Source organism: Chiloscyllium punctatum, chromosome 1, assembly GCF_047496795.1.
Source record: "Chiloscyllium punctatum isolate Juve2018m chromosome 1, sChiPun1.3, whole genome shotgun sequence".
Lineage (NCBI taxonomy): Eukaryota > Metazoa > Chordata > Chondrichthyes > Orectolobiformes > Hemiscylliidae > Chiloscyllium > Chiloscyllium punctatum.
The window spans coordinates 52235393-52307481 of NC_092739.1; positions in this window are offsets into that span (position 1 = coordinate 52235393).

The window sequence follows — 72089 nt, forward strand, 5'->3', positions numbered from 1 at the left end:
TTCTTCAAGCTCTGTTTGAGCTGCATTAGTCAGGCAGAAGTTTCTCCTGCTGCCATCACTTGGGAAGAGAGTCATTCTCCATTTCAATGCAAAGCGGGAATGATGAATCTTGGGGCCAGTCTATGGCTTGTGTCTGTTATCTCTGAAGTGTTGAGAAAGGAGTCTCTTAAAACCGATGCTCCCAACACAATAAAACAAAATTCCAAGGAGAAATTTCAGGGGGAAGCTGAGAGGATGAAGTGGGTGAATAGAAAAGAATGACTGAGATTTCTACCAAAAAGGAGATTGACCAGAAAGTGAGGACCTTAATGGAATGGTAAATTATATAAGAAAGCTATCACAAAAGTTAAAAATAGATTGCAATAGCTTCTGTAAGTATATAAAAGGGAAGAGAGTAGCTAAAGTGAATGTTGGTCATTGGAGTATGAGACTAAGGGAGTTAATAGTGGGGAACACAGAAATGGTGGTGTCACCAGATCAATACTTTGTTTTCATGGTGGAGAACAATGAAAACATTCTGATAGTATCAGGCAATGCAAAGGTTATAGGAAAACATGAACCTATCAACATCATCGTCACTGAGTACTGAGCAAACTTTTGAGATTGAAGGTGGACAGGTCCTCGGGACCTGATGCCCTACATTTCTTAAAGGAAGTGGCAGCAGAGATAATGGATGCATTTGTTATCATCTTCCAAAAGGCCCTCTATGCGGGCAAGGTTCCAGTGGTTTTGCAAAATGTCAATTGACACCTTTATTCAAAATGGGAGGGAGACATAAAGTAGGAAAATACAGGCCAGTTAGTTTAATATGTATCACTGGAAAATTGTTAGCATCCATTATTAAGGTAATAATATCAGGCATTTGGAAGTCAAAATATAATTTATCTGAATTAGTCTGGTTTTTTGAAGGGTGAGCCATCTTTGACTAATTTGCTAGAACTGTTTGAAGCTGTAGCAAGTAATATGAAAAATGGGGATCCTGTAGATGTAGTATATCTGGATTTCTAGATGACATTTGATAAAAGGTTTTTTACACAAGGTAAAATCACATGGGGTTGGGTACTTCAGTAGCTTGGAGGATTGGCTCACCAACAGAAAGCAGGGAGTTGGGATCATTTTTTTCTGGTTTCAAGCTGCACCTAAGTGATGTGCCATAGGATTTAGTCCCCAAATATTTCATATCTATATTAATGACTTCAATGCAAGGATAGAAATATACTATAGCCAAGTTTACAGATGACACTAAAATGGGTAGAAAAGTATGTTGCAAGGAAGAAATAAAAAATTTAATATGGACGTGGATAGTTGAGGTAAGTAGGCCGAATCTTGGCAAATGAAGTTTAATTTGGATAAGTGTGAAGTTATCCATTTTGGTCAGAGGATTAGAAAGGCAACTTATTATCTTAATGGAGGGAAATTTCAAAGTCCTCCAGTGCAAGGGATTTGGGTGTCACCATACGTAAATCTCAGAAAACTAGTACGCAGGTACCGCAGATAATAAGGAAGGAAAAAGGAATTTTGGTATTTATTGTTAACGGCATAGAGTATGAAAATAGGGAAGTGTTGCTATAACTGTACAAGGCTTAGTGAGAGAGCACCTGGAGTACTGTGTACTGTTTTGAACTCCTTACTTGAGGAGAGATGTGATTATGTTTCAGACCATTCAGAAGAGGCTCACCAGATTGATTCCAAAGAGGAGGGGTTTGTCTTAGGAAGGAAGATTGAGCAGTTTCTGCCTAGACTCTTGAGCATTTAGAAGAATGAAAGGAGATCTAATTGAGGTACATAAGATCCGAAAGGCAATTGACAAAGACACCATAGCAAGTATGTTTCTCATGTGGTGGGGAGAATCAAGAATGAGAGGTCATAGTTTTAGGATGAGGGGTAGCAGATTTAAAACAGAGATGAGGAGGAATTACTTCTCCCAAAGGATCGTGAACCTATGGAATTCATGACCTCAGAATGTGGTGGATTCTGGGATGTTGAGTAAATTTAAGGAGGAGACAGACAAACTTATAATTAGTAATGGTTTGAAGAGTTATGGACAGTGGACAGGAAAGTGGAGTTATGGACAAGATGAGATCAGCCATGATTATATTGAATGGTGAAGCAGGCTCAAGGGGCTGAATTATCTAGTACTGCTCTGAGTTCTTATGTTCTTACAAAAGTAAGAGCTGGTTAACAAAAGTAGAAAAGAAAACGTGACCATATATTCTATAAATGATGTTGACAAGTAGCAAAAATATACAGTTGAGAATGAGAAGGGGCTCAGGAAGAATCTTTGAGAGATAACAAAACTGACAGTGTGGAAAACTGCTGTTTGTGATGCTTGACACTACATTAATTAGGAAGCAAGCAAGGAGAGCATGGGGCGAATGCATTAGAGAGGAATGTTTTTACTGTCTTGACTAGGACTGTACACTTCACCTTGGATAATAATGAGCATCTGGTGAAGGGTTTATGCCCGAAACATTTATTCTCCTGCTTCTCGGATGCTGTCTGACCTGCTGTGCTTTTCCAGCACCACACTCTCATCTCTGATCTCCAGCATCTACAGCCCTCACTTTTTCATCATGAGCATCTGCAAACATGTGGGAACTGGTTTGTTAAAGATGGGGTTTAATCATCCTTGAAACTGTGTATGCCTCATTGCTTTTTCAGTGGGCTTGCTAGTCTGCCATAGAATGCCCAATTTTTCATTTCAATCTGACCACAGGAGATGGAAGCTTACCACTGGTTGCCTGTTCTACTCCACATTATACTTCCCTTTGCACTCACTTTAATTACCTTCATTTATTACTGGCAACAGCTAATCATCATAAGCAGAACTACTGATCAGATCCCAACTCGAATAGGAAAAGAAAAACTGCAGATGTAAATTGAATGGCTGTCTGGCAAAGTCTTGTGTGAAGCCAATGGAATGCCACACCTGTAATCCATCAGGAAAACTTCAAATAGAAAATAAACTTAACAAGAAAAGATAATAAGGGGGCTGGCTATTCCCTTCTCAGTGGAAGGTCACCTCTAACCAATACACTTGTTTTACCTTCTAGGAATGGGCATAAATCTGACAGTAACCCTGTGTGTATGATTCGCTGGATGCCCTAGTGTGTAAACTAGAATACTGTGAGGGCCGCAGCTGTGAGAACAATCATTAAACACCCCTACAAACACCCCTACGCTGCAAGTAAAACCATGCAAGTATGTCACTCTGAGTGCTGCCAGATGGTTCAAAATGAAGTTGGAAAAATGAATTCCAATCTAACTACAAAACCAAGAGTCTCAGAAGGCCATTCAAGAGGGGGGAGCTAATAGACAGGTAGTGGTTATAGGGGATTCTATAATTAGGGGGACAGATAGTATCCTTTGCAAGCCGGATCGGGAGTCTCGCATGGTGTGTTGCCTGCCCGGTGCCAGGGTGCGAGACATCTCTGACCGGCTTGAAAGGATATTGGAGCGGGAGGGGGAGGATCCAGTTGTTGTGGTCCACGTTGGTACCAACAACATAGGCAAGATTAGGGTGGAGGACCTGTTTGGGCATTACGAAGCACTAGGCAGGAAATTGAAGCACAGGTCCTCAAGGGTCATAATCTCCGGATTACTGCCCGAGCCACGTGTCAATTGGCATAGGGACAAGAAAATTAGGCAAGTAAACACGTGGCTAAGGGATTGGTGTGGGAAAGAGGGATTCCACTTCATGGGGCATTGGCATCAGTTTTGGAACAGGGGGGATCTGTACCGTTGGGACGGTCTCCACCTGAACCGATCAGGTACCAATGTTCTAGCGAAGAGGATAAATAGGGTGGTCAGTAGGACTTTAAACTTCTGAGTTGGGGGGAAGGGAAAGTGAAAGCGACAGGGAGTATGGAGGTAAATGGAAAGATAAGCAGCAGGATAGCATGTTTCCAGGCGGATTTAAAATTGAGGCAGACTGAGAATGCAGAAAAAAGCAAGGATAACTTAGGACATATGACTTACATCATCTCTAATAAGGAAGTTAGCATTAAGGCACTTTACCTGAATGCTCGTAGCATTCATAACAAAGCCGATGAATTAATGGCACAGATAATAGTGAATGATTATGATGTAGTAGGCATCACAGAGACTTGGTTACAGGGGGGTCAGGACTGGCAGTTAAACCTCCATGGTTTTTCAACTTATCGAAAAGACAGAGAGGTGGGTAGAGGGGGTGGGGTTGCCTTGTTAGTTAAGAACAAAATTAAATCTATGGCACTGAATGACATAGCGTTGGATGATGTGGAGTCTGTGTGGGTGGAATTGAGGAACCACAAAGGCAAAAAAACCATAATTGGAGTTGTGTACAGACCTCCTAACAGTGGTCAGGACCAGGGACGCAACATGTACCGGGAAATAGAGAAGGCATGTCAGAAAGGCAAGGTTACATTGATCATGGGTGACTTCAATATGCAGGTGGACTGGGTAAATAATGTTGCTAGTGGATCTAAAGAAAGGGAATTCATGGAATGCTTACAGGATGGCTTTTTGGAACAGCTTGTCATGGAGCCCACAAGAGAGCAGGCTATTCTGGACCTAGTGCTTTGCAATGAACCAGACTCTATAAAAGATCTGAAAGTAAGGGAACCCTTAGGAAGTAGCGACCATAATATGGTAGAGTTCACTCTGGAGTTTGAAAGGGAGAAGGCAAAATCTGATGTAATGGTGTTACAGTTGAATAAAGGTAATTATGAGGGCATGAGAGAGGAACTGACTAAAATAGACTGGAAGCAGAGGCTAACCGGGAAGACACTAGAGCAAAAATGGCAGGAGTTTGTAGGTATAATTGAGGACACTGTACAGAGGTTCATTCCCAAGAAAAGAAAGATTAACCGGGGGGGGGGATTAGACAACCTTGGCTGACAAAGGAAGTCAGGAAATGTATTAAAGAAAAAGAGAGATCCTATAAAGTGGCTAAGAACAGTGGGAAATCAGAAGATTGGGAAGGAGACAAAAGCAAACAGAGGATAACAAAGAGTGTAATAAGAAATGAGAGGATCAAATATGAAGGTAGGCTAGCCAGTAATATTAGAAATAATAGTAAAAGTTTCTTTCAGTACATAAGAAACAAACGACAGGCAAAAGTAGACATTGGGCCACTTCAAACTGATGCAGGGAGCCTAGTGATGGGAGATAAGGAAATAGCAGGAGAACTTAACAAGTACTTTGCGTCAGTTTTCACAGTGGAAGACATGAGTAATATCCCAAAAATTAAAGGGTGTCACGGGGCTGAGTTGAGTATGGTTGCCATTACGAAAGAGATAGTGCTAGAAAAGTTAAAAAGTCTTAAAATTGATAAATCTCCTGGCCCCAATGGGATACACCCTAGAGTTCTGAGAGAGGTTGCTGAGGAAATAGCAGAGGCATTGGTTGAGATCTTTCAAGAGTCACTGGAGTCAGGAAAGGTCCCGGATGATTGGAAGATGGCTGTAGTAACCCCCTTGTTCAAGAAAGGATCAAGGCAAAAGATGGAAAATTATAGGCCAATCAGCTTAACCTCGGTTGTTGGTAAAATTCTAGAATCCATCATTAAGGATGAGGTTTCTAAATTCTTGGAAGAGCAGAGTCTGATTAGAACAAGTCAACATGGATTTAGTAAAGGGAGGTCATGCCTGACAAACCTGTTGGAATTTTTTGAAGAGGTAACAAGTAGGTTAGACCAGGGGAACCCAGTGGATGTGGTCTATCTGGACTTTCAAAAGGCCTTTGATAAGGTGCCACACGGGAGGCTGCTGAGCAAGGTGAGGGCCCATGGTGTTCGAGGTGAGCTGCTGGGATGGATTGAGGATTGGCTATCTAACAGAAGGCAGAGAGTTGGGATAAAAGGTTCTTTTTCAGAATGGCAGCCGGTGACGAGCGGTGTCCCGCAGGGTTCGGTGCTGGGGCCACAGCTGTTTGCATTATATATTAATGATTTGGATGAGGGAACCGGGGGCATTCTAGTGAAGTTTGCTGATGATACGAAGTTAGGTGGACAGGCAGGTAGTACTGAGGAAGTGGGGAGGCTACAGAAGGATCTAGACAGGTTGGGAGAGTGGTCCAGGAAATGGCTGATGGAATTTAACGTGAGCAAGTGCGAGGTCTTGCACTTTGGCAAAAAGAATAAAAGCATGGACTACTTTCTAAATGGTGAGAAAGCACAAAGGGATCTGGGAGTGCTAGTCGAGGATTCTCTAAAGGTAAACATGCAGGTTGAGTCTGTGATTAAGAAAGCGAATGCAATGTTGTCTCTTATCTCAAGAGGGTTGGAATATAAAAGCAGAGATGTACTACTAAGACTTTATAAAGTTCTGGTTAGGCCCCATTTGGAGTACTGTGTCCAGTTTTGGTCCCCACACCTCAGGAAGGACATACTGGCACTGGAACGTGTCCAGCGGAGATTCACACGGATGATCCCTGGAATGACAGGTCTAGCATATGAGGAACGGCTGAGGATACTGGGATTGTATTCGTTGGAGTTTAGAAGATTAAGGGGAGATCTAATAGAGACGTACAAAATAATACATGGCTTTGAAAAGGTGGATGCTAGAAAATTGTTTCTGTTAGGCGAGGAGACTAGGACCCGTGGACACAGCCTTAGAATTAGAGGGGGTCATTTCAGAACGGAAATGCGGAGACATTTCTTCAGCCAGAGAGTGGTGGGCCTGTGGAATTCATTGCCACGGAGTGCAGTGGAAGCCGGGACGCTAAATGTCTTCAAGGCCGAGATTGATAGGTTCTTGTTGTCTAGAGGAATTAAGGGCTACGGGGAGAACGCTGGCAAGTGGAGCTGAAATGCGCATCAGCCATGATTGAATGGCGGAGTGGACTCGATGGGCCGAATGGCCTCACTTCCACTCCTATGTCTTATGGTCTTATGGTCTAACTGCTCAACTGTTAATCTTAACACTATCAAGACCATCTGATCTCAGCTATATTATCTTCCTATCTGAACAGTTCAGAGAAAGACCCTTCCTTCATATTTTCATCATTTTGGATTCACATCTTCTTTCTTCTCTGTGTGCATGTGTGTAGTATTACTATTACTTGCTGTGTTTTGTAATTAATAAACTCTCTATTCTCCTTGGAATCCAAGCAAGCCTGGATAAATTGGCTCCTTTTAAGACATGAGTTTATATGGATCTGGAGGAAAGGTATCTGCAAGGGAAGGGATCCTTTTTAAGTTAAGCGTTTTGCAAACAGCCAAGAATGCAGATGAATAATCAAGAGGATTTAGTTCATTCCTCCTCAAGCAGAAGCTTAATGATTTGGGTTATCACATCTGAAATCATAACATATCGAGGAACCTCACCCAAGGTCTGGTCATAACTCCAACAATGGCATCTAGCTAATTCCTAAGGTATGTCCTCTATTCAAAAAGCAGAACAAAACTAGAAGGTGCAATTGACAGTGATATTGCTGTGAATGACATGCTCAGTGATGCTCAGTTTAAGTTCTGTCAAGACCTCTCAGCTCCTGATCCCATTAAACCCTTGGTCCAAATACAGACAAAAGAGTTGAACTCCAGAGGTGAGGTGAAGGTGATTACCATTGTTATTCAGGTTATATTTGGTGAAGTTTAGCATCAAGCAGCCTTTGCAAATTGTAGTCGACGGGGATCGGGGAGAAATCCCATATTGTTAGAGTCATACCTAGCACAAAGGGAGATTGTTGTGGTTGTTGGCGATCTCAGTCCCAGGATATCACTGCAGGAATTCTTCAGGGTAGTCCTGAGGCCTTAGAATCTTCACCTGCTTCATTGATGATCTTCTCTCCATCAGAAGACCAGAAGTGGTGACATTTACTTATGGTTGCACAATGTTTAGCATACTTTTCAATACTTCAGAGACTATCTGTGTCCATATGCAGCAAGATCTAGAGAATAATAAGGCTCGTACTGATTAGTGGCAAGTAGCATTTGCACCTTGCAAGTGCCAGGTAATAACCATATCTAAGAAAAACAAATCTAAGCATCACTCATTGACAGTCAATGGCATCAGTGCTGTGAATATTCCACTATCACCATTGACCAGAAATTGAACTGGACGGAGCCAACAAAAAGTTTAGTTGCAAGAACAAGATTTTTGCAATCTCCTATCTCTCAAATGCTTGTTTACCACCTACAAGGCACAACTCAGGGGTGTGATGATAACACTCCACTTGCCTGGCTGAATGCAGCTGTGACAACACTCAAGAACTCTACACTATCTAACAGAAAGCAACCCATTTGATTGACACCTTCTTCACTATCTTCCATATTCACTCCCTTCATCACTGATGAACAATGGCAGCATAGTGTTTAATCTATAAGATATAATGCAGTAACTCACCAAGACTCCTTCAACAGCACATTCCAAACCTACGACCTCAATTATTTAGAAGGACAATGGCAGCAGACGTTTGGAAAGACCACCACCCACCGGGGCGCCTCCAAGCTGTTTCTTCACTGTTGCAATGTTAAAATCCTGGAAGTCCTTTGCTAAAACCACAGTGGGTGCATGTACATCTCACGGACTGCAGCAGTTCAAGAAGGCAACTCGCCATCACCTTCTTCTGGCCCAGCCAGCCACCTCCACATCCCATGAGTGAATTTTTTAAAAAAATTCAACGCACATCTCTCTATCCAATCAAAGTATATTTTTGTAAATGCAGTCAGAGTTGATCTATTTGGAGAGCAGGAATGCAATGCTGAGAGCAATTTTATTGATGCTTTTAATTTCTTCTGACATATGCTTTCTGCTGTGCTTGATGCCTCGACTTCCCCACTCTCCATGGATTCAGGTGCCTGAAGATCATTAGAAAACAATATAAATACCTTCACAGATTCCTTGCCCCAGCAACCAAAAATGGGAAGGGTGGAGCTTTCAATTATCTGCTGTCATAGTAAACAAAGCTGCAAGCTTCTTGTATAAATCATTTTGTCTTGGGCCAATAGCATGTTTTAGAAATACCTTCTGTCATTAATTCATTGAAATGTGTCATCTAATGTTATAACTTCTGCTTCATGCATTAGAAATAATCATCCTTTAGAGTGTTGAAATCTTGGTGCTTTGTTGTTATGGACCAGGCCAGACCACTCAAAACATTCTAAAACAAGCATCCCAGGCCATAACTTTGCAATATGTTTCGTTAAGTGTATAGTGAAAATTATCCGGAATAAGTTAATGAGGTTGACTACCAGGTTTTAAAACAGACAAAAATTTATTCACAAAATTACACAATGAAACACAAAGAAGAGAATAAAGAACGCCTACAGAACTCAGTCTCTCCAAACTAGACTTAATTATGTGTTTCCGAATATACATAACAGTCCCAATAAGCAAACTCCCTTAAAACACAGTAAGAAAAATGGAACAGACGCTTGCAGGTTGAAGTTAGAAAAGCCAAAAGAGAGAGAGTCTGTTCACACAGTCCACTGCTGAACTCCCAACTGGTTCTGGACTGAACTGCTCAGATGGAGAGCTGACCACTCCCCTTCCATTATATGGGCCACTTCTAAAACATGACCACTTTGGCCTGAAGTCTCATCTGTTTACCTATAAACAAAGGCCCTCTCAATACCTTTTAATCTCTGTACCAAACTAGTCTAATTGGAGCCCAGCTCATTTATGTTTTTGAGAAAAGGAACAGCTTTTAGAAAAAAGGGACCAGTTTTGTGACATTGCTCAGAGCAGCAAGAAATAATTCCATTTTCTGGTGGACTGATGGTGGATACATACTGATGGTGGATTCAAGTGCAGCAATAAATTGTGGCTCCCCAACTGTCCACTGTCATACCAATTAGTACCCAGCTCTTCACAAATAACAATGACAATATACAAGATATATCTTTACTTTTCAAAGATGCATAGCAATTACAATGTTATTATTTGTATTGTTAATAGAGCTCAAGAAAAGTAATACACATAAAGCCATGTACTGTGCTGATGGGCTGTGACAGTAGGAAGTATACTTCTGCTTGCCCATCATAATCTCAGCAAAGAGTTATGGAAACTATATACAAACCATGTATATTGTGTTCCTCCAGAAATTACAGCGTCTATGGTGGTAGAGAAAACCTCCATGGAAATTAACCTCTTTTTTATTGCTGTTACCTTAGTGACCGCAGAATTAAGACTTTAGCTGATTTCACTGTGTGTACAGTCCCCAGTAAAAAAAAACTAACAACAATTCACTCAATTTCAGTATCAAATAAGCTTGTTGGTTATTGATTTATTATTAGTAACGAAATGGGCAAAATCGTCAAGCTCGGTCTTAATAACGTTGGTCAAAGCTGAACCTTACTTCTTTCTTGACTGAGTGCTTTGGAGGGAGTTGCATCTCTAGGCTCAGGGAGATTTCTTGCCGTACTTTACCAACGCACCTCATTAATTTTCTACTCCCCCCATATGGTGTTCTTCATGTCTGATTTTATCCCCATCTTATCATGAACAAGTTGCCCAATACAAGTTGCCACTGAGTGGACATCTGCTAAAAGACAATCATCCCTTCCGCCCTTGCCATCTTTAAAATGCTGTTTTTGCACCCGGACATGCACTGGCAATCCAACCTTGCTCCTCACCAGGAGCATAATGGCACAACATAATGGCAACAAAGCCACGCTGCCAATGGCACAAAGCCGGCATACTTGATAGTCCCCTCCAACCTCATTCTCTCACACTTGTCGTCATTTAGCCACCAGACCATACCACATCCTTTCCCAGCCCTCAGACACATCCCATCCAAATATCCTCTGTGACCCTGCTCCTCTTCCCCAATGTAAGACCCACACGTTGACAGAGCCCAGAGGGAAACACTAGAGCAAAGCACGCATTTGGACAATTCTGAACAGGAGCTTTCGTTGACATCCAGCTAAAGGTAACACAAAGGAAATGAATACAAGCTGCAGTTCACTCCCATAAAGTGAATCAAGTGCGGGATCTTGACTTTAATAGTACATGTTACTTTTCTGCATCGATTGGCACCGCCTGTCAAATCAGAATCCAACTACCTTGTAGCTAAGCTCTGTCATCCAAAAGGAAAGCTGCCTCCAGCTCAGTGTTCCCATCCTTCTCCTCAGACAATTGTTTCCATTCTTACAGTTCCTTAACATTTATCACACTGCCTGATTATCTTCTCCAACGTGCAGATCACAGCCCACCAGGATGGTGCAGCTCCCTCAGTCCAGGCCCTACTCAGGCTGCTCCAATTGGCAACAGCACAACTTCAGTATACCTATCATCTGGTCATAGCACATGCACCAACCTGGTGAAGGTGCCATGCCACCTGAGTGACCAATGCATTACATCCAATAGGGAGTACCCACAGTGCTCCAAACCTTTTCCCATCCCAGAACCACATCAACCCATTTCACTTCCTGCTACATTGATTAGTGATCTGACACATGATGCAGTGATGTAACCCTCATGGGACAGCACCCTTGGAAGCTCCCCAAGTGATGGGGCACTTTAGACCAGCATTCACCTCCTTGTAAGTTACTGCTGATAATTGCTGCATCTCCGAGGTGACAAGGTTAGTTTAGATAGTAATAATAGCACGGTACATTCCGCCTTTAACCAACATTTGATGGATAAGAATGTTCACTCTGCATGCATCACATATCTGCAAAGAAATGTTTGCAAATGAAATGTAGGTGGTGTTTGCAAACTATGTTTCATGTATTTGCCTACTTATTGTCCCAATGTCTAGCAGCTATGTGTTTTTGTCTATCAAAGTGATGTGAGTCCACCCAACCCAGGCCATCATCTCAGCCATTTTCCACCTGCATTACCCATGCAGGGAAAAGCAAGGAATGCAGCTCACAGTGGACACTGTCAGCTGCAACAAACCCCCTCAACCCCCAACACTACTACCACCCCCACATCCCCCTTGATTTACACTGATGTCCCAGTTCCACAAATCTCCTTCACTGATGATGCTCCTCTATGTTCCCCCTGTGGAAGCCATAGTGATGGTCAATGCTCATAACATCTCCTCGAATAGCCTTATATACCCTCGGATGTTGTTCTCCATATCCCACACACACGCACGAGTTACCATTCATCTTCACAACCTCAGAGATGCCTTTGCATTCCCCCCCGCCTTCAAACCTTTTCTCCTACACTCCTTTCAATAGGGTCCCCCACGTTGCCCCATGTCCTTTTTTAGCACCCTCTTATCAACTGGTGAATGGACACCCAGGATTGTATTCACCCCAGATCTTTGACTGATTTTGATTGCCATGACTGACCAGTGCTGTGACTGCTGTCTTTGTAGGTCCCCCCACTGTCAATGTGCTACCCTCTTGACTGCTGGTGATGGCTGTCTGGGATGGACCATAACCTGCTCCCTGGACTGCAGCCAGACAGATCTCTTGATACTGATGACTAAATGTGGCCAAGCCCTTAGACTGTGTATAGACTCTGACCCTAACAAACAAGACTAGAACCCCCAGACTGACGGTGCCTCCCCTTTGACTGGACTGAGGATGAGCCCCCGTACACTTTCCAACATGACTGTTCAGTTTAATACATTTGCAGTGTGCTTGCTGCACAGACATACCATTGGTGTTAGATTAATGTCTTGGTGTGCTGTACAGCAAGACATCCCCCTCAGATAGCTACAGACAAGCATGATAGACAGCATGACCATGTGCCTATGCAAAAGAGCACATCAATACAGCAGTACTGAGAGCCTTTGGATCGGCTGCAATACCGGTACACTAAAAGCCATGGAATGGTGCTACATGACAAAGTGCTAAGACGGGAAGCAAGCAGCCCTGAGATACTGCCTGCTTCAGTCTCTGAGCTAGGTGCCGGTCTCTGCTGCAGCCTTTCAACGCTAGTTGTTATTGCACTCTGCAATACAGGTCTGTGCTTCCTCAGTGATCTACAAGTGGATCAGAGAGGTATGCTGTGATTGTGAAGTTTTGAGTTGATAAAGTGTGGCGCTGGAAAAAATACAGCAGGTCAGATAGCATCCAAGGAGCAGGAGAGTCAACATTTCAGGCAGCACCCTTCAGCAGGATTGTGAGGTTTTGGCAAGTGCCAGATGCCAATGGATGATGCCCATGGTTGCTCTGTGTGCTGGTCGGTCTTTGCAGCCAGTAGTCAACTGAACACACAGGGGGACACCCAGACAAACCAACCTAACCACCCCGTAGCCCAACACTTCAACTCCCCCTCCCATTCCACCAAGGACATGCAGGTCCTTGGACTCCTCCATCGCCAGACCATGGCAACACGACGGTTGGAGGAAGAGCGCCTCATCTTCCGCCTAGGAACCCTCCAACCACAAGGGATGAACTCAGATTTCTCCAGTTTCCTCATTTCCCCTCCCCCCACCTTGTCTCAGTCAAATCCCTTGAACTCAGCATCGCCTTCCTAACCTGCAATCTTCTTCCTGACCTCTCCGCCCCCACCCCACTCTGGCCTATCACCCTCACCTTGACCTCCCTCCACCTATCGCATTCCCAACGCCCCTCCCCCAAGTCCCTCCTCCCTACCTTTTATCTTAGCCTGCTGGACACACTTTCCTCATTCCTGAAGAAGGGCTGATGCCCGAAACGTCGAATCTCCTGTTCCTTGGATGCTGCCTGACCTGCTGCGTTTTTCCAGCAACACATTTTCAGCTCTGATCTCCAACATCTGCAGTCCTCACTTTCTCCACACAGGGTAGTGGCCCTGGTTACCATGTCAAGTTTCTTAATGTCTAGTTTGTCAGCCAGGCTTTGTAAGATAGAAAGTTGAATATTAGTTCAGCAAGTTGGGCCATTAATAAAGTGCTTAATAAAGTCTTACCCCTACCGTCTTAGTTGGCAACTCACCACTGCCGAGTGAGAAATTTGCCACACTGTTCTGTAAAGTATAAAGTTGCAGTGAAATACTCCTGATGTTGAGATAGGCCTTATTTCTTGACTGAATCTGCCACAAATCTTGCTGTAACTCACATTGCTCCACCCGAAGAGCCATGAAGTGAAAAGGTAATTTCAATTATCTAGTTGCTAGAAACAGACACTGCATGGAGTCTTAGAGATGTACAGCATGGAAACAGAACCTTTGATCCAACTTGTCCATGCTGAACAGATATCCCAATGTAATCTAATCCCATTTGCCAGCACTTGGTTCATATCCCTCTAAACTCTCCCTATTCATATACCCACCCAGGTGCCTTTTAAATGTTGAAATTGTACTAGCCTCCAGCACTTTCTCTGGCAGCTTGTTCCACAAATACACCACCCTCTGTGTGAAAAGGTTGTCCCAAGGTCCCTTTTATAGCTTTCTCCTCTCACCCTAACTCTATGACCATTAGTTCTGGACTCCCCTACCCCAGGGAAAAGACATTGTCTATTTATCCTATCCATACCCCTCATGATTTTCTAAACCTCTATAAGGTCACCCCTTAGCCTCCGACGCTCCAGGGAACACAGCACCAGCCTATTCAGCCTCTCCCTATAGCTTAAACGCTCCAACCCTGACAACATTCTTGTAAACCTTTTCTGAACCCTTTCAAGTTTCACAATATCCTAATGAAGGAGACCAGAATTGCAAGCAATATTCCAAGAGTGGCTTAACCAATGTCCTCCATTGCCGCAAGATGACCACCCAACTCTTATACTCAATACTCTGACCAATAAAGGAAAGCATACCAAATGCCTTCTTCGCTATCCTGGCTAACTGCAACTCTATTTTCAAGGAACTGTGAACCTGCACTCTTTGTTCAGCAAGACTCCCCAGGCCCTTACCATAAAGTGTATAAGTCCTGCTCTGATTTGCTTTTCCAAAATACAGCACCTCACATTTATCTAAATTAAACTCCATCTGCCACTCCTCCGCCCATTGGTCCATCTGGTCAAGATCTCATTGCACTCTGAGGTAACCTCCTTCACCAGAATTGACTTACCAAAACACTGGTAAAATCCCAGGTTCAGATGTAACAGTTAAAGTAATGGATCAAGACAAATTCTAAGTCAAGTACTTTGATCAAAATCACACACAACTTCCAGAAAATATATTGTTTCCTCATTAGATACACAGGAATAGAATGTCTAGTAGAAAGAGAAAGCTGAACAAATGGTGTTTAACTTCTTTCTCAAAGCAGTATTATTAGCAGCAAAAAATAGTTAACAAGTTCAAATTGTGCAAATTAACATTTCTGACGAAATTTATACGAGGCAATATAGTCTCAGTGAGTGTTCCAAAACAATATAAGTTGCCAAAGAACATCTTATCTAACCAACTTAATTACATCTTTTGAATATATTGAATGAATCTGAATGTCATAAAATGTGGAAGGATTACGTGTGGAATACTGAATAATTGCTTTGGCAGTTCATGTAATACATCACAGTTATAAAGCTCCAACTTAGCGACGGCCTGCAAAGCAGGGTGAAACATGGAGCAGTGTATTGGAACATGAGGTGTTTAACACTTGTGCATGTTGTCTTGCTTTATCAGTGATCTTCAAATTAAGTAATTAGCTGGAAAATGGACTGATTAGCTACCTTTTCTTGCAGCAACAATAAGCTTGAGCATTTGGGCCAATCTTCCTCAAATATACTGAAAAGTTCACACTGAGGCAAGTTTGCTTGCAGATTTTGAGATGCATGCTTAAATGGCAAACTCACCCCCATCAACCAACCACCAAGTATAGAGCTGCAGAAATGGATTTGATTAAAACCTGTTTTAAGCAATTATCTTTGCTGGTTTATTCTTTGCTGGTTTTATACTGCATTCTTGAGTCTTTAATCATCTCTTGAGGTCAGCCTTATTCTAATGCCCTTCTACCACTTCCATGCCCTCTGCTTGGTGTTTGTGCTTTTAAACATGAATAGCTGATTCAGCTAACGTCTGGCTTAAATTAAACCACCCACAAGATAATCTTTAAAACAGATTGATGAAAACAATTGTGGCGTTGCAGTTTTTAAATCAACAGAAGTTATTTTTAATTGTGAAGAATCACGTAGATTGTTCGCATTGTTTGGTTGACGGTTGTTTTTAAAATAGGATGGAAAATGTTTTAATCGTGTTGCACAAATGTTGCAACCTGTGTCCAGAAGCAAATTTCGGAAGGAAGTCATGTGCGAATGCAACAAAACCATTTTCCCATCCAGAAATATTATTAAAAGTGTTGGTATTTAATTTATTGAAGCTATAACAATTAAAATAGCACACACCAGCACAAACCAACTTCACTCCATTCTCTGAACATGACTAAAAAATGTGTAAAGTTTCTACTCAGTTTGTTTCACACATTCTAATCTAAGGGAAAATTGAAACCCCTGTAACATTTCTCTCTCTTCCCATTTTGAATCCTTTGCGCATTAACATTAATTTGATGTAAATGCTGAATGGTCGTATGAAAGATAATTTTCCTTCAATGTGTTGTGGCATGAAAAAGAATTAAAACAAACAGATGTTCACTATTTTATATTGCAGCAACTGAGACTATGACATTTGTCTGTCAAGCCCCATGGGTTCTCCCCCTCCAATTAGCATTGATGAAATCTCGGAGTCCGAGATGGACACGGCAAACGTTGCAGCTTCGACGCCTTTACAACTGGATGTATTTTAATCTGTTACATGAATCAGTTAAAAAGATATTAAATAAGAATGTGGATTTTATTTGATTCAAGAAAGAAGTGGCCCATTGATTTATTTGTTGCCTCGTCACTTGTACATCATTAAGTCATCATCTCTAAAGAAATAGAATTACATCCCACCAAAAGACAACAAGCTTACTGCATGTCTAGGGCCTTGAAACATCGTGACACTTTCAAAGTTGATTAGCATGGAATGGATTTTATGCAACATCTTCTCATGATGAAATAATAAAGTGCTTGTAATTTGAGAATCAGTTTTAATATAGACATAGATCTGCACAACCTCATCCTCTAGTTGCCACAGAGATTGGATATTTCTATCCCGGTGCTCAGATAGAATACTTAAGCCAATCCTTCCAGTGGAGTACAGATAGATCTTCCTCCTGTGGTCAAGTGACCATCGGCCCAAAGCTGGACATTCTAAACTGAGACATAGCCAGAGAAGTTGGACCTGATAGAAAATTTTAGCCAAACAAAATTGAACAGCAGCCAGCGGCTATCAACTACAGAGAACAGGAGATATCAACATCAAATAGGTCAAAAAGTTTAATGGGAAGCCAGTTATAACCAACCCGAGGGTTGTATGTTAGAGAGGTATCGATCAGATATTCTGGAACTTGATTTCCAGCCAGTGCCTGAGAATATGCACTTTACACCTTTCTGGCATAGCAAGAGGGGTGTTGATACGACCCCATTGGATGTTTTGAACCAGCTGACAACCTCATTGGCCAAAGGACACAGAGCATTCTGGAAGGTCTCATTACAGGGAGTTGGGGGGGGGTGGCGGTGTGGAGGGGGGAAGGTGTTGCGGAATAAAGCACATAAGCACGTGGAGGTCACCCTCTCAACGAAGACTCACAGCAAGACTCGTGACAGAAGACCATAAGGCAATCCAAGAAGACAGATGAGAAGATCCACCCTCACTGTCCACCTCCTTGGAAGAGAGACAACCTTACGTCAGAAAGGAAAGAGATTCCAATGGCCCAGCTCAGACACATGGATCATTGTGGGTAATATCCTTTCTCAGATGGATGGAGCTCGATAAAGAGTAAGAATTGTGGGAATATGGGAAATTCTGTCATGGCACTTTTAATAAAGAATATTTGGTTACTAAAATTGTGTTGAAACACAAACTAAATTCTGTGTCCCTTCATCTGCCTCACCAATAAGAGCACTTGGCTAAAGTGTTTTAAGACATAAACTGGTCAAAATGTCCGAAAGCACACACAACACTGTGTAAAAGCCCTAATATTCCAGCAATTTTCAAAAGGAAGACGAAATAAAAATAAAGCTAGAATGAAAGTTACAATTAACTGCACCGGGCCACACAGTCAGGGTAGAGACTGGTTACCCAGATGAGCTCACTACCATACATTTAATTTGTCTCTTTTAATGTGTCAGTTTAAACGTATTCAATAAAAAATGAATTTGGCCAGAGGGGAAGGGTAGTAACAGGTAAAATAATTAGTACTCTCCCCTTCACAATTCATCTTGGTTCCTGGAGGAATATCTTTAGTCTTGGTGACTGATCTCCAGGAGCATGAACTGGGAAATTCTCCACACGAGCCCTCAAACTAAATGTCATCAAGGGTTGGTTAGAGATGTAAGAGATAAACCTTCAGGGAATCAATCAATTCTTGCAATAGCAACTCATGTATGCAATGATTGACAGTCCTTTGAACAGATATTCATAAAGTCACAGCCCTTTTGAACTAAGCATTTAGCTTTCTCTATAGACAAGGTGCATGTCACAGATAAAAGCTCAGTGAAGCCCTGTTAATCAGATTTATTAAAACATACCCAACTATCACATGTTTTTCTGTGAATGCTGTTTATAAAACCCTGACCATACATATTAATTATACACTAAACAAGCTTATACAAATATTAAGTTAACCAACAATGCAAATATTGTTAGTCTCTTCTTACTAAATATGCTTTCAAAATAATCAATGTTGCCATCTCATGCCAAAACAAAATACAGAGAAGTTAATAATATGATACAATAAAATGCAAAAGGTTGGCATGAACGATCAGCAGGTGTTCCTTTTGTCAAGAGGTTTGGAAGACAGGATGGGTTGAAAGTAGGAAACTTGCAAACTCCTGGGGCTGGAAATCTGCACTTGTTTTAATGAGGCAGGGACACGTTGTTGAGCCAAAACTGTTCAGGTTCTTAGTTCAGCCAAAGATCTTGGTTCCCATAAAAATTGTCTATTTCCCTACCTACATTTTAAAAGTATACATTTGTGATTGAAATCCATGACATTAGAACCTAGAACCTAGAACAGTCCAGCACAGCAACACGCCCTTCAGCCCATGATACCTGGACCGATTATGATGCTATTATAAACCATTTCCATTTGCCTGTTCAGGGTCCGTATCCCTCTATTCCCTGCCTGTTCAGTGTTTGACTAAATGCCTCGTACATGTTGCTATCATGTTTGCCACCTCCACTGACAGCACTTTCAGGCAACTGGCTATATGTAAAAAACTTGCCTTGCACATCTCCTTTAAACTTACCCCCTCTCACCTTAAGCCTATACTCCCTAGTATTTGATATTTCCACCCTGGGAAAAAGACTCTGACTATTCACCCTATCCATGCCTCCAATAATTTTACATAAATCTATCAGCATGCCCTCAGCCTCCAATACTCTAGCGAAAACAATCCAAGTTTGTCCAACCTCTCCTTATAGCTCATACACTCTAATCCAGGTAACATCCTGGTAAACGTCTTTTGCGCCCTCTCAAAGTCTTCACGTTCTTCCTGTAGTGTGGTGAACAGGACTGAGCACAATATTCCAGAACTGTCCTGACCAAAGTCTTATACAGTTGCACCATGACTCGCCAACTTTTATACTCACTGCCTTAACTAATGAAGTTAAAAATCGCACAATACCAGATTATAGTGCAACAGGTTTATTTGGAAGCATTAGCTTTCGAAGCGCTGCTTCTTCAACAGGTGGTTGTGAAGCAGGGAGCATAAGACACAGAATTGATAGCAAAAGTATCATCTTTGTGTCATCTCAGTGTCAGTGACATTATAATCTTTTGCTATAAAGTCTGTGTCTCGTGATCCTACTTCCTAACCACTTGATAAAGGAGCAGCGCTCCAAAAGCTAGGTGCTTCCAAATAAACCTGTTAGACTATAACCTGGTGTTGTGTGATTTGTAACTTTGCACACCTCAGTACAACACTGACATCTCCAAAACATTTATTATATGTGGAGAGATTATAGAAGTAGAATGTCATGTTGGAGCTGTACCAAACTTTGGTAAGGTCACAGCTGAAATATTGTGTGCAGTTCTGGTCACAACACGATCGGAAAGATGTGATTGCATTGTAGGAGAGCAAATGAGATTCATCAGGAAATTGTCTGGAATGGAGCATTTCAGCTATGAAGAGAGGCTGGATAATTTCTTTTCTTTGCAACAGGGAAGTCTGAGAGGGGACATGTCTTCTTAACTGTCTTATTAAACCTTCCATCCGCCTTCAAGGGTGTGTGAACAAGCATCTCGATCCCTCTATTCCACTGAGCTTGCTAATTTCCTGCCATTCATTTCCTACCTTGTTTTGTTACTTCTTTCAAAGTGTATCACCTCACACTTATCATGGTTAAATTCCATCTGCCACTGATCTGCCCATCTGACTAATCTATCTATATTCTCCATTAAGCTAAGGCCTGCATCCTCACTGTCAACTACCTTTCCAAGCTTCATGTTATTGCAAAATTTCACATCACTCCCCCCAAATGTTCGTCCATATCACTTTGAGTGTTCTTAAGAGAGCTATAGGGGTATGGGACCATGACAGAGCCATAGGGGCATAGCTTCTTGACAGAGCATTAGAGGTCTGGGTCCTTGAGGGAGCTACCAAGGTCTTTGTCATTCAGTGGACAGTAGAGCTTTGAGTTGTAGAGAGGAGTGCAATGAGTTTGAGTCATTGCGAGAACTATACAATGTCTGTATCATTCAGAGGACTAATAGAGGATCTGAATCATTGACAGGAGGATTTATGTTTCATTGGGAAGACAATAGGATTTCTGAGTCATTGAGGGGTGAATAGGTTTTTCTGAATTATTGTGGGAACTACTGCATTTTATGTATAATTAACTATGGTGTTTCTGAGCCATTGAGAAGACTGCAGGGATGGTTTCACCGCTTTAGGCGGTGAGGATAAGATTTTACAACTCCTTAATCCAACTCCTTAATAGACCAACCCTGTCTTTTATATTGTGAATGCTTGCTGTGCCGTTCACAACTTTGCTATTGTGAAAACAAAACTAAGAATTAAATAGCTGAATGTGGATGCTGAGGAAGCTGGAACTGATAACCAGAGGATCAATGCTTGAAGGATTCCGTGTGTCAGCTGCTAGGAACATTCCTAGAGAGACCATTTTCTTCAGACTAAAATAGCCTTAGCAAAATTCCATTACAACATCTCCCCAGACCTCTGTCAACTTCAATCATTCAACACATCAATATGTTTTTTTTTGGCTCCCATTAACAAAACTTGATGCCATCTCTATCAGACCTTGTGCAACTTCATAATTTTTCAAACAACAAAACCAATTCAAAATGAAATATCATACTTACTTTATAAAACATGCTCAAATGAACATTTAATCCCTATGCTTTCTCTAAATCCCTACTCATGTTTTTCTAAGGTTTCTGGTTGCCACTTCCCTTTATTGTTAGAGTTGATTAACTGATTCTCTGTCACAAGAAGTGACTGAGGGGACCCTTGTCTGACAGTGCAGACTTGGGAAGTATGTGTTGTTGGTTGTATTTCCTGACTCTGCATTCAACTGCTTTGGAGGCCTGACCTCTGAGTGGTTTGCCAATTTAAAACACCAGTTTAACAAATGGACAGTGCAGAGTGCCAGAGTACAAGTGGTAAAATGTTAAACATCATCCTTGTTACCAATATCATCGCAGGACAGCTGAAGACTTTCATTCACTTCACCTTAACACCGTCACTGTCTCTCACCATCACTGTCACTCTCTTTCTCAGTTCCTTCATGCTGCATTGAAACCTAAAACAGTCAAATGATTACATGAGACTTTGTTTGTGGGGAATAGTCAACGTTTGTCCCATGGCCTTAGTTTTGATTCCTGCATCCATTTGATTTGGAAAACTTTTATATAATAATAGAGTGAAAACTGACGAAAGTTGAAAATCACATTCTATTTGAACAATGAATTCCTCACACAATACAGCATCAATAAGGCATCATCGAAGCCTGCTCAGCAAAAACCATCAATGGACAATCTTAAATAGAGAATAATAGATTAGGTGAAGTTTGAGAGTTGATAGTTGATATTGTGAAACATCCACTCATTTAATTATCAATGGAGTGCATTGGATTACTTTGGAAACTCAAGCAACATTTTTTTAAAAAGTGCTGGGGCCTCTGCTGTCAAGAGACCAGGCATGAATTGACAGGTTTGAACAAATCTGATCTGAATGCCAGCCCAATTGTGTTCAAGATGTGTTATACATCTAAGTGTATAGGATAGGAGATATCAGCATTCAGGAGTATTAAATAGGGAACTCTAGAAATCTAAAGAATAATGCCACAATGTCTTAGATTATAAATGGATATACCCAGCTCTATCTACCTCTCTAGAGAGAGAACAAATGATTTAGACATACGGCTTTGCAGATCAAAGTTTATTGGGTTTTATTTTGAATTTTCTGAAATTTGTTGGATATTTAAGAAACTAATAATTATAAAAAGAAATTGAATATCTAAAATACAATGAATTAAATAAAAATAGCTGATAAAATACAACTCAGAAAAATGAATAAGTAAGAATTCTTACTAATAAATTTGTTCTGATGTCATTGTGCTAATATCCAGGATTATTGATTATTTGACTCAAAGTTATGAGGACCTGCCTTTCATCTGAGCTCCATGTTGTAAAATGACAGTAAAATGAATAAATAGAGGTATTATTCCATGACAGAGGCATTCGCACACAGTATTCTGTCAGCTTTAATGATTTCTAAGTCTTTAAGCAACAAATATTTTCCATTGAGCATTGTTGTTTCTCCAAAAGTCAGTTTTCTTCATAATATAAAATGTATGCAGTAATGTGAATATTATTTCAAGCATTCTAAAAGAGATGTAATATCAAAGCTTTTCATGTTGCACTCATCAGGACAGAATTACAAGAATGCCAAAATCACAAATGTACTTTATTAGAAGAGGATGTGATTGGTTCAACAGTGGGATTGATTTGTTGAGGTATTGTCACGATGAATATACCAGGGAACTGTTAGTTACTGTTTTGTACTGTTCAAATTCAAACTAGGCAAGTCAAAACCAATTGGTCAAGACATTTCATAGGCTTGGCTATGCCTCAAGCTTTTGTTAAATTGAAATGGCTGCAAAGCAAGGGATTTTTTTTATTTGCAAAGGACAGGGACCTATATGTGAATATATGTAGCTTCTAAAATTCCTTAATGAGCCACACTTTGATTAATAATCTTAAATTGTTCTTAGTATATTTTAGCACAATCAAGGTGCTTGACAAAGTTTTGCCAATCATGGAATTACATCTAATTTTGGATATTATGTTCTGAATTTTGGAAGCACCAGCTATTTGAGTACTTCCTCTGTTCTGAACAGTCAAAGCTATGTGTTTTTTGAGAGAATGTACCAGACTTTGGGGCTTACAACCTTCATAGCTGACATCACATCAGCATAAATTCATGTACCACATGACTCCTTTATATGATCAGTAGAACACCTTTTTGGCTTGATGCCAGTATTCTGTTTGGTGAGAATACCACTTGTATTGTTACTGCACAGCCAGCTTCACCTGTGGCCCGGTTATTTGTGCCATCTTAATTGGAAATAGACTGGGCATAATTTAGGAAAGTAAGTAGTGGCCTTAGGCTCATTCATGAACTTACAGGATATATAATAAGCAATAATCTGACTAGTACAGCCATTAGAATGTAGGTTAGCTTTGATGAGCTCTGTTTCAACATCAGAATGTCATGGTCAGTGAATGGCTTAGCCCTGTTTATGAGCTTTCTGATAAGACAAATTATTTCACTTGGAAAATGGCTGATGTTCACGTACAACTCATTTAATTATTATCCACACAATAAAATGTGCACCAAGCAAGGCTAAAACTAAGGGCAAGCACTAGAATCCATTCTGACAAGCAAATTTGGAAAGTTCTACACTGATTAGAGAGAGAACATGTGATCTGTGAAAAGTATCTTCAAAAAATCTTGACATACATCAAATATTTTTAAAGCTTCAGGAACATTACTTGCATCTTATATGCTCTGGGTATCTTATTCCCCAAATTCCAGCAATATGAAAGCGGAATGCAAGAAGTACAATAATAAAACCCTCTGTTATATAAATTGACTAGCTATTTTTAATCAACCTGCTTTAATATGCTATGATATACATCTGAGATAGATGAGACTTAAAACCAGGCCTCCTGGCTCAGAGATAAGGATACTACCACTGACAAGAGCTCCTTATATATAAATGAACTGTTGTACTCATTGAGCATGTTTCTAATTTGGGTTTCTTAAATTTTTTGAAGGGTGGACCTGCCGAGCACTTTAGTGAGATGAGATCAGATGTGAATCCTTAAACTGCTTAATCGACAAAACTACAGTTAGAGCAATTCACAGCTTATTTCAATCGAACTTCAGTTAACAATAAAATATGATACCTTATTTTTATTAACATCCAAGTTTTATCTACATTTTGTCAGCTTCATCACTGCATAAGACTGAAAATTATTCTGGACATTTTCAGCTCTTAAATTGATGTAACTTGCCTTTCTCAGAACTTTGACTAAGTTGGCCTTTGTTTTATTAGGACCACTCGGGAGACATTGACATAAAACCAGGAGTAGGAGTAGGGGACTCAGTCCTTCTACCCTGCTTCACCATTCCATATGACCATGGCTTACCCTCTGTAATCCTCTCGAAATTTAGCTTTTTCCTTCTTTTTTAAGTTTTGTACCTAAGCTATTTTAGCACCTAAGATTTGTAACTAGGTACTTTGTACCTAGGATGGTGACATTGTACATTTTCTTCTGTACTCCTGTACTTGCATACGTGTGGCAATAAAACCTATTTCTAATTTTAAATATTTCCACTTTCTCCCCATACACTTGATGCCCTTAAAATCTTTCTTGTATATATTCAGTGAGTTCGCCTCTAAAGCTTTCTGTGGTAGAGAATTCCATAGGTTCATACTTTTTAAGTGAAGAACCTTTCCTCATCTCAGTCCTAAATAATCTATCCAATATCCTGAGACTTGTCCCCTGGTTCTGGAATCCCCAACAAGGGAACACATCCTCTTCACATCCAGTCTGTCCAGGCCGACTAGAATTTTATATATTTCAATCAGATCCCCTCCCATCCTTCTAAACTCTTGTAAATACAGACTACTTCAAATCTATCTTTCCTCACTAGATAGTCCTGCCTTCTCTGGTATGCGTCTAATGAACCTTCACGGCTCTCCCTCTACGGCGAGTATATCTCAAATAGGGAGACCAAAACATGCAATACTCCAAGTGCATCATAATCATAAGCTGAATGACTGACTCCTTCCGTGTCCAGTTTTTGGTTATTAAGCCAGCTGCTTCCCACATCTCCCAAAATAGTGGCCTTCTATCAGATAACCCTACCACGTGTGTTCACTAGAACATATTTTCTTTCATCCTCTTAAGTGTCACTTATAAAACCATAAGATATAGGAATAGAATTATGCCATTTGGCCAATTATATCTGCTCTGCTATTCGATCATGACTAATGTGGACTCGACACTTACAAATCAAAAAAGGAACGACCTCTTGCATCAGACTGTGTGGGTAGCAGGTTCAATAGCTGGCTCATTAACTCCTCGTGAGCTCATTAACATACTAAGCTACCTTTTATTTCAATGGTACTTTTTTGTTGCTGCACATACAATGTCAGATAATATGCTGGAACTTGCAGATATAAAATTTTGGAAATCCTTACCTGAGTTCATATCGGGAATGCAATGTAATTTATGCTAAAAAATCCTTGCAAGGCCAAATGGCCAAAGCAAAGAAAATCCCTCATCATGTATCACACATTCCAAATAAACAAACTAAGTCTCTAAAAATCGATTTTAAAAAATTTTGTTAAATCAACAAAAGATATTCACGCTGTAACAAGCTAGCTCTCACATAAACCATAAAATGTACGTGCTGGAATATTAGAGCACAAAAGTTTAACAGATCTGTCTAAATTTCCTTTCTGTTTCATTTTAACAAAGGCTTCGGTTCAATCCTAAGCAACGGAGAATTGAATTGGTGAATTGACCGTCAAAAGCGTACACACCAGTTTGCTCCCACAATACTAGAGAGGTCATGTTGGGGTAGCACTACCACAAGGCACATGTCCCACTCAAAACCAGATTAGCGAGGATCAAACATTTGAAATAAAACATAGAAAGATCAAATGTATTTATTACTAATGCCGACAGGAATCAGATCACTCCCACTAGCAATTAGATACACCCAAAGGGACCACCATGTAGGCATTGCAACGAAAAGTTTAATTAAATTTAAAAATTGGAGCAACATTTTTTCTTTACTGAGGCTTTAGTCCTCGATTGCAGCTTCAAAGAGGAGATGGTTCAGTTACAGATGAGCTCCGTTCTCATGAGGGTGAAAGGAAGGCCATCCAAAGCTACAGCTCCTCAGATGATTAAAAATAGAGGGTCGGACATTCAAATCTGTAATGTCATTCAACATTGCTTTGTGGTTGATACTGGCCAGTGGAATAGGGAGTGCTACATTCAGCTCCCACATGAGAGGACATTTTGAGCTGGAAAACTCTGAACTGGTGCTGTCACCATGCAGTTCAGCCTACCTCCAGATTTGAATTTCTTCTCCAAAGTTGTTTATGCAAATCCCTTTAACATGTAATTGCTCACCAGACAGCATGCAATCAGCTACAAGAGCGACATTGCTCTTCCATTTTATTTGAAAGGTCAAACAACAACTTGGAGGTGCAATGCTTTGACTTACTTCTGCCCAGACTGAGTTTATGGGAATTTGGTGCTATTTTTGTGCTGTATCACGGGAGTTGTTTTTGTGAACTGCTGCTTAAGTCGGGGAGGACAAAGGGGTTGATGTCAGAACTATGACAGCAGTAGAGATGGACTGACCAGGTTCCAGCACTGGGTCACTAGCACTCCCCAGGTCAATGCCTCTACAATGTTTGGAACTTATCAGTAGACTAGGTTCTGAATGCTTTGAGAATCTATATGCCTGTTTGAGCTCTGTTGCCCCACTGCAATGAAGGTAACAGTTGAAGTATGCATGGCAGCAAATGTAGATCTTGTGATCTTGATCTGACCTTGCAATGCAACACAGAGGTTGTTGCTTCTATCTTGTGCTGCAGTGGATGCTAGAACAGCAGTAGCTAATCGCACCAAGTTGGGTGTGTCTGCAGTACTGTCAAGGAATTGACCACCATTTCTACACTAGAAAGAATGGTCACACGATGTCTTTTGCCATGTTAGACCCAGATTCATCCCTGATATTTGACAGTGACAGGAGCCTCATTGGCAGGCCTGTTCATGCTGAAGAATTTGCTCACTATTTACAGTGCCTTCCTGTATGCTGTTCTATTCAGTCCTCATTAGAGTCCCGTAGAGCAGAATCATTTTGAGACATAGCTTCTGGTGAGCTGGTGTATAAGATATCTGTGCTTCCAGCCCCAGATTGGCTGCAGCTCACTCATGACTCACCACATGTTAATCCAGACTCCACACTAAGTTATAATAATGAGCTAGTATGTGAGCTGTGAGTTCATGTGTTCGATCGAGTAGCAGCACTGGTGTAGGCTTTCTTTTGTCTCAGATGCTGTTTTGACATGTGTTGTGAAGATGCATTCACAAACTTTTATTACTGCCATGTGATGTCATTAACCCTCTTAAGGCATTGCTACCATGAACTGGGACATTGAATTCCCTGGCCTTCTTTTCAGAGGGTCTATCTTGAGGGCTTCCTAGTTCCCATGGAAACACAGCTTCCATTTTTCTGTCCAAATTGATCACTAAAACCTTCCACACTGTATCTATGAACATAGTAGCCCTCTCCCTGACCTGATTCAGGTTCATGCTAATATCAATCTGCAATAACCTTATGCTCTATCAATGAGCTTGCCTTTAAGAGGGGCAGAACTCTTTTCAGAGCTGGAGGCTAATTGGAACATATGCTGGCCTCACACATTGTAAGGCAACTGCTAAGTGAGCATTGAGTCAGCAGGGTGGATCATTTTCAGCCCACATTTGATCATTTAAATGTGGTGGGAGCACAACAGCTACACTCTGCCTTCGGCAATGGACATGGACACATCACAAATCATACCTCTCACAGCTAAAACAAAACTGATGAGGACCAACTTCTAGTCAATAGAATTCAAAATGATTTAGAAAAAATATAGGCTTATGATAAGCATTAATAATTTAACCCTTTCCTCCAAGTCCAATCCATCAGTCTCCATGGTAACTAAACCACCCAAGGCTTGATGTCTGGGTAGAATTCATAGCCAATCACATGTCTATACTCCCTCGTCCATCTTTTGTTGTATTATAAATACAGTCTCTAAACAAAATCATTTTATAAAATTTTGCACTTATAATAAGGTTAGTATGAGGGAGATGAATAATTTTCTAACTGATTGGAACAAAATTCAAAGGGAAAGAATAAATTAAGCTTAGCACAATTAACAATAAATTTTAAGTTAATTGGTTTTCAATTTATTGACCAATTGCAATTAATTAACTTTGAATGCAGAAATTAATGGGTTTTGTTTTTGACAGATTTCTGTCCTCCAAATAGGTTATGATGAAATGAGTTGACTAATTTTTCTGATTGCCAAATGACCTTCATGCCTGATACTGAGTGAATGACCTCGAGCTTGGTGGGAGCCTCTGGTCTAATAGATTGTGCATTTATCCGGCGTGGGATCATGTCTGCACAATCTCTCTTGCTCATCTTGTGGTGACTTAAAAAAAAGATCTGTCATTTATCTTAATGCTGCTCATGAGACCCTGCTGTACAAAGGTTGGCTGTCAGACTTCTTACAATACAATAACAAGTAGATTTCAAAAGCACTTAATTCATTCTACAGAGTCTTGAGACATGCTAAGGTTGTGAAGGGTAATATATAAATGTAATTTATATTTCCCTTTTACTTCCACGTTCACTTTCATCCATTTTCTTGGTTTCTGAGGTCACAGATTTTAATTAAGATGTCTGGTTGAATGAAAACTACATATATGAATATTTACGCAACGGGAAAAGAAATAAATAAGAATTTTCAAATAACTCATCCTGTGGTTAACCAACAACAAGCCAACTGAGCCATATAAAGTGATGGTCAGATAACAAAAAGTGTGGTCTGAATGATGTACAGAGATTATCTTTCTTACCACCTGTGCTCAATTTCCCAATCAGTGCAGATCTGATTATACAACAAAAAGCTTACAAATAATATTTAAGGAGGGTAAATATGCTTAACTAGGCTTGTTGATGCCTTACCTGCCCACTTTCTTCTGGAGACAGTTCGTAGGCATTGCCATCCTTCGTATTTTATGTGCCCCATAAACAGACCCATCAGGGGCCTGTCAAATACCTCCTTCGTCTCCAACTGGATCCATTCTCACTTCTGTGAAACAAGGCAGGGAGGTTTGGACTTCATGCACTTTTTGTAAAATGAATGACAGCAATGTATTTTGCATCTCTGTTGAATTTGATTACCATTGTTTTCAACATACAGGTAGTCCTCCTACTTTATTTTATTGCATTTTATGAAACACATTTTGTCTGTAACCGGATTTGTGAATGGCTGATCTTTTTTATATAAAGCGAACTCCTGTTTGCTGTTACACAATTCTCATCCCTGGCACTAGACGTTGTAGTGTGTGGAGGACCGGACTCTGCATGATCAGTCGGCTTGTGCGCTTTCTCACGCAGAGCTTCATGAGAGGTATTGTGAAATGTTTGTGCGAGTGGACTTGGAAAGGCATCATGAAAATGTCTCTACAGCCTGATGACAAGAAGCTGGGAGCAATCTGTAATTTTAAAAACTTAAAGAGTGGAGATAAGAAAGAAATCTCAGCAGAATTGGCTAAGAGTAAAAGATCACTGTTAGGAGCAAGTTTGAAACTTAGCTTTGTTGCTTGTATTAAGTGCTTTTTCTCTCTCTTTTTGCTTAAAAAATATGTTTAGATGTTAAAGAATATCTGCAGACTTATATGAATCTGTTCAGTAACTAATCACTTTGGTAACCAGTTGCAAAAAAATCAAGAGCAGGGGCTTGGACATGGGGAGTCAGCTGCTCAGGGTGTCAGAGTCAGGAAACTCTACACATAGTGGGTTAGGGAGAGAAAGATGGGTAGCATACTGTGCCTTTTGCTGCATGTGTGGAGATGTCCCGAGGGGATGAGTAGGCTGTGCAGGAGAGATTCGGGGTTAGTCAGGGTGAGGCATTAGCGAGGATGAGAGTGTGGGGAAGGTGTTGCAGGAAATGGTGGGTCCAATAGCAGTGATAGAATGAGTATGGGCTATCAATGAGAAGATGGTGGCACTTTCACTGGCAGGGTGGATAAGGTCATTGATCTTCTTCCTACATTCTGTGCTTTCTTTCAGATGGTTGAGACTGCACTGTCCTGTATGGTAATCCTGGTCCAGTTTGGCATAGTTCCAGCAGAATGGTGTCCTCTGTTGGCCTGGGAGAAAAGGATGTCCTGTCTCGGCATTACCCTTCCCCATCATCAGCATCTCCACATCCCTGCCAATAAAGGGAGGCACCAATTTTCCGTTGTCAGCCATGTCCAGGGCCAATGTCAGGAAGCATGCAGGGCAGCTCTGAGACTGACAGCTCTTGGCTGGGTGCACAATATGTTTTTAGAGATGGTGCTCCAACATGGATATTGGTCAATTCTGGGATATCCAGGAAGTTGTGAGTTGTTTTGGAAATGGCACATGGGATGATGGTGCCAGAATGTGTGAGATACTGTGTTTTAGGTTACCATTATTAACTCACTCACCAGTTCACTATATTCATTAGTACCGGATTTCTGTTCATTCATTCATAACCCTTTACTAACCTGTTATTTACTATAACACAGTTTCATTCATTGTATTTTACTATCATAAGATAGACCAAGTTTAAAACAACCCTTTTTATTCAAACCAACTCTTTCAAACCCATTACTGCATTTTCACATCTGTTCAGCCTTTGCTACAGTCTCTGAACAAGTGGAGCATACAGCACAGTACCGTCCCCATCACGTCTCCATGAAACCATCGCCTGGACCTGAATAGATTCCCCAATTAGTAAGTACCTATTAAATATCTTTTAACTGAGCCATTATCCCCTTAAGAAACCAACTGACAAAACAGAACTTCCAAAATTGCATGAATGAATGAAACTCATACCGGCAAATAGTAAATAAATCTCACCACCCAGCTGCAGTAATCAATTTAATTTTTTAAATTCTTTTATTAAGTATAGGTACAATTTCTAACTTACTTAGAGCATATTGGCCTAGTATTTTTACTAACATTTACTAACTTAAAAGATAAAAGGAATAACTCCTTTTAGTTATGCAAGAAAACCGGACAGGCACTCTTAATCCCATCAGAAGTAGCAGTCAGCATTTAGTAAATTTTAACCCATCTCCTGTCTCCCAGGACAGAAGCCTTTCAAACCTTGTGTATTATAGATAAAAAATGTAACATCATAGTAATGGAATTCCAAAAAATGTTAGAAAGGGGCGGCACGGTAGCTCAATGGTTAGCACTTACCTCACAGTGTCAGAGAGCCAGGTTCAATTCTGGCCTTGGATGACTGTATGTGTGGGGTTTGCACATTCTCCCCGTGTCTGCGTGGGTTTCCTCCAGGTGCTCTGGTTTCCACCCACAGTCCAAAGATGTGCAGGCCCAGTGAATTGGCCATGATAAATTGCCCATAGTGTTAGGTACATTAGTCAAGGGGAATGAGTCTGGGTGGGTTACTCTTCGGAGGGTCAGTGTGGACTTGTTAGGCCGTAGAGCCTGCTTCCATACTGTAGGGAATCTGTGTATAAAGGGGCTCTTGTAAGAACTGTATTTCGGGATTCTATTGCTGCCTTGAACCTGTGTTGTGATTGCTGACTGGAAGAGGCTATTTTCACCACTCACGATTCCAGTCGTTATTTGAACATGATCCCACAAATGTGCGAGGGGGCACCAAAGTGTGGATAGGTAATAAATCAGGTGGGTTTTGTAAAATAAGGTGATTGACATTCTCAAGCATGACGATGTGAAACCCGTTGAAAAACCTGACAAAGCCGACACTGAGCGAAAGATATTAAGATTCAGCCTTTGATCTATCAAGGCAGGTTTCATTCTGGGATCTGACTTGTGCAGTGCTACCATTGGATGGGATCAGAGGATGATCTAGAATGCTGTGCAGCCAGCAGGTATACAGAGGAATCTCGGTTATCCGAAGGACACAGATGGGCAGTATTCCGTTCGGTTAATTGAATTCCGGATAATCGAATACAGATGCTGGAGATCAGAGTTGAAAAGTGTGGCGCTGGAAAAGCACAGCAGGTCAAGCAGCATCTGAGGAGCAGAAGAGTCGATGTTGGGCAAAAGCCCTTCATCAGGTATGTGAGTTATAGATGCCAATCGTGAGTAATCAATTGAAGTTTCTGATGAATTGCATGATACAGTACCATACAACAAGTTAGATAAAACTGGTCAAAATTTACTTAGACTGTGCTATTGTTTATGTTAGGCTAATTGCTATTTTTGTTTTGATCTTTACGGGTACATTTGGTGGTTTGCCCCAACCCTGCTCACATAGGGTTTGCATGATTTTCTCTAACATGGCATCGCACGGGAACACAACCAAGGCATTATGAAGTATCTGTATCAGAGAATGAGGGAATAATGTATTCTGCAGGAGGCAAAAGTCTATTGGTATTATCGCTGGATTGTTAATCCAGAGACTCAGGTAATGTTCTAGGGGCCTGGTCTGGAACTAAGAGTCTAATGATGACCATGAATCCATTGACAAGTGTCAGAAAAACCCAACTGGTTCACTAATGTACTGTAGGGAATAAAACTGCAGCCCTTACTTGTTTTGGCTTATATACGACTCCAAAACCACAGCAACATAGTTGACTCTTGATGCCCACTGGGTAATTAGGGATGGGCAAAATAAGTTGGCCTAGCCTGCAATGCTGTCATCCATGAATGATTTTCAAAAAATGTGAGAAGTGGGGAAATACTTAGTATTAGAAAATGGCATGTATGTCAGGTGACTGCACCCACAGGGCACAAGGGAGAAATAGCCCAGGCTGCCAGTACTCAGAAGACTGCCAAAGACCAGTCACCTGCTCAGCTCCAGGCAGGAGAGGACCCTGTGGTTTCAGTAATCAGGAACTTTGTTCACATGCACAGAGATAAATACAAGCAGATACAGGTGTGGGAGACAATGGAGCTCCTTGTCCAGAAGCTGAAGCAGTGCAGTGAGTTAAATGACTATCTAGGCGGAGGTGGGCCTCATTCCTGATGAAGGGCTTATGCCCAAAATGTTGATTCTCCTACTCCTCGGATGCTGCTTGACCGGCTGTGCTTTTCCAGCTCCACTCTAATCTATGTTACCATCTAGCTGTCTGCATGGACAGGTTGGTAGCTGCCATTGAGACGCAGGCCCAGCCTCCTCAGGGTCTGTTGGAGAGGCACACATACCCACCTGCACTTCACCATCATCCCAGCCACTGGTCCTCAGGCTCACAGACATGGCAACAGGGAGACACAGAACCCTGCACACAGTCCAGGTTCCTCGTCTTCACAAGGAGACAAGGTAGTGCCAGCAGGTACCCAACCAGAGGAGGACCCACATACAGGCCCCTCAGAACCCTGCTTTCACGACACTCCAGAAGCGGTTAAGCTCGCTAACTCTACCTACCTTCCCCTCCCACACCCTGGGAAATTTAAATCAAGACAGCGCACTTGCCTTTGACAAGTCTGAATCCATGGATCTCACAACCAAATTTCAAAACCAATGAGCTCCACTGCTGAGCAGGCTCCCTTCACCCCAGCTAAAGAACCAGAGAGATGTATTGGGAGGTAAAGAAAGAAGAAAATCTACTGGGAGCACTCTGGTGGTGTGGTTGACTTTGAAGTGTCTGTGAAGTATGATGTTTCTATAAATTCGATTGTTTTGGCACTACTGTTTGTTTGACTCTTTCTGTGTAGTCCCACCATTCTCCTTTGTCCTACACTATTCCAATTCTTTCACTGGGGTTTATGTTGAGACTGCATTGGTGTGAATTAGCAGATCAGAAATGCCTAGGGCAGGAAGGTGTATAGTTCATAGAGAGCCAAGTCATTTAGATAGCCAGAAATTAGTGAATGTTCAGCTTTGTGTCCTGTATGTGTCATGTTCTTTCTCCTTAAAGGGCCTCACAGATCAAGACACTTTCCCCGCCCACTTCAGGTGTAGTTGCAGCCATTTTACTTCCCATTGTGTGTTTTCAGTTTCGAGCACAGTGAAGGTGATAGCAAGCAGACTTCAGGCAGTGGTTTCCAGCTTTTGCTCCTTTTTTACTTGTCATTGAGGCCCAGAACATTCAGATCAAATTCCTGATAGCCCTTCCCATGTACCCTGTAGGATTCACACTGCCCCAGGTCTCCACTCAGCCCATCTACATGAGACTGCACCTAGCCACAGTTTCTGTCTAGCCCCTGGCATATGAGGTGACCATGCCAGGTGCAGTCATAGAATGCCTCCCCTACTTTGAAGCCAGGGCACTCCTGATCACAGATGAATGCCCATATCAGCCATGATCCCCATCTCAGCCATGCTTTACTGTATTCCCCTCATAAATACAGTTGCCCCCTTTTCACAATTGCCTTTCCCTCCTTACTGCCAAACATCTGGTACTCAATGAAGAGAGTGAAGACATCTTGCTGGACAACACCAAGCTATGAGTATAAAAGGGGCAGCACGGTGGCACAGTGGTTAGCACTGCTGCCTCACAGCGCCAGAGACCTGGGTTCAATTCCCGCCTCAGGCGACTGACTGTGTGGAGTTTGCACATTCTCCCCGTGTCTGCGTGGGTTTCCTCCGGGTGCTCCGGTTTCCTCCCACAGTCCAAAGATGTGCAGGTCAGGTGAATTGGCCATGCTAAATTGCCTGTAGTGTTAGGTTAGGGGTATGGGTGGGTTGCGCTTCAGTGGGTCGGTGTGGACTTGTTGGGCCGAAGGGCCTGTTTCCACACTGTAATCTAATCTAATCTAATCTATGTCAATCTCACACCCATCCCATGTGCCAGCATCCTATGTGACAACACCGCAATTCCGAAGAATAGGTTCCCAAATCCAGCTGCTGACAGTACTCGCCTTGACACTCCTTCCCCCATCCCTATCACCTTAGTTTCACTGAAAGGATCTAACGGACTGACCATAGCCCACTCACATGAGTGATTGAACCGGAAACACGAACTTGCCAGACCCCTGACTCATCCCTGAACATCTCATGAGCACATTAGCTTTACCCATGCCTGGCCACTTTCGAGCCACTGGTCATAACAGACCGCTCACTGAGAACACCCTGACTGATGCCTGACTGTGGCCAGTCCCTGGAATGAGATGGAAGGCTACCCTTGACTTACTGTGCTAGGACTCCCTGATTGACAGGTGCGTCTGAGAGATTATTTGCATGTGCAGTAAGTTTGCTGGGTAAGCTGCTCATACATTGGAACATAACATGATGCTATATAGCAAAATGTCCTTTCGCTTGACAGCAGGCTGCACACCAGCAATGAAGGCTGTGGGGTGTGAAGCTGCAATAATTAGCACGGCAAGGTAAGGCCAAGACACTGTGTGCATCCAGGGATGCACTGGGAGAGCAAGTGCTAAGAGAGCAAGTAAGGAACGCATAGATGGAGTCTGCTCAAATCAATGAGCTGGGTCCTTGACATGCTGCAAAGTGTCTTTTCAGCAGTCGTTCAATTCCAATCACTGTGTGTTTTGCTCTGTAAATCTGTGATTCTGGAGCGGCCTGCAAGAGGAGAGGTGAAGTACTGTGATGTTATAAGGGGATTGCAATGTCAGATGCTAGTGTCCATGGACAAGCAGGACCCTGAGATGCTGCCTGGTGCTGACTGACATGAGGACTATTCACAACCAGGAGTGAGCTGAATACACCAGGCACCTACTCTGGCTTATATATCAAGAATTTTCAATTCCTATCTTGTTCGTCATGCTTATTAAGATAGGAAGATACATTTTAATAAAGTGTGTGGTGATGTTAATAAGGATTTTGATGAGCAACAAACTCCCTTAATTGGTAACTTGCTGGTGCCTCATGAGAAACTCACCTTGCCATTCAGCAGATATGTAATAGATACAGCACATTACTCTGATGTTGAGATAGGTCCCACCAGAGCCCTCAAATGATTCTGCCACAAAACAGTCAGTCCCCTTTAAGTTTCTGCCCCAAAATATTTCACAATATTCCAGCTTTCGTCTGAGCAGAACCCTCTATAGTTGCACTCTTATACTCCAATCCCTTTGTAATGAAGGTTCTTACAGCATTCACTTTCTTAGTTGATTACTGCACTCATGTTAACTTTCTGTGGTTCATGTAAAAGTACAAAGTCACTCAGGTCCTTTGAAAGAAAACATTTCTCAGTCTCTCACCATGTAAAAAGCTCTGCTTACCTTGTTTTCAAAATTGATAACTCCACAATTTCACTTAATCAAACAATGAAGTGATTCTGCTTTTCTGTACTTTATCTCTTATTTAAACTGTTATACAATGTATAACAAAGTGTTTCATTTATAACCAACTTAGCATCATTGTTGTTCATCAGAGATTAATGCTAGTATGCACGACAGAGCAGTTGAAGGTCCATTAAAAGCCGAGCAAACCGAAAAGCATACACTTAATTTCCCAGCTGTAAATTATTACATTTTGAGTAATAAATCTCAAGCTAAAAAGGCTCGGTATATTATGTTGGTTGAAAATGTGGCTGAAAGAGAGGATTAAAAAGCAGACAGGAAATTTCTTCAGAGCAGCAGAAAAACAAGTTTTTTTTTGTATGTTTCGAACTTTTAAATAAGGAGCAAATTTCTCCTTGGCTCCCCATTCAGTTTTAAGCCCCAGTTTAACTCCACTTCAGTATCCTTGACTCTTATCACTTGTATCTTGATCCCTTCATTCAGCCACTAATCATGTTCTGTGTCTCTCTCGCTGCCCTTTCTTTTTGTTATTTTAGCAATCTGGAGTTCTTTAGGATCCTCTGTAGACAGTCAAAATATCAAGAGATCTAATCTTCAAAAGTTATTTTGTGGTGGGCCATTTTGAAAAAAATGATTAAAATGTGCTGAAAAATACTGTGCTAAGAAAGATAAATGGTGTAATTTAGCGATTAGTAGATGACCAAATGCTGATAAACACCATCAGTCCACAAAGTAATGTTGTATTTGGATCAGGAATCCTGTTGATGGTTTATCTAAAAACTGTTAATTTCTAATACTTGCTCTTTGGATTAATGCAATACTTCTCAACTAAAACAAAATAAGTACTACATAAAAATGACAAAACCTCTTTGTTGCTTTGAAATAATAAAACGCCTTTAGACTCTTCATAACATTTTGGTGCAATTGTAGTGCCTACCCTGGACCAGGAGCCTGGACTCAAGTTCTACCTGCTTATATAATATATATACATATATATAGCATAATAATATTGATGAACAGCTTGATTAGGGGGGAAAAAAAGCACAACAAAGCAAAACAATGATATAGTACCACATAGGAGATCTCACAGAATTCAGGTGGAATTCACCAGTCCCTGTATGATGTAAGCAATAGCGAGCTTCTTTGGAAAATATAGCGAGATTGGGAAAGTGTGACATCAAGAAAATAAAGTGCGTATCTCTAAGGTTTATTCGGTGAGATGAGAATCATGCTTGTGAGAGGTGGGATCTTATTTGCCTGCCTTTATTGGTCTCCCTCATTGATGTGCAGATTCCCATTCTACCCCACTTTAGATAGAGACTATATGGCCACAATTGCTGGTGATAAGCAGAGCAGTAATCTGGACACTCTAGCCCAGGCCCTAGGGTGAACAAAGTCAGAAGTCACATGACATTAGGTTATAGTCCAACACGCTTATTTGAAAACACAAGCTTTTGGAGTGCTGCTCCTTTGTCAGGTGAAGTAAACCTGATGGACTATAACCTGGTGTTGTGTGACATCTGACTTTGTCCACCCCTGTCCAATACTGGCACCTCCATTTTGTGACTTCCATCTTAGACAGCAGACATTGATATCTCAGGGAATACTCATGGGAAATGACCTCTGAATAAACCCATCATGGAAATGTACTACCCTCATCAGATCCTCAAGGAATATCTCCAACTCAATTAGAACATTGTTCTGCAGTTCAACGTGGTATTTTAGAGCATGCTGTCACCCATCATTGTCATGCTGTTTGATGACACATTTGCATGCAGGGACAGGCACATCTCTGGATTCAACCAGGACGTATCTCAGCACTCCTCACTCGCTCATTTTGTGCTTACTTCAATGCTTTCAGTATCTCTACCTTATCGTGCTCTGCTTTCTGTTGCCTAGCCTCTTTGCACTTAGTTAAATCAGCCTGAGTTTAAAAGCTTACAATAATTCTCTTTCAGACACAGCGCCAGGTAACTTATCATTTTTGTCATGATGTGGAGGTGCCAGTGTTCAACTGAAATGGACAAAGTTAAAAATTATACAACCTCAGCTTATAGTCCAACAGGTCTATTTGGAAGTAAACGCTTTCAGAGTGCTGCTCCTTCATCAGGTAGCTAGTGGAGTAGGATCATTGGACACAGAATTTATAGCAAAAGATCCTAGGGTCATACATTGGTGTGATAGATTGAACAAATGTTTGTCAGCAGTCATCAGTCAGAGCAATGGACAAATTGCTGTACAGTGCCATGCTGCTTCAATCTCACATCAGCACCATGTGACAGATACAAGGCAGCAAACATACTGCATGGCCCTCAACTAAATGGTCATGTTTCAAAGTCTAAGGAGAGCAGACAAAGATCAGTCAGTCCAAGGGAGATGGCTTTTAGTCACAGGGCCCTGGAACAATAAGTTAAAGCTATCTTTTGGTATCAGTACAGGAGCTTGGAAATGATCAGTTGGACACTTGGTCAGAAGATCCATATCACTACAATCTGGGGAATGGGCTATGGTCAGTCCTGGTGTTCATCTCAATGGAAGTCAAGTGGGGATATCAGAAGTCTCTTCTGTCACAGGGAAGCTGAGAAGTCAATTCTAGTGATTGGAGGCAGCATGCTTGGATGTAGGGAGGGGAGTAATTGTGAAGGTGGCAATGCAACGTATAAGGAAGGAAGATGATACTGAGTTGGCGAACATGAATTATTGTGGGAGGGATTGGGGGAGTAGTATTGGTGATGGGGGAGTTGAGGGGAATAGTTGTTGAAAACTACCCTGGGAGTGACAGAGGGACACTACAAAATGATGGTTGATATGACGATCCTGTAGGGCCAAGGCTTGGGGCGATTAAGGAGATGGAGTTGTCATTCAAAGAGGCATGTGGGAATGTGTGGAAGCACAAGCCTGATGGGGATTAACAGGAAGTGTAAAGAAGATAGGAACATGGGAGTTCAGTGGGAGCCACGTGATTATCAGACTGAACCTGAGACTTACTTTGCCAAACGAGACTTGAGTATTGCCTCCTATCTTCACACAACTTGTAAATGTGCACTGGAAATGGAAAATGGTTGTGACCATACCTGGTGTGGGCAGAGTAGATATAGTCATAGAGTCATAGAGATGTACAACATGGAAACAGACCCTTCGGTCCAATACGTCCATGCCGACCAGATATCCCAACCCAATCTAGTCCCATCTGCCAGGGCCCGGCCCATATCCCTCCAAACCCTTCCTATTCATATACCTATCCAGATGCCTTTTAAATGTTGCAATTGTACCAGCCTCCACCACTTCCTCTGGCAGCTCACTCCATACACGTACCACCCTCTACATGAGCCCCAGCCTATTCAACCTCTCCCTATAGCTCAAATCCTCCAATCCTGACAACATCCTTGTAAATCTTTTCTGAACCCTTTCAAGTTTCACAACATCCTTCCAACAGGAAGGAGACCAGAATTGCACGCAATATTCCAAAAGCGGCCTAACCAATGTCCTGTACAGCTACAACATGACCTCCCAACTGCAGTACTCAATGCTCTGTCCAGTAAAAGAAGGCATACCAAATGCTTTCTTCACTATCCTATCTACCTGTGACTCAAGGAGCTGTGAGCCTGCACTCCAAAGTCTCTTTGTTCAGCAACACTCCCTAGGACCTTACCTTACCATTAAGTGTATAAATCCTGCTAAGATTTGCTTTCCCAAAATGCAGGTCCTTCCATTTATCTAATTTAAACTCCATCTGCCACTCCTGAGCCCATTAGCCCATCTGATCAAGATCACGTTGTAATCTGAGGTAACCTTCTTCCAATACTTAATTCAAGGAAATTTCTGCTTATCTAGAATGGAAAATCACAAAAGAAGTCAGATAGGATCGTGCCAGTACAGGAGCTAAGAGACTGAGCGGTGATGTTGAGGTCAGATTGGGTGTCATTAGCCCTGGGCACTGTGCTTTCAGACATGTCATCAAAGGACAGCATGTGGATGAAACAAAAGCCAAGGGCAGACCCTTGGTGGATGCCTGTGATCATCATGTGGGAGCAGTAAGAGAAGCAATTGCAAGTAATTGTCTGCCCATGATAAAACAGATGGGAATGAAATCACTCCCATTCAGAGGAGAGGCCTGTTCTTGTGATAAATGAATTCTCGGAGAAGAGGGGAGGAAGATGACTACCGATATAAATGGCAGTGTGTAACTTTAAACCAACATGTCTACAGTGATAAAGAATATGTTATGAATGATGCATATATTGAGCAATAACATGTTTAAAAATTCTTATATTGCCATGCAGTGTCTACAAGAGCTTCTGTTTTGTGGTCTACTTTTCCTACTATAATTTGCTATATCCATGTTTATGTTACAAAACGACTTGTGTGCATTTGTCACAGTGTAATTACTAACTCCAGCAATGGTGGCACTGCAGTGCCTATATTGTCCATCTCTCATCTTTTAACAATAGGGAAACCTTTATATTTCAAAGAACTCTAACCTTCTGCTTTCCATATTGCTACATTTTGATATATAAAATATCATAAAACAGCCACATATAAAATTTAGATGAATAAGTTTTTTTTAAAAAACAGAGAATTATACCCTCCATCATCGAACCCAAACACTTGAGGAGAACACAAGGTATAGCTGCTGGAGATAAATTAGTACTAGATAAAAGTCTTGAATATAGCATAAATTAATGATTGACCAAACAATTCTTTGTTTAATAGATGGAAAATTATGTGAAATGTTGAAATGCCTGCATTCAAAATGCCAATTATCACCGATTTGCTCTTAAGTTCTGTGCTAGGAACTCTAATTGATAAACTACTAAGAAGTCAGTCAATGCATTTTAAAATATCTAACCAACTTTTTTCAGCTTCACTATATTTCTTGTTAGATTGGAAAGGGCAAAATCAGTGATTCATATTTATCCCCATAAATGTGCTAGGTCATTTTTTTTATAAAATAGATTGAGCGGTAATTTTACTTGGGATATAGTGTAATACAAATGGTATTAATTCAGTCATTTCTTCTGATATTCAGTGCTTACAAACCTCACTCAAAGTCAAAATTTGTCTTTGCCTTCATTAAATTTAAATTTGCATTTCTTTACTGTGTAGTAAACTGTGAAGCACAGAACCACCACAAGACAATTTTCACACCAAGACGTCCGGAACACATAGACTACACTCAAACTGGGAAGTCATAAATTATTCATTTTCAATCTACTCATACCCAATAGATACAAGCTCATGCTGATGTTTGACAAACTGAGGGCTTAATATGCAAAACCTCTGACCCGAATGATGATTTATTGTAGGTGAAGGGCTATTAGTGCTGGGCATAACAGAATAGACAATAACTAGCCAATAATTATCAAAAACACCAAATATTTATGGTACTGTGTGACAATGCCTTATCATGGTATGTGGAATGTGGCTTTTGGTCTGTGAATCATTGTCTGATAAATCACTAAGATCAGACATTCTGTGCTGAGACGGTGTCATGTACAGTCCAGAGAGAAGGATAAAACAACCTTACTAAATAATACCATTTATTAAATTTCAGGACAGATTGTCTCCTCTTGCTATCAGCTAGGATATAGGATAAAAATGGGAGTCATGTGAAAATGAGGAATGAGGAAAATACAAAATCTAAAAATAGAACAAATTTTAAAGTCTGAAGTTTGAAATGTTATGGGATGATTTTCTTTCTCCCTTTCTGCTATGTGCTCAGTAAAATAAAGCTTTTTGCTGTAAAGGGTCAGTGACCTTGGGCCATGATTCTCATGCCTTTTGGATCAGTTTGAAGCATTCATTAATTTATGCTTTACTCAAGACTTTTGATCTCGTACTAATTTATCTCCGGTTGCTACACCTTGTGTTCTCCTCAGGTTATTAGGTTTGGTGATGGAGGGTATAATTAGAGCAGGGTATAATGCTCTGTTTTTTTAATAAAAAGCCCTCTTCTGAATTTTATATATGTTTGCTTTATGTTATGTATCAAAAGCAAGAATCTCATAATTCAATGTCATCCACCAAAGCTTGGATTCACTCACAAAGAACGGCGCGGTGAAAGCTTTTACAAAAGCAAATGAGTGTAATTGTATCAAATCTGAAACAAAAACAGAAAATGCTGGAGGTCAGGCAGTAACACTAGAGAGAGAAACAGAGACAACAGTTCGGTCAATGATCATTCATCAGATGCTACCAATCTGTTGAGTCCCATTGATGGAATCTAGAGGGAAGAAAGCAAAGCCAGAGAAAAGTTAAGGGCCATGTTTTCAGTTCACAAATTTGCATTTGAAGCTGGGATCTTCTGCTTCTATTTTCAGACTGCCATTGGTGGCCATTATTGTTGTTGTACGTCTATTAGGTTTAAAATAGATGTAGGCTTTTCCCAGCCTTGATTTTCAGGCACAAGTGCCTTTCAGGAGATGGGTCTATCCTAGAGTAGGTTGAATTACTAGAAATAGCCTTAATATACAAACATAATTTGGCCAGACAGAATGCTGGTCAGCTGAATTCTGCATGGCAAGTGTTTACAGAACAAGAAGGGAAATTGGTATTTGCATCTTCCAAGATAAAAGATACTTCATAAAACAAAATCAAGCAAATGCTCATTGTTCTGAAAGGGCCAATATTGGCTTTAATCTGTACTCAAACTGAAGATGTAATATGGTTTTGAGTGAGGAGAAGACAGGGCAGCTTAGAACCTTGCAGAGGGAAGACGTCTCCCTTAGGTCTCCTAAATCTTGTAAATTGTTTATCTTATAAACACAACTTATACCTAATCACTATCCTGTAGTAAAGAACACCTTATTTAAGACGGGAGTATATCCTTGTTAAGACACACTGGTGGCAACAAATGATCCCAATCATAAGCTGGTAATGATTGGCATTGTCAAAATTACAAATGTTTTATTTGTGAATTTGATGCTTAACAATGTGAAGGATTGGAAATTTGGACACATTCCCATGTTTTCTGCAGCAGCAACTTGAAAGCATCTTGCTGCATGTCAAACAAAAAGTAAGGTAAAGCACTTCTTTCCTCTACTTCAGCTTTGAACAGTTTTCCATTTCCCCATCTTGTTTGTCATACTGAGCATCCATATGGTTCTTAACATTGCCAATTTTATTCTCCTTATCTTCACTCTTTTTATTTAAATTTCATAATAATGCCAATGAATTTTTAATCTCTTTCTCTTTGATCGACTTATCCTTTTCCTTTCTAATGTTGTATCGTAAGATATAGTCTCTACACAGTCCGGATACAATCTAAGAGGATTCCTTCCTGTTCCACATCAGTTTCCATTACCTCTATTGGTTCATCCATTACCTTTGGTGAGGCTTTTGAACCAGCCAGGCCATTCTCAAAGATTACATCAATTCCTTCTGTTGGAACGTGTTGCACTCCTCTCTGTTATCTAAGTTACTCTTTTTTAGTCTAGAAAATACAATAGGTTTGTAACCTCCATAACTTACAGTTTTTCTGCCCATTTCCATTCACAATGGGTCCTTTTCTGAGGATTTCTTAGACATTCCTATTATGACAATAGGTCTCCCATTTAACTTTTAGAAATTAACTTTAATATGTTCATCTTGTTACAATGGAAGTGTGATATCTTCTTAATATTATTTTTTAGGTTCTGGTCATTATCCTTTATTATTTTGGCCTCCTATCTTTTGTTCCTAAACTAATACCTTTTCAATCTTTAGATTTCCTATTCCAATTTTGTTTTTGATTCCCATTTAACTACTTGGCACATGTGACTGTCTAGGTGAGATATCATGTGTATCTATTGCAACTACCGTGTCTCAGATAATTGATGTTTGACTCCCATCTGAATAAGTTTAAGGATTGTCAGAATACTATTTTGGAATTCTTCCATAATTATGATATTCTTTCACATTCTCAGATTTTTCCCTAAGTTCAGTAAGCAAAACCAATGATTTCTTGGCATTTCCTTTTCCTTTGCAAATTTCAGTGATCAACATGACATTTAAATGCAAAACTCACTGAAATGACTCCCGTCACCAAGTCACCCTTAACTTACATGTGCATGGTAGATGACAATGGCCCAGCTAGCTCAGAGCTGACTCCTGGAGTGAGCAGAACCCCTGGTACTCCTGTTTACATCTGTCAGCCAGGGCTTCCTGATTGAACCAAGTTAACAGCCCCATTCAGGGAACTCATATTCTATGAGGTCTACCTGGCTGGCATCGCTCATACTACACTCATTATATCATTTTCAATATTTCATACAGATCTGAAATTGGACAACATGAACTGAATAAACTTGACTGTGTGAAGAGTTACACCGAGAAGCAACTTTGGATTGTCATTTGGGTCTGCAGTACATTGCACTTGCATGTACTAGAAGTAACATATATTAATACACTGTTCTTTGTAGACAGAAAAGATCATGTGTACAAGAGTGGCAAGTGGCTCAGTGGTTAGCACTGCTGCCTCACAGCACCAGGGACCCAGGTTCGATTCCAGCCTCGGGCAACTGTCTGTGTGGCGTTTGCACATTCTCCCTGTGTCTGCGTGGGTTGCCTCCAGGTGCTCTGGTTTCCTCCCACAGTCCAAAGATGTGCAGGCCAGGTGAACTGGCCATGCTAAATTGCCGGTAGTGATCGGGCATCATTCAGAGGAAAATGGGTCTGGGTAGGTTACACTTCGGAAGGTCAGCATGGACTTGTTGGGCCAAAGAGCCTGTTCCCTCAATGTAGGGAATCTAATCTAACTGCATACCTCTGAATGTTTCAACTCAACAAAATAGGTGACAGCAATTTTTAGGTGAAGTCCTCAGGACTATTGTCTTTACCATCAGTTTAACCTGTCCAGTTTAAAATCTAAAAATGTCTTGCAATTAACTGTCAGTAATCATTAATCAGTGTATTCTCTACCACAGCAGCTCTCAGAGTCCACTTGTCATTTCATTCAATCTTCTCTTTCATACAGTATATAATTGGGTTGGTGAGAGGGGAAGGAGTTATAGGGAGAGGCAGTATATACTGGTATTGTCAAAGGACTACTAATTCGGTGCCCCAGGCTAATGATCTGCTAACATGTGTTCCCACCATGGCAGATGATGAATTTTGAATTCAATAACAAGTGAAATTAAAAGTCAGCCTAATGTTACCCACATAACCACTGTAAAAGATCATTTTGTTCTTTTCATGGAATATTCTTTAATGACAGAAATTTACCATCCTTATCCGGTCTGATCCACATGTGAGTCCAAACCCACAGCAATGTGTTTGTCTTATTACTGCCTTCTAGGTATTCAAGGCTAGTCAAAAAAAGCCAGCAACACCCACATCCCATGAGTGAATAACAAGTGTTGTTTTTTTCCTTAAATTGGTTTTCTTTCATATTGATGGGTGTAAGCTGAAAAACTTTGAGAAAATATGTATTTTTATTTGGCAGTACCCAAACTTTGTATCAACAGTTGACTTAAAAGGTATTGTCAAAATGTATTCTCTCCAGAGAAAAAAAACAAATACCACCTACCTCTAAACCCTGCGACAAAAACAATAAAAACTCTATGGAGTATTATTTCACAAGTACTTGCCCAAGTAATGGTTCAGTACAAACATTTTTAAAAATCATGGATTGTCTAAATATCAGTTTACAGTCAGTTACATTCGACACAAAATGTTGACATTAAGATTTTTCCCTGCAGTGGATCTAATTCTTTTATCTGGAGATGTGATGGTAGATTTTGGATACGCCTTTGCAGCTAATCTCCATTGGTTTACAAAGTGTTCTTTCCAATAATATCCAAGGTCTAGATACAGGTTCAGTGATTGATATGATAAATTAATATTTCAAAACAACACATCTTCATATGACAGGACTGTGTTGGAATACTCTTCACTTGCCCAGTTGAGTCCAGCTCCATTAAGACACTAAAATCCTTTCACCACGGATACACAGTTGAAACAATGTGCATTGTAGATCAGGTGCTCTGCAGCAACTCAAACAAGGCTCCTTTGACAGCATATTCTAAACCCATGATCCTTACCATCAAGAAGGACATGAGCAGCAGTTGTATGAGAGCACCCCTATCTTCCACTTCAAGCCACATATCATCCTGACTTGGAACAATATTGTTATCCTTTCATTGTCACATGATCAAGGTGCTGCAACTTATTGCTGAACAGTACTATGGGTGTATCGACCTCAATGGGAAAGCTGGTATTAAGTGCACTTCATCTATGCAGGGAAACATTAGTATAGAAGCAAGTTACTGCAGATGCTGGAATTTCTACTGAAAACAAAGAATGCTGGAGATCACAGCAGGTCAGGCAGGATCCGCAGAGAGAAAGCAAGCTAATGTTCTGAGTCTAGATGACTCTTCATCAGAGTTGAAGTGAAATGTGGAGGGATGTTGGGGGTGGTTGGAGTGCTAGGGGAGAGAGGATATTGATAGCTCAGATTAAATGATCGGAATATGATAAAGACAGAACAATGGTGTGTCCAACCATCAGACAGGAAAGAACAGACAGCCCCACTTGGGTAGAGGAAGGGGAGAGAGGGTGACAGAAAATGTATTAAGCAAAGCTTAAAGCAAGAGAAGGAATGGGTTCACAATTTGAAGGTATTGAACTCAATATTGAACCCAGAAGGTTATAAACTGCCTAGTTTGAAGATCAGGTGTTGCTCCTTCAGTTTGCACTGTGATTCACTGGAGTTTGCAGGATTTTAGTGTCTTAATGGAGCTGGACTCAACTGGACAAATGAACACGTGTTAAAGTGCCCAGCTATGGGAAGGTTAGGATCATGCTTGTACACGGACCAGTGGTGTTCTGCAAAGCAGTCATCAGTCTATGTTTAGTTTCTCCAATGTAGAGTTCACGATACTAGGTACAGCGAATACAATACAGAAGATTGAAGGAATTACGGGTGAAATGCTGTTTCATCTGGAAAAACTGTGTTGAGGCCCGTGGATGGTAAGCAGGGAGGAGGTAAAGGGGCAGGCTTTGCACCTTTGGTGGTTACATGGGAAGGTGCCGTGGATGGGGGTGGGGTGGTATTGGTGATCCTGGAATGGGCTAGAGTGTCCCGTAGGGAAAGGTTCCTGCAAAATGCGCATGGGGGAGTGAGGGGAAGATGTGTTTGGTGGTAGCATTCTGCTAGAGCTGTCTGAAATGGTGAATGCGGAGGCTGGTGACATGAAAAGTGAGGAAAATCCAAACACGCCGTTGTAAGTGATGGGAAGGAGCAAGGGTGGAAGCACAAGTGATAGTTTGGATGGGATTGAGAAACCTGTCAATGACTGGGCGGGAAAACATGGCCATGGAAGAAGGAAGCCATCAGCAGCGCTGCTTTAGAAGGTGGCATTTTAGGCAAGGAACTGGGATGAAATCCTTGCAAGATGTGGGGTGGGAAGAGCTGTAATAAAGGTAGCTTTGGGAGTCAGTGGCTTTAGAGTTTGACTCTATACATTAGTATAGATATAGCTATATGGGCAATTGGAACTTAAGTGATTATAGATGATTGCAGTGGGACATGTACGATGTCTCATACAGCCATGTAAACATTTTCATCAAAGAATGAATGAATACGTGGAGAATTTAGGTAAGGAAGGCTTTTTAATCTAAAAATTGCAAGAGTAAAGATGAAAGAGCTGGAACGAATGAATGCTGCAGAAATTTAGCTGTAAATAACCTCAGCTTTATTCACATTCCATCATAAGTTGCATCTTGCAATATAATAATAAATGCAGTTTAAAATTATATTTTGTTCAATTTTGGGATGTACTGGCAAATCTTTACCTGGATAGATATATTTGAAAGCATGACATTTTCAGAACTGAATCATCTATAAGCTTGGAAACTGTGCTCAGTGATCATCTGTTAGGTAAATCCCAAACCTGTGTACAGACTCTGTAACTAAAGTACCTCTGAGCTAGTGTGATCCAAACTGGGAAGCATCAATTTTTGCACCTGCAAATATAAATTCTATCAAAAATCTAATAGTCTTCAGTTTAGTGGGACATTTGGACCCAATTGCATAACAAACAGCTGCTGTACTGCCCTTGAGAGGAGCAGATTTTTGTAAATAAATAACCATGCTGGATGGTATGGAATGCAAGGTTCATAAAAGTCCCCAGTAGAGTAGGAAAAGTGCTGTGTCTGATATTTGCATCTTAACTGAGAAAATGTCATACTCCAAGGGAATTTTAACTCAATAAATCCCTAACAGAAGAAGTTGAGAGTTGGATCATGTTCTAAAATACTTGAAAAATGCCACAAGCACCAATGAACATCAAATGTTGTAATTGTAAATTTGTCTTTAATCATAGAGGATAGGATAGAATTAGCATCCACATTGAGCACTAATCAAGTGTTTACATGTGTCACAAAAGCAGCATGACTTTTTGAAACATTCAGTATGCTGAAGAGAGTTTAGAGGTGCATGGTCATAATGAAAAGGCATTTGGGCTGTGTTAAATCTTTAGAAGCATTTAGTGCTGCTGAGAAATATTCAGAGGCAAACACTAGTGATCGCTTGAGAAGCAGGGTTGTCAGGTGGGTGAGGTAGGCATCAATATCATCATCATTGATGAAGCACATCTGTATTCTTCAAACATATGTGCAAGTCTACAAGGAGACATTAAAAGTGTAATCAAATCTGCTGATCAAATGGGAATTAATCCGAACAAAATAACTCAGGGTCCCAATTTGCACCACTGTTGTTGATTAGGGGTCTTCTATGTTTACCCTGGAAGTATTGCTTAGGCATGTAGCGATTCAATGCATTGAAAAGCACAAGGGGAATAGTTTTCGACAGCTGTTCATTAACTCACAAAGCACACAATAAACAAATCTTACCATGAACTTCCAAAAACTTTCCCAAGAGCTTCCCTCATCCCTTCCATTTAATTTGGCATGTTAATCTTTCTTCTCATCATTCACCACTGCCTCAGCATCAATGTTGTCAGGATGACTAACGCTGGGAAGAAAACAGCAAGGGGACATTCTCCAGAGGAGTGAGGACTGGGGCAAGTGATAAATAAATGACAGCGGGATACTCTCCAAGAGGAGTGAGGATGGTGGGGGGAGGGGGGGAGGTGATGAATAAATACCAGGGGGACATTTCCCCCAAGGACTGAGGACTGGGGGAGGTAATAAATAAATAACAGGGGACATTCCCCCCGAAGAGTGAGGACTGGGGCAAGTGATAAATAAATACCAGGGGGACATTCCCTCAGAGGAGTGAGGACTGGGGAAGGTGATAAATAAATAATGGAGTGGGCCAACATTTGTCAAATGGAATTTAAAGTGGATAAGTAGGAGGTTGTTCATGTTGCTTGGAGGAATAGAAAGGCAATTTGTTACCAAAGTGGAGAGAAAGTACCGCGTCCTTCAGTGTAGAAGGATGTAGGTGTTCTCATGTAAGAATCACAGAAAACTAGTATGCAGGTAGAGCATGTAATAAGGAAAGCAAATTTTGGCATATATTGTTAAAGGAATAAAGTATAAAAGTAAGGAAGTGTTGCAGCAAGGCATAAGTGAGAGAGACCACCTGGAGTATTGTGCACAATTTTGTACCCCTTTACTGAGGAGGAATGTGATTGCATTTTAGACAGTTCAGAAGAGGTTTACTAGATTGATGAAATGAGGGACTTGTATTATGAAGATAGTTGGAACAGTTTAGGCCAATACCCTCTGACGTTTGGAAGAATGAAAGAAGATCCAATTGAATTATATAAATTGCTAAAGAGTATTGACAAAGTAGGCACAACAAGGATGTTTTCTCACATGGGCAATCTGCAACAGGATGTCATTGTTTTCGGATAAGGGGTAGCAGATTTAAAACAGACATGAGGGGGAATTACTTCTCTCAAGTAAATCTGTGGGATTTACTTGCCCAGAGTGTGGCGCATGCTTGGGGAAACTGGGTCAATTTAAGGAGACGATAGTCAACTTTTTCATTTGTTATAGGTTGAAGGGTTATGGAGAGCAAGTAAGAAAGTGAGTTTGATGTTAAGATGAGATGACTGGCTCGAGGGGTTGAATTGCCTGGAGTCATAGATATGTACAGCGTGGAAACAGACCCTCATCCCTTCCATTTAATTTGGCATGTTAATCTTTCTTCTCATCATTCACCACTGCCTCAGCATCAATGTGGGCAGAGCAGTAGATGTGATCTATATGGGCAGATCACATAGTCCAACCCGTTCATGCCAACCAGACATCCCAACCTAATGTAGTCCCACCTCCCTGCACCCGGCCCATATCCCTCCAAACCCTTCCTATTCATATACCCATCCAAATGCCTCTTAAATGTTGCAATTGTACCAGCCTCCACCACTTCCTCTGGCAGCTCATTCCACATACATACCACCCTCTGTGTGAAAAAGTTGCCCCGTAGGTCTCATTTATATCTTTCCTCTCTCACCCTAAGCCTATACCCTCTAGTTCTGGACTCCCCAACCCCAGAAAGAAACTTTGTCTATTTACCCTATACACGCCCCTCATAATTTTGTAAACCTCTAGAAGGTCACCCCTCAGCCTCCGACACTCCAGGGAAAACAGCCCCATCCTGTTCAGCCTCTCCCATAGCACAAATCCTCCAACCCTGGCAACGTCCTTATAAATCTTTTCTGAACCCTTTCAAGTTTCACAACATCTTTCCAATAGGAAGGAGACCAGAATTGCACACAATATTCCAACAGTGGCCGAACCAATGTCCTGTACAGCCACAACATGACCTCCCAACCCCTGTACTCAATACTCTGACCAATAAAGGAAAGCATACCAAACACCTTCTTCACTAACCTATCTACCTGCGACTCCACTTTCAAGGAGCAATGAATCTGCACTCCAAGGTTTCTTTGTTCAGCAACACTCCCTAGAACCTTACCATTAAGTGTATAAGTCCTGTTAAGATTTGCTTTCCCAAAATGCAGCACCTCACATTTATCTGAATTAAACTCTATCTGCCACTTCTCAGCCCATTGGCCCATCTGGTCCAGATCCTGTTGTAATCTGAGATAACCCTCTTCGTTGTCCACTACACCTCCAATTTTGGTGTCATATACAAACTTACTAACTGTACCTCTTATGCTCGCATCCAAATCATTTATGTAAATGACAAAAAGTAGAGGACCCAGCACCGATTCTTGTGGCACTCCACTGGTCACAGACCTCCAGTCTGAAGAACAACCCTCCACCACCATCCTCTGTCTTCCACCTTTGAGCCAGTTCTGTATCTAAATAGCTAGTTCTCCCTGTATTCCGTGAGATCTAACCTTGTTAATCAGTCTCCAATGGGCAACGTTGTCGAACGCCTTACTGAAGTCCATATAGATCACATCTACTGCTCTGCCCTCATCAATCCTCTTTGTTACTTCCTCAAAAAACTCAATCACGTCTGTGAGACATGATTTCCCACGTGCAAAGCCATGTTGACTATCCCTAATCAGTCCTTGCCTTTCAAAATACATGTAAATCCTGTCCCTCGGGATTCCCTCCATCAACTTGCCCACCACCGATGTCAGGCTCACTGGTCTATAGTTCCCTGGCTTGTTCTTACCACGCTTCTTAAACAGTGGCACCACGTTAGCCAACCTCCAGTCTTCCAGCACCTCACCTGTGACTATCGATGATATAAATATCTGAGCAAGAGGCCCAGCAATTACTTCTCTAGGTTCCCACAGAGTTCTCGGGTACTACTACTCCTGCTCAGAATTCTTATGTTCGGATAAGTAATAATGTAAATGTGATAACAGTAGGAGAGGTAAGAGTAACCATAGGGCAACAATAAACAAACTTCTTTACCTTGCACTCAACAGGACAATGATAACGGGAAACAGACTTGACGAAAAGTACACTTAGTCACCCTTTGTGGCCTTAGCCCTTCTAGATCTATTACGGGTTATTGTCTTTTGCAAGGAGAGGGATTGGGGAGATGAAAGTAGCTGTAAGATCTGTTTGTGAGTGTACATAGAACATAGAACAATACAGCACAGAACAGGCCCATCGGCCCTCGATGTTGCGCCGACATGTGAACTATTCTCAGCTCGTCCACCTACACTATATCAAAATCATCCATGTGCTTATCTAAGGATTATTTAAGTCCCCTAATGCGGCTGAGTTGACTACATTAGCAGGTAGGGCATTCCACACCCTGACCACTCTCTGAGTAAAGAACCTGCCTCTGACATCTGTCTTAAATCTATCAGGTACAAGTGCAGAAAGGTGGTGAGGTGTCCTAAATAAGTCTATAGCAAGAGGATAAGAATGTATACTATTTTGGGAGGATGGAGTGGGTGAGAGCTGTTGAGGGATGATACTATAGCAATTGAAAGAGTGTACTCCATGAACCTTGGTGTGGAATGGCATCCAAGAAGGAAAGAAAGACAATAAACTGGTGAATGAGCTCAACAGAACTGACTCACCTTGTATAATTCAAAGTAGAAGAACAGCACGTTCATTCCCAAGTACTACTTTTTAAAATTGTGCTTTTTTTCCCCCTGGAGGTACTAAGTGTGAGTGTGTTGTAGCAATGAGAAGACATTGTAATTCACACTTGCAGACCATAAAAGGTTATTAACTTTCTTGCAGCAATGTTGCAGGTTCCTCTGAACCATGGACACCTCAGTGTCCCAGGAGGCTTGGACCATGGGAATAGTGTCTAGTGCTATGGTTTTCCCTGCAGTCAAGAGCAAAGAGGACAGCCCTCCTCTCCACCAGCATGTACATCAGGATCTCCAGGCTCCTTTTCACAAAGCATGATGCCATGTCATTTGGCATGGAACAACAACATACTGAGGGCTTGCAGTATTTGAAATGCTGGACCTCTAGGGCTTAAATATAGCCAACACAGTGTGAACACTGGAAGGACCCAGTACTGGCAAGCACTTTGTCTCCTGCTGATAGCAAGATTGCACAAGGCCAGCACTGTAGATGCTGACTTCAAATTTAATAAGTCATGTAGTGGAGCATTGCATGAGGAAAGTCACCAGTGCTCACAGAGAGAAACCGTTCATAAAACTCTACAAAACTGACATTTAGCCAAAACTGGAAAGGCTCACATGAATGTTTCAGAACTATATTTTGTGAGCGACTTCACCTCAGCTTACTTAAACAAATTGATCAATGATCATAACAAGTCACTTTCCTCCATAGTAATATTAATGTCTAACAGATCTCTGACAATGAGGACATTATATGAGGAGAGAAAGATTGAATTAAGTATATAACTTTTGTAATTAATTAAATTGATGAATGAAGTGAACTGATATATAATCATTCTTTTTCTGTTTTATCTCTAACATAAGGAAGCCTTAAGAGAAAATTGTAATTAATCGCTAGGATCAGGAAGGCTTTGATTGGCTGTAAAGGCTTCTGCACCTGAATTCCTGTTTGTGTTCCCATGACATACCGTACCAGAAGCATTCAATCATAAAACATACTCCTATTGAATTCAGCTTTTACCCTCCCTGAATTACTGTTGAAAAGTGGGGGCAGAAATGTCACAATAACTCCTAAACAGCAATTACTTTTCATTAGGCATGACGAGTTCTGCAATGCACAGATTTATTTGTTGCAAAATAAATCTCTCTTCATTTGATTAATGGGTGAGAAAGGGGAGCACTGTTGAATACATCATCAATTTTTACGGGGTAAAAATTCAGAAAGTGAAGTAAAGAATAAATCTGTTACTAAAATGTACAGAACAAGGGGAGATATCAGAAGATAACTTGACCTTTGTTGATAATTTACTACACAAGTGATTTAAAATTGTTCATCTCGAATACCAGTTGGGTCACATAAGAGGCTAAAATAATAAAAGAAACCAATCAATTTATCAGGTAGAGTCAAGCTCGATCAGATGCTGTAAACTACTATAGTTATATAAAAATATCTCAAATTAACAATACTTTTTATTCTACCAAATTTAGAGATGACGTCCGTACAAATTCTACTTTTGTGTAGAAGTATAGATCTCTTACCCCCATTATGTATTAAATCCCTCCAGCACATTCTTCTCATGATTGTTTATTACAACTCTTCTGTGCTCAATAATTCTGTATTTTGCTGCACACATGACAATTCTACAGTTTTAAAGATTGTGTAAAGTGGTAAATTTACCGTGCAAGCTGAAGTTGTGGCAAACAGATTTTGAGCTGAAGGTGAACAGTGAGGTATTTGAGAAATGAGGTCCATTTGGGTAATGGGTGAGAGTTAACATTAAATGTGAAAACAGTGAAACATGACTTGTTTCACAAGGACTGGAAGGGTACAGTGGTCAGTCGAGAATCACTGTAAGATTTATTCCGCTGAAAATATGCACAGTGAACCATTCAGTACTCATCCTGTCAGTCCAAATGTCCGAATAATTTCAATTCTTCCTTTGGTAACAAGATTTGGAAGCTATGGGAGTGGAGCATGTTCATTTTATAAAGTGGGTTGTACTCCCCAGATGAGCACTACATCAAATTATAGGCAAGTGAAAATTGTAAGTTTTAAGGTAAAAATTATATAGGATGTAAATTACAGTTCAGGACTGATAACTATTTTTAATCAACTTGCTTAGACATATTATGACACAAATCCAAGACAGGCTATAATGTTCTGGGTTAGTAGTATGGAGTACTATCATTGTTCCACAAGAGCCCTGTGAAAAATTAATGTTCTGGTGTTATGATATATCTTTTACCAATTGATAGGATTATTGAAGGCATGTGGTATGACATTAAGCCAAAAAAGGCCTCCGAACAATGCGAGGGAGGCATTTAAATTATCAGGATAGTTCAACTGATGCATGAATGGGAGATTTGCTGGATAAGATGCTTCAATTTTGTGGATATATTATAGACAATGAAATTCTTCCCCTTTCAGTGGAGAAAATTAAGGGAAGAGTCAGTGGAATGTTTCATAATAATGAGTGGTCTTGTGCAGCAAGTATGTAGAAAAAGCTTGGTGTCAGGAAGGTAATTGACCGGAATTCAGATAATGGGGGAAAAAAAACTAGAAAGAGACAAGGCAAAAGCAGTTGTTCTGCTCATATTCACATTTCCATTCGCTGTAAAGCAATTGGCGAATTGGGATGCTGTTTATAAAGCACAAACTTTTAAAACTGTGTTGGCTATAATGCGATTCCATCACCAACACTTTAAGCACTGTTTCTGAGGAGGAATTCCTCCATAATGTAGGATTGTACAAGAACATAATCATCACTTTGGAGAAGAACTACCTGCATGTATTCTCTTGGTATGATCCACAATGCATATTGTGAAAGGTTTGTGAAAGCAGACTTAGTAGTAAGTTTCAAAAGGAAACTGGATGAATATTGAGAAAGGAACATTTATAGAGAAAGAACAAGGGATAGGAACAAGCTGACTAGCTCTTTCAAAAACTCAACAGCAGTATGTTTGGCAAAATGCCTCATCTATACTGTATGATTCGATGATTCATTTTTTCTTTCATTAATGGAATGCGTTACAGGCAAGACTATCATTGACTTCTCGTACAATGGCAATCCATCTGGTGAATGTACCTCTGCAGGTGTTTTGGGGGCTTTTGAGGATTATCATGAGCCAGAATGGTGTAGGACATGAAAAGGATGTTGCAGTGGTAATCATACTTTGCATCCAATTTGTTGGACCTGTGTGGCAAAAGTCATGGGCTTCAGAGGTGCTTTTAAAGATAGGATCTGACAAAATGCTGCAGTGTACCTTGTAAATGATAGATACTGCAGTGTGGGTTACACACACTGGTATTCCACATCTACTCGGAGTCTCACTGCAGCTTCAGAGCTGACATGTGGACAGCTGACATGATCTTCTCACTTTGGCAGTGACAGGAGAAGTGCCACAAACAGCACAGACTGCTCTGCATTGTCTCCGTAAAGAAATTCATTGTCATCATTATCTTCAAGACCTTCGACCTTGTCAGCAGAGACAGACTCTGTAAACTGCTGCAGAGGATTAACTCCCTGCCTGGACCTTTGAGAGTCACTCTTTCTTTTCACAAGAACATGCACAGCTGCACAGATCCTGCTGTGGCTGTTTTGAACTGGGACTGACTGGGTGAAGAGTGCTTCAGTAGATAGAATTAATTTGGGGAATAAGAAACCTGTGAATAAGGGTTGCCCAGATGATCTATCCTATGGCTGAAGAAGGACCTTCCTATTGAGTTCAAAGAGAATCATGTCTTTTCATCTGGAAGAGACATTAAAGGAATATTTCAATGCTTGTATTTCCTGAACAAGCTGAACTTGCCAAGAGGCGAAAACAACTGCAAATGGCCAGTGACCTGACCACTGTGCCAGAAGAGCAAAAAGACATATTTTGAAGCATTCTTCAAATTATCCCTTTCTAAAAAAACCCTAACCCTCATCTTTATTTACGTCCATTCCCATAGTCTGTAACTCACATATCCCCACTATATTATTTCATATTCACATAACTATCACCCTGCACATTTACTTCCTATCCCATGTATCTTCATCAAACCCCTCAACCAAACTGTCCACTTACCTTGTTTTCACTTCTACATAAACTGAATTCTTATAATAACAACAGGAGAATTAATGTAACTCATAAACTTGTTAAGATAAATAAATGGTCATTCAAAAATTACTTCAAAAATGCAACCTTCTTAAATGGTTGCGAGCCTGTCAAAACAGATTAACTCCCAGCCTCCTTCCCTATCATTGGAATATCTTCTGGGGTAGAAGAGTCTTGTATGAGAAGGACAGATTGCACCTGAATTGGAAGGGTACTAATGCACTGGTGGGGAGATTTGCTCGAGCTGCTCAGGAGGATTTAAACTGGTTGGGTGTGGGGCGGGGGGGGGGGGGGGCGCGTTGATGAAGGGGGAGCAGGTGGGACTCAGGGAGATAGTGAGGAAAGAGATCAGTCAGATTCTGGTACAGTTGGGAAAAGGAATAAGTCAAACAGACAGGGCAGGCAGGAACAAATTAGAGAATGAGGTAGGACTGATAAATTAAATTGCACTTATCTCAATGCATGAGGCCTACCAGGGAAGGCAGATGAACTCAGGGCATGGTTAGGAACTTGGGACTGGAATATCATGGAAATTACAAAAAGATGACTCAGAGATAGACAGGACTGGCAGCTTCATGTTCCAGGGTATAGATGCTACAGGAAGAATTGAAAGTGGGGCAAGAGAGGAGGAGGAGTGGTGTTTTTGATTAAGGATAACATTACGGCTGTACTTAGGGAGGATATATCTGGGAATACATCCAAGGAAGTTATTTGAGTGGAACAGGGAAATAAGAACAGGATGATTACCGTATTGGGATTGTACTGTGGAACCCCCAATAGTCATGGGGAAATTTAGTAACCAATTTTTAAGGAGATCTCAGGAGTCTATAAGACTAATAGGGTGGTTATGGTAGGGGATTTTAATTTTCCAAACATAGACTTGGACTGCCATAGTGTTAAGGGTTTAGATGGAGAAGAATTTGTTCAGTATGTGCAAGAAAATTTTAGGATTCAGCATCTGGATGTACCTACCAGAGAAGGTGCAAATCTTGACCTACTCTTGGTAAATAAGGCAGGGCAGGTGACTGAGATGTCAGTGGGGAAGCACTTTGGGGCTAGCGGCCATAATTCTACTAGTTTTAAAATAGTGATGGAAAAGATAGACCGGATCTAAACGCTCAAGGTCTACATTGGAGGAAGGCCAATTATGACGATATTAGGTAAGAACTTTCAAAAGTTGATTGGGAGCGGATGTTTGTAGGTATAAGTACAGCTGGAAAATGGGAAGCCTTCAAAATGAGATAACAAGAGTCCAGAGACAGTATGTTCCTGTTAGGGTGAAAGGAAAGGCTGGTAGGTGTAGAGAATACTGAATGACTAGAGAAATTGAGGTTTTGGTCAAGAATAAGAAAGAAGCATATGCCGAGTGTAGACAGCAGAAATTGAGAGATTTCCGAGACTAGTATAAAGACAGTAGGAGAATACTGACTAGGGAAATCAGGAGGGCAAAAAGGGGACATGACATAACTTTAACAAAAAGGGTTAAGGAGAATCCAAAGGGATTCTACAAAGATATTATTGATAAAAGGGTAAGGAGGGAGAGAATAGAGCTCCTTAAAGATTAGCAAGGCTGTCTATGTGTGGAACCGGAGATGGGGAGATATTAAATGAGTATTTAGAAATCGATAAATAGTGAACATCAGAGGCGACAGTTTACACAGTCAACTCTGAATCCCAGCCAAGCTTTTTCATCCATCTATACACTGATATATACTCCACATTGTCAAAGTTGCTCAAATATGTCCTGTATTCAAAATGTTAGGTCAAAAGAGAATCATAGAATCCCTATAATGTAGGTAGAGGCCATTTGGCCCACTGAGTCTGCACTGACCCTCTGAAACGAACTCCACCCAGACCTATGCACACCCTCATAACCTTGCATTTACTGTTGCTAATCCACCTAGCCTGCACATCACTGGACACTATGGGCAGTTTAGCATGGCCAATCCACCTAACCTGCACATCTGTGGATTGTGGGAAGAAACCAGAGCACTGGTGGAAAACATGGGGAGTACATGCAAACTCCACACAGTCACTCAAGGCTGGAAGTGAACCCGTGTCCCTAGAACTGTGCAGTAACACTGCTAACCACTGTGCCAGCTACAGAATCTTGGAACACCCTTCATAACAGCATTGCAGATGTATCGATTCCAAAGGGACTGCAATGGTACAAGAAGGTAGCTCACCAATACATTCTCAGGGGCAACGAGGGATGGTTTCCCCACTAGCAGCACCCATATTCCATGAATGACTTTAAAAATTCCAATCCAGACCATTACCATCTTGCCAATCTACACCTGGTATTCAGCAAATTGATTGTAGGCATATAGGCAATTTCTTAGCTCACTGACACTTAGTTTGGACTCGGTCGAGAAATTCAGCTCCTAACCTCAGTATGGCCATATTGCTCCAGTCGTGGCAAGTTTAAGGTGGCAGATCAGCTACCAGTGAAGTAGATTGCTTTGTCCTGGAAGAGGTTCTTCATTGTCTATTCTACTTAGCTTTATTACAAAGTTAGTCATTAAGAATAATTAGAATTTGTCTTGTATGACTGATTCACTCTTCCGTCAGTTTGCATCAGAATACTTGCTTGTTAATTATAGATTTTTAATTTTAAAAAATGTTTATTGGATGTGGATATTGCTAGCTATGCCAATATTTATTGGTTTGTTTTTGGGAAGGTGGTAGTGATCTGCCTGTTTGAACTGCTGCAGGTTATATGTTGTGGGTAGACCCAGATACTGAAGTAAAGGCAATAGATTTCCAAGTCAGGATTGTGAGTGGCTTGGAGTGCAGATAATGGTGTTCCCATATAACTGTTGCCCTTGCCCGAGATGAAAGTGGTCATGGGTTTGAAAGGTGCATCTTATGAGGCTTGGTGATTTTTTGCATTGCATTTTGTTGATAATAAACACTGCTGCGACCAAGCATCAGTCTTGGGGAGAGCAAGTAGTTATGGATATGATACCAATCAAGCAGGGTGCTTTGTCCTGGATGGCGTCAAGCATCTTGAATGTTATTGGAGCTGCATTCATCTAGGCAAGTGGGAAGTATTCTGCCACACTCCTGACTTGTGCCTTTTGGATGGTGGATAGACTTTGGGAAGTTAGGAGGTGAGGTACTTGCTGCAAGGCTCCTATCTCTGACCTACTCTTGTAGCTATTGCATTTGTATGGCTAGCCCAGTTCAGTTTCTGGTCAATGATAACTCCCAGGATATTGATTCGGTGATGGTAATGTCATTAAATGTCAAGGAACAAAGGTTAGCTTCTATTTGATTGGAGATGGACATTGTCTGGCAGTTGTGTGATTCGAATAATACTTACAAATGATTGCTTGCAGTGTTTTGATCCTAAGGAGCTGCTATGCTGAAGGTTTATAGATTGGCCATTTTTTGTTATTCTAGAACTTTATACTCTGAACTTTAGCTATAATCTTTATATTCATTTTGTTTGCCTTCAGTCTGATGTGTGGAGTGAGTTCATCAACATTTTTGTCTCAAGCTTGACCAGCATGTATTGAACTCCTTATCAATTGTGTGAAATAACATTGCATTGAATTCATGTGGCTAGTTCCAAACGAACACTTCTTTCAATAAACTTGAACATGATTTTCTGTCTGAAGCACATCTATTAAAGAATCATTCTCACTCTCAAACTGCTCTATCACGCAATTAATTTTCTTATGTGTTGCTTGTTTGTCTGAAGACAATGATTTTGCTTTGATTCTGATTAGTTCCTTTTATTTACATCTTGTACAAGAATAGCTATCCACTGGACATTTCTTCCTCTCATATAATTCATCACAGTCTTTCACAGTATTACCTGCTGTTAATTGGCAGATTAGATTTCCTTTTAGCATACAAAGTTATTTGTCTGCTCTGCTCATAATACTGACAGCACAAAGCTTCTTTTGCAACTTCACTGACATCCACTAATCTGGATATATCATCTCCTTTCTGTAGATCTATACCGTGTTCTCTTGATAATTAAACATTACTTGTGTACTTGTTGTATTGGGTATATTTACAACTAATAATCAAATGCTACAGAGTTTTCAAGACAGCAGGAGGGTTACAAATTTGTACCATGTGATAACCTTTGATCCACAGCAATACTGTAAAGAAAATTGTAATTTCCTTAAAATATCTGTGGCATCTGTAGTTGTTTTTAAATATGTTTGCAAAGGTCAGATAAGAGCCTCCATCAATGTAGAGAAGAACAATTATGATCTTGTGGGTTCTGACCCAGAAGCAGTACCAGTCAGAAGGAAATTAAGAAAGAAGCCGTATACTTGGCAGATACAAAAGAGAACTCATACATAAAAGAAGGCTGCATACAGAGGATCTGGGGGCTGAAGTCAATTAGCACACAGGGGCAGACACAAGGAGAAAGCAGACAGAAACAGAAGGAGGAACAGAGAATTCATGCGAGGATAAATTAGCAAAGTTCTATCAAATAGTTGGTGTTCTGTTAGACAGTAAGCAGAAAATTAGAATTCCAGAAACTCTTGATAAAGTTAAATACAAGGTAACGACAACGAACTTAATCCTAAATGTGGTGTGAATAGCACAAGCACTATAATAGAACTGAGAGGTTATATCTGGCGAACAGGTCATAAACCAGGTATTGCCAAATGCATAGCAATTCCGGAAAGCTGTGCCATCTGGTCCAACACATGTGTCAATTTGACCGTGTCAGACTGATTGTGATATTGCATGTGGTGCCACATTTGTATAGGGCACAAAGCAGTATTTGTTGGTATGTGGGATGTATCTTTGTTGCGCTGACAATTTAAGGTGAAATCTACCTTTAGACCTGACATATTGTTTGTCTGTTAATTCATATTTAATATGCTTAGGTTCTGATGTGTCACACCCTACATATGAAAAAAATTCTCCTCATCTGCATTTAACAGCCACAGCTGGAACTGTGGCACTAGGGAGGGTACAGAAGAGATTTACAAGCATGTTGCTACATTGGAAAATTATAGCTATGAAGAAAGATTGAAGAGGCTCTGTTGTTTTCTTTGGAACAGAAAAGGTTGAGAGGTTGAATTATACAAAATTATGAGAAATCAAGATAGAGTCGATAAACAGGCACTATTCCCACCATTTGAGGGGTCCATAAATAGCACACATCCGTTTATGAGGCAGGAGATAAGCTGAGAGGTGATTTAAAGGGAAATGTTTTCATCCAGTGGGTGTTGGGAATATGGAACACACTGTCTGAAGGTTATTAGGGGAAGGAACCTTCATAACATTTGAAAAGTACATGCATAATTTAAAACTCACATACTTAGTATATGTGACACCAAAGGTAGATGATTAAGGGCTTGGGAATAACGGTTAAAGCAGGAAATCTTTCAAACCTCAACATACCATGAACACACTTGCTTCTGTTTTCACTGCTACAGGTTTGGGGGGTAGCTCAGTGATGATAAGATTTTAATGTGCCACTCTATCCTGATATTTTGACAACTATTTTAAAAATAACGGCTGTGGACTGTTCTTTGAAGGCTCGGGAAACAAATCAGCTTAGAAGAGACAGCAACAGCTGGATCCAGCAAGGGACTACTTTTAAAAGCAATGCAGGTGGGTCAGGAAAACTTCCCCTGACTCCCCCAAGGAAATCTTCTTTGACAGGCCAACAGCCCCCTTTGCAAAGTCAAGGCAGTTCCCAGATCCTGCCTCAGCTTTCTACCCAGGGTTTCTCATCAGCAGCCAGCCAATACAGAGCAGCCAGGCAGGAAACAGAGTAAAATATTGTTTTGAGGTTCTGTCATTAACTTCAGCAGAACCTCTACATTTCCGGGTTTCATCTGGAAAGCTTAGTCCCCTGCTCCCTATTCACAAATAGCAGAGTCCCATGTGAAACATTGCAACTCTTTTGAACATCAACTCATCAGCACATCGGTGAATAATATGCATACAATAGTGCCAAAAAGCATTAAAATATGAGATATATTTTAATGCACATAGCATTTGTAACAAGATAGATAAACCAATGACAAAAGTAGATGCAAAGGAACTTGATCTCTTTTATCATTACAGCTACATGGTTGTAAGCTGACTAATGCTGGGAAGTCTCTGTAAGTCTGTAGTGGGTGGCAGTTCAATGATCCCTAGTAAAATCCTTATACTGCTCTCAGGTTGACTATGGGATTTTCCCTGTCAATGTTTGTCTTTTAGGGGTTGACTTTGAGCTAGTCTTGTTTCCTTCAGAGCATCAATGTCATCTCCTGTTTATCCATGCCCCAACAATTACCTGCATCCTAGATTACAACAATCAATTCTTTGAGGCACTTCTTAAAGCCTGTCCACTATCTACAAAGCACAAGTCGGGAGTATGTTGGAATACTCTCCTCTTACCTGGATGAATGCAGCTCCAGCAATAAGCTTGACACCATCCGGGACAAAGTCGCCTGTTTGACAGGCCTCATATTCACAAACATCCACTCCCTCCACCACCGTTGCTCTGTAACAGCAGTTGTACTGTCAACAAGATGCACTGCAGAATTCATCAAAGATCCTTTGATAGTACTTTCCAAGTCCACGACTACTTCCATTTAGAAGGGCAGGGGCAGCAGATATTTAGAAGGGCAGGGGCAGAATGCCACCACCTGCAAGTTCCCCTACAAACCACACTCACCACCCTGACTTGGGAATATATTGCTGTTCCTTCAGTGTTGCTGGTTCAAAATCCTGAAACTCACTCCCTAACAACATTGTGGGTCTACCTAGAGCAAATGGACTGCAATGATATGGGTGCCATGGTGGGTCAGTGGTTAGCACTGCTGCCTCACAGAGCTAGGGACCTTGGGTTCAATTCCAACCTCGAACGAAGGTCTGTGTGGAGTTTGCACATTCTCCCCGTGTCTGCATGGGTTTCCTCCAGGTGCTCCAGTTTCCTCTCACAGTCCAAAGATGTGTGTATTATGTAAATTTGGCCAAGCTAAATTGCCCATAGTGTTCAGGGATGTGTAGACTAGGAGAAATGTAGGGGAATGAGTCTGGGTGAGTTACTTGTCAGTGTGGACCTGTTGGGCCAAATAGCCTGTTTCCAAATTGTAGGGATTCTATTCTATGATACAAGACATAAGGCTGTAAGATCTCGGAGCAAAATTAGGTCATGCAACCTATCGAGTCTGCTCCATCATTCAATCATGGCTGATACATTTCGCAACCCCTTTCCCCTGCTTTCTTCTATAGTCCTTGATCCCGTTACTAATCAAGAACCTAAACTTCTCGGTCTTAAAAACACGCAATGACTTGGCCTCCACAGCCTTCAGTAGCAATGAGTTCCATACATTCACCACCCTATGTCTGAAGAAATTCCTCATCTCAGTTCTAAAGAATTGGTCCTTCACTCAAAGGCTGTGCCCTTGCATCCCAGTCTTTCTTATTAGTTGAAAATAAATCTTCTCCACATCGCTCTATCCAGACCTCTCAATATTCTGTAAATATTAATGAGATTCCTCCCCGCTCCATCATTCTAAACTCCATTCAGTACAGACTCAGAGTCCTCAACCACTCCCATCTGACAAGCCCTTCATTCCTGAAATCTCAATTGCAAATGTCCTCTGGACTCCTTCCAATGTCAGTACATCCTTAGACATGGGGCCCAGAACACCTAGCAATCTTCTAAATGCAGCTCACCATCACCTTCTTGAGGTCAACTGGGGATCAGCAACAAATGCTGGCCCAGCCAGTGTTGCTCACACCTCATGTGTGAATAAAAAGAAACTTGATGTTGCCGTCAACAGAATTTTCAACACTAAGACACCACTTTTTACAGGACATCAGAGCAAGATGTTGCAGATACAAAAATAGTCACATTGGCTGTAACAAATAATGTAAATTTTATTATGTATTGCAAGAAAAGTTTTTCCTCGATTAGCTGTAACTGGGTTGTATACATTGGTGTTTCACATCTACTCTGAGTCTCACTGCAGCTTCAGAGCTGACAGATGGCCAGTTAACATGATCTTCTCACTTTGGCAGTTACAGGAGAAGTGCCACAAACAGCACAGACTGCTCTGCATTGTCTCCATAAAGAAATTCATTGTCATCATTATCTGTAAGGCCTTCGACCTTGTCAGCAGAGACAGACTCTGTTAGCTGCTGCAGAGGATTAACTGTGTGCCTTCCTGGATCCTTGAGAGTAACTCCTTCTTTTCATGAGAATATGTACAGCTGTCCAGATCCTGCTGTGCTGTTCTGAATTGTGATTGGATAAATAATGCCTAGCACTATAGAATTAGTTGGAGGAAAAAGAAACCTGTGAAGAAGGGATGCCCAAATTATCTATCCTATGGCTGAAAATGAAGGTTCCTACTGAGTCCAAGGTAAAATATATCTGTTCATCTGGAAGAGCCATTGAAGGAGCATCTCAATAAAGGAGCATTTCCTGAGCAAAAGGTATTTGCCAAGACCCCAGAGATAACTGTACATGATCAATGACCTGACCACTGTGCCAGAACAACAGTATATTTTAAAATGTTCTTCAAATTATCCGTTATGTTTTAAAGAATAACATTAGCCCCCATGTTCATTCCTACCCATTCCCATAACTCCATTATTCCCAATTTATTATCCCATGCTCACATAATCCCCACCCTACCATGTACATTGACCTACCCTGTATGTCCTCACAACCATGTTTGCTCAACGAACCCCCTCAGCCAAACTTTCCACTTGCCTAGTTTTTGGCCTCTATAATAATATTGAGAGGTCCTTGCAAAACTCATAAAGTTGTCAAGGTACATAAATAATCGTTTGAAAGTTACTTCAAAAATACAACTTCCTTAAACGGTCACAAAACTGTCATGAGAGATAAACTCCCAGCCTCCTTGACAACTATGTCAACAAAGATGGCGCCTGAGGAATGGCAACTTTGATGTTGGCTGGATCCAGTGCTGATGGCGGCAAAAGGGTTCTGGACTCTCTTTAAGTCACATGTATGTTTTTAAAATTATTCTCAGACTATATAACGTGGTGCCAGAATCATGGAAACTGGCAAAGCTTTTCACTGTATTTTACTCTATTTCTCGCTGTAAAATACATGCGACAATAAAAAAAATCATTCATTCAGTCAGTATATATTATTGAGATGAGTTCATTAGTGGGATTTGGAAATCAGCCAAGCATTCATAACATGATTGCTATATTCAAGTAAATCAACTAAACTTTCAGACCTGAATAGATTAATAACTTTGAAACCATTGAAATATTTCAAGCCATTGATTCTGGGTTTACATCAAGGAAATAAATGTCTGAGCTGTTAATCAAGGATCTCAGGGCTTAAAACAGGAAAACATGCAGCTGAGATATAAACCGACAAATCATTAGCATCGGAGGGGACAATTTATACAGGCAACTCTGAAAATCACCAGAGTTCAATGTCCCTAGCCAAGCTTTCCCATAATTTTACAATATTGACATCTACCTCACAATGTTGAAAATTTCCTAAGTATATCGTGTACACAAAAAACTGAGTCAAAATCCTGGAGCCCCCTTTGTACCAACATTATGGCTGCAGTGGTTTAAGAAGGCAGCTCACTAGTGCTTTCTCAAAAGCAACTGGGAATGAGCAACAAATGCTGCCCCTGCTATAGCACCCACATCCCATGAATGAATTTTAAAAATCCAACCCAGCTGATAAACACTTCATCAATTTACACATGATCATCAAAATCCTGGAACTGCCTTTCTAAGATCATTGTGGGTGCATTGTCTCCACTTGGAGAGCAGCAGGGCAAGAGGGTCATTTACCATCACTTTCAAAGGTCAATTACTGATTGGCAATAATTGCTGTAGCCAACCACACCCACATCCTATGAAAGAGTAAATTAAACTCTCTGATGGTTAGATGGTTGCATATAATATCCATAGAAGTGCTAAACAATTACATTCGTTTGAAGGAAAAGCGATGTTGATGCTGAATATAGAAACAAAGAAACTTAAAAAGTATGAGCAGAAGTAGATCTTGCAACCTTTTCAGCTTGCTCCACCATCCAACTCAGTACACTGTTCCCGTTTTCTTCCTATACCCTTTGATCTCTTTAGATCTTAGAACATATTGCACTCTTTCTTCAAAACATTCAATGTTTTGATTTCAACTACATTCTATGGTAGAGAATTCCATAGGTTCATTCTGGGTAAAGAAATTGCTCCTGATCGCAGTCCAAAATGGCCTACCAATAACTTGAAACTGTGACCCTGGTTCAGCATTCTCTAGTCATCAGGAACCTCCTTCCTTCATTTATCGTGTCCAACCCTTTCAGAATTGAAAATGAATTTTCTAAACTGGAGTGAATACAATCCTAACTGAATCAATCTCTCATCACACATCAGTCCTGCCATTCCAGCAATCAATCTGATAAAACTTTATTGTACCCCTCCATGGTCACAACATCCTTCCACAGATAAGGGGATGGAAGCCGTAACCAATTCTCCAGGTGTGGTACTAAGGCCCCGTAAAATTGCAGCAAGTCATTCCTGCCCTTGCACTGACACTGTCTCAGTAAGAATACCAACATAACATTTACCCTCTTCACTACCTGTTGTACCTTCATGCCTACTTTCTGATATCTGAAACTGAAACCGAAAATGCTGCAAAATCTGAGCAGATAAGATAGTAAATGTTTGATGGTTTTTGCTGAAACAGAAAGTTGTTCACATATGTCATATATGTTTGCTGAAATCAATTGAATGCATCAACATCTCAGCTGTACCTCACTGTTTAATAGTAGCCGACACTTAAAGATATACTTCATAATTATCAACAATGATATATTCTATCAAGAAGGGGCTTTCATTGAGAAAGAGAGAAAGATGAACCATCCTTGGTTAACTGAGGTAGTCAAAGATAGTTTTAAATTGATGAAAGCAAAATGTATGAAAAGCTAAAAAGACAAATGTTGATTTGACAAGTTTTAGAAATGAAGAAAGAATGTTTCAAAAACATTGAGGGAGAAGTAACTAAGAACGAGAAATATAAAAACAGGTTGTAAAAGTTGCCACACAAGTAAATAAAAAGTAATAGAGTATCTAAAGTGAATTTGGTCTTTTTGTGGGTGAGACTGAGGAATTAATACTGGGAAACAAGAAAATTCCGAAGCATTGATCAGGTGTTTTTTTAGATTAGATTAGATTAGATTACTTACAGTGTGGAAACAGGCCCTTCGGCCCAACAAGTCCACATCGACCCGCCGAAGCGCACCCACCCAGACCCATTCCCCTACATTTACCCCTTCACCTAACACTACGGGCAATTTAGCATGGCCAATTCACCTAACCTGCACATCTTTGGACTGTGGGAGGAAACTGGAGCACCCGGAGGAAACCCACGCAGACACGGGGAGAACCTGCAAACTCCACACAGTCAGTCGCCTGAGGCGGGAATTGAACCGGGGTCTCTGACACTGTAAGGCAGCAGTGCTATTTTGTGCTACTCTTCCCTGTTGATTACACAAAGTAACATTCCAAGAATAATTGAAAATACAGGTGAGAAAGCAAGGGTGGAACTAAAAACAATCACCAAACAAGGTACAGGAAAATCTGTTGAGACTAAAGCCTGACAATTCCTGCATTGTGTGATTCAAACCCTCTTTGTGCTACAAATGTCTGTGATTGCTCTGCATGTAAATATTACCCTGCTTTTCTGTTTCAAAGTAGACAAGCTTATATTCCCATACAGCATTCCATTTGCCATTTTTTTGCATGTTCATTTAGTCAATAATATGCCTTTATTGACTGTTTGGGCAGATTTTACAGGAGGGCTATGATGTGGGCTATGGCAAGAAATCTGGAAGAATCATGTGGGAAATCAAATGAGGCCTTTCTCAATGTTGACTCCAAAGGACGTCCATATTGAACAACAGGCAGCAACACCTCAGTGTTGGGCACCAACCACATGCACAACTCATGCACAGATATTGGCATCTGCCAATTACAATCTCTTTCAACCAACATGGCTTCTCTCTTGCAGGATTGTGTCTCTCTTGGTCTGCTTGCAGGATGCTTCTACACTTTAAAGAGATGCTTTTGGTATGCACTAACAACTAGCATTGAAAGCTGCAGCAAGGATACCTTTGCATGAGGATAGGAACCCTGCTCATGAATTGGAACAGGCTGCATCTCAAGGCTGCTCTTTTGCCGTCATAGTGCACATTCACTTAATAGTAACTTGCTTGTTCACGACATCGCAGCCTTGCTTTGTTATGTATTTTGGCTGTTTGACACTTCGACCAGAGTCTGGGAACTTCTAGTAGTGCCATTTTGACTAGACTGAGCCAGGCTGCTTGTCAGTAGTGATCACCCCGGGGGAGATTGTTTATTGCTGTGCAGCATTGTAATACCTCATTTTCACACCCACAGTATGTGCCAGTTGTCAACCTGGCAAACCCAGTGCAAGTTCATTTAACCAAATAGTCATTTTGGAATGTAGCTGAGTGGTGGTCCTCAGTCCAGACAGAATGAATGGGACTGTTGTCAGCCAAGGCACCATCTTAGTATGTTCGGCCATTGCCAGCTAACCAGTGACAGTTAGGCGATTATCCTACAGTCCAGAGAATGGGCAATGACCAATCCTGCAGAGACATCACAAGCAGTAAGGGGAATTGTGTACCATTAGTCAGGAGCTGCAAAGAGAGTGGTCAGAGGTCTGGTCAATCACATCCAGGGGCTGTCTGTCAATGTCAGCCAGAAGACTGGACAGCAGACAGCCCTGGGACTCGATAGTTTATGCACTAGGGATGGAGAAAGCGGTTTGGGAGCATAAGAGGAGTGTTCTCAGGGGACAGGCAGTGGGGGGAATCAAATCTGCGGGGAGAAGCACAGGCATGTGTTGAAATGGAGATAGGTGTGGTGAAGGATGAAGAGGAAGAGAAAATGCAATATATGAAATGGGAGTGGGATTATTGGCTCCAACCTGTACTGTTGCCTCCACAGGCAGAGCATGCAGGACCATGGTGGGCACCATTGTAATGTAATGTTAGAGCTCTTACAAGGGGAATGTGTGGGAATGAGCAGTCCAGGTAGCACAAAGTTTTATTGATGGGGAGGCCCTGATGTTGGGGTGGGTTTATTTGGCAATCAGACAGATCCTGGTATTGAGGGTAGCCTCCAGGAGCTGTGAACTCTGCTGTCCTTCCATTTACTACAAGTACTCTGCAACAAGAAAATCCCTGTCAGGTTGATGGGTGAAAGCATGGGGTCCATTTCTGCTTGACATTAGGACATTAAACACATTAATCATACACTTGCAAAATGCAGCTAGATATAATTTACAATCATATCATCATGCATGTGCAAAGGTTGCAGTATGTAAGTGTTTGGGGTTCAAACTATGCTTACACAGGATTCAGAACAAATGGGGCAGTCCCATTTTGAAGTTATGTGTTAGTTACACAGCTTCTGCAGCATCTCTACTAAGTAGTTGGCTATCTAAAGAGCCATAATGAATCAAAACAAGGCTCTCATTGTCACAGTGTTGCAAACCTCATTACATAGGGTCCAGGTATAGCCATCAGCTTCAGAGAATGCCAGTACTGATTATTAATAACCTTAATTAGGTGTCACACAAATGATTACTGCACAAGATAAGAGCTCATGGGGTTATGAATAACATATTGCGGTTTGGTAACAAACAGAAATTAAAGAATTAGGAGAAATAGATTACTTTCAGATTATCAAATTAGAGCTGGTAATGTACCATCAGGACCAAAGCTGAATCAAAGTCATTTACAATCCAGATTAATAACTTGCATGAAGTGATCAAGTATATAGCAGTTACATTTGTTGTTGAAACAAAGATAAGTAGGAACACATGTTGTGACAAGGAGACAAAGAGTCTGTGAAGGGAAATTATTAGGTTAAATTAGTGAAGAAAAATTAAGCAGATGGAGTATAGTTCGAAAATATAATCTTGTGTACTTTGGCAGGAAGAATTGAAAAGCAGAATATTATTTATATGCAGAGAGCGTGTAGCAATACCAGGATCTGTCTGATTGCCAAATAAACCCACCCCAACATCAGGGCCTCCCCATCAATATTTTAAAATCACAAGAAGCTAACATGCAGGTACAGCCAGTAATTGGGAAGACAAATGGAATGTTGGCCTTTATTGTAAGGGGACTGGAATATCAAAGTAAGGAAATATTGCTGGAGCTGAACAGGGCCTTAGTGAGATTACATCTGGAATACTGTGTACAGTTTGGGTCTTCATATTTAATTGCATTGGAAGCAGTTCAGAAAAGTTCACTTGGTTAGTTCCTGTGAAATTAAATTTTCTTATGAGGAAAGATTGATCAGTTTAGGCACATACTCACTGTGATTTAGAGGAATCAAATGTGGTGTTATTGAAAGATATAAGAATCTGAGGGGATTTCAACGTGGTGGATGTTGGCAAGATGTTTTCCTTAAATAGAGAATAGTAGAAGAAGAGGACACAGTTTCAAATCAACAGGTCACAGTTAGAACAGAGATAAGGAGGTTTTTGTTTCTGTCAGTGGATTGTTAGACTTTGGAGTTTTCTTCTCCAGAGAGCAGTCAAGGCTGGGTCACTAAATATAGTCAAAGCTGAGCGAAAGAGTTTTGGAATTGACCAGGGAGTCATGAGTTATGGAACGTAAGGCGTTGGGGGGCAGAAGGTATGTGGGCTGACAGAGAACAGGAGGGAAGTTTTATTTAAGACCGCAATCAAATTAACCATTCAATTCTTAGTGAATGGTGCTGCAGGCTTGAGGGACCAAATATCTTATACTCACATCTCTTTCTTCTGATCTTACAAAGCGGTCACTAAGTTCATGCTGTATCAGAATGCCAAGGTTACAGTTACTCTGTTAGGCTGAAGTCACTGCCAAGGAAACAGGGTTTGTGACAGAGGCTCACGATGATACCTTCAGTTTTTTAATGTTTAGAAACTTGAAATTAAATTGCTCGAAGACAACAACATATGGATGCATAACAGAAAAAAATCCAGAATGGATCCATGGAAACCTCTGGATTGACAGTGAGGGGGTTGAACAGAGACCCATTGATGGAGATACTCTGATGAAGAATGGGCCAGGAGAGGCCAGTCCCATTGAGCAGCACAACAAAGCCAAAGCATGAGCAGGAAATGGTAGAATTGTCCACAATAATGGATGATATTCAGATTCAATGAGAATGAGGCAAGGTCACAGTCATTGTCATCATCATAGAGTAATACTGCATGGAAACAG